Genomic DNA, 72,089 nt, shown 5'->3' with positions numbered 1-72,089 from the left:
CCCCTAACCCGGGGCAAGGCAAGTAATTTGCGCCCCCCCCAACCCCTAACCTGCGAGTTGCCGCGCAAACAACGCTGCTTGCCCGGAGGAGGATGGAGGCAGAAGCAGCCGCCGCCTGTGGCTGGGCCGAGGGGATGGCGGTGGCGGCAGGGTGCAGAGGCTGCCCGTGCCCGGCCAGGCGTCGGTGGCGGCGTCGGCGCTGCTGCAGCGGCTGCTCCTCCTGCGAGCAGTGAGCGGAGCGCAGCCACAGCGACGGCGGGGGGCGCGCGCGCTAGGGCGCAAGGCTGGCGGTGGCGGCGGGGAGCCCGGCGGAGGAAGGAACTTCTCCCTTCCCTCTGGACTCGCGCCCCCCCCCCAGATGTTGCGCCCGGTGCGGTCGGCACCCCTGGCACCCCCCACGCTACGCCACTGTCGAAGATTATTATTATTATTTTTAAAAAAGACAAGTTAGGGGAACACACTAGAGAATTAATAAGAAGTAGAATAGAAACTCAAAAATAGTTAAGAGTAAATAATATTCTATAGAAATATAGGGCCCGATTCAACTAACTGCAAGTTTAAGACGGCAGCTATTCATCAAATCACTTCTTTACTTTAGGCTGCAATCCTATACTCACTTACCTGGAAGAAAACCCCATTGACCTCAATGTGGCTCACTTCTCAGTAGACATGTAAAGGATTGCACTTAGTGTCCTTCTTTGAAGATCCATCAGGTCTCACCTTGCCAGCATTCAATTGCTTCCTGACATTTTCCTAAATCATCTACCGTTTTCAAAGGTCAGTCAAACTCTCTAAGGGCAGTCCATTCCTTGTTGGATACAATATAGCAGACTATACAATTTCTGAGAATGCACTTCCTCATTCTGCAGCTGATGTCCTTTAATACAGCCTGCAAAACTGTTTACGTGGTCAGTGGTGTTTTCATAGCCCTGTTTAGTCATGATTTAGCTCTATTTCATCTACTATTTTGGCTTCAGTGCTGAAGTATCAGTGTATTTGCACCAATACTCTGCTGAGGTACAAGTATTCTCTCTCAGTATATTCTGAAGTCCAAGTGACATTTCCAAAACTACATAGTAAAACTTTCATGGGCAACTTGAGTTCGGATAATTCAAAGCACTAGGACTATAATCTCACTCTCTCTATCCTTCATGTGAAATTGTGAACAGGCTGTCCTGCTGAACACATGGGGGGGAAACAGCTGATTTTGTTTGGTACTTTTTGTCTGAAGAGTTTTGTTTCCTTGTGTACGCTGGACCTTGAGAGGGGAATGTACCTTCAGAAACGACCAGCGCCCTTCAAATTCTTATCTAAAGGAATCCCCCAGGAAACCTTGGAACTCTTACAAAAATTTGGGCTGTCTGTTATATATCAATTTTACAAGGACACTACTCTTTGCCTATTGTACCCTCCTGTAAATGACCAACCCCAGTCCCCTCCCATGCTCCTTCATTGGCTTGCTTCGGTTTGTTCCATAGAGCTGTATGCAAAAGAAAAATATTAACTAAAGTGCTAGCTGCAGTCTAGCTGATGATTAGCCACTGAACGTCAAAATCAATGCCTGGCTATGTCAAGATGACACACTGTCCAGCCAACACTTGACCCAGGCTACAGTAGGTAGAATCAGCCAATAAAGGAACACCTTTCTTTATAGAATGCTTAGTATAATGTTTCCTTAACCAGTGATTTCAGTATCCTCATAAGATCGTTTTTGTTATTATTATTAATGCAATATCAGTAATGCCTTTGTTGTAATTGCAGAGGTAACTTCCTTTCTTGGGATTCTTTGAACATTCTTTTTTTTCTCATTGGAAACCTATTCTCAAGTACCATGAATGGCGTCCCTTATTATTTGTTTATTTGAACCCCATCTTTTCTACCAAAGCACTCCAAGAAGAATAAAAGTCTCAAATACTTGTAAAAAATATCAAATCAAGGAACAAAGCAAAAAATCAGCAATAACAAGAAAACCACATACACAATCACACCTAGCTGCATAATAGCATAGCTTAAGCACAGCAGGTCAGAAGGCCCTAAATTTCTTTCTAAATAAAATAGTCATAATTAAGAATGGGGGAGAAATTTGATCCAGTTCACATTTAAAGCCAAATTTATCAAATTAGCCCTTTCCAAACCTATATGAAAACTGAAACACAGTCATCCTTTGAAATTTGCATTTACCCAGATTTCTCTAATCAAAGAATGTTCACAAAATATTAGGGGGAAGTGTGCATAAAAATGAATATGTTAGTGAAAATTGTTGGGAAATAACTGGGAGATATCAATTAATCCGGAAGTCCCACATGTGTGGGAAACGACACAAGGAAAAATTGGTAACTGCCTGAATTCAAAAAATGAAGGGCTTAACTCACAAAAAATGAAGGGCTTAACTCACACTCTAGCCAAAAGAGTCCCCAGCAAAGTTTAAAGCTGAAATATATGAAAGGAATGCACCTAGAAAGGAATGCTGTGATCACCAATAGTCAGCATGGATTTCTGAAAAATAAGTCATGTCAGACTAACCTGATCTCGTTTTTTGACAGAATTACAAGCCTGGTAGATGAAGGGAACGCAGTGGATGTAGCCTACCTTGATTTCAGCAAGGCATTCGACAAGGTGCCCCATGATATTCTTGTAAAGAAGCTGGTAAAATGCGGTCTTGACTATGCTACCACTCAGTGGATTTGTAACTGGCTGACTGACCGAACCCAAAGGGTTCTCATCAATGGTTCCTCTTCATCCTGGAGAAGAGTGACTAGTGGGGAGCCACAGGGTTCTGTCTTGGGCCCGGTCTTATTCAACATCTATATCAACGACTTGGATGATGGACTCAAGGGCATCCTGATCAAATTTGCAGATGACACCAAACTGGGAGGGGTGGCTAACACCCCAAAGGACAGGATCACACTTCAAAACGACCTTGACAGATTAGAGAACTGGGCAAAAACAAACAAGACGAATTTTAACAGGGAGAAATGTAAAGTATTGCACTTGGGCAAAAAAAATGAGAGGCACAAATACAAGATGGGTGACACCTGGCTTGAGAGCAGTACATGTGAAAAGGATCTAGGAGTCTTGGTTGACCATAAACTTGACATGAGCCAACAGTGTGACGCGGCAGCTAAAAGAGCCAATGCAATTCTGGGCTGCATCAATAGGAGTATAGCATCTAGATCAAGGGAAGTAATAGTGCCACTGTATTCTGCTCTGGTCAGACCTCACCTGGAGTACTGTGTCCAGTTCTGGGCACCACAATTCAAGAAGGACACAGACAACTGGAACGTGTCCAGAGGAGGGCAACCAAAATGGTCAAAGGCCTGGAAACGATGCCTTATGAGGAACGGCTAAGGGAGCTGGGCATGTTTAGCCTGGAGAAGAGGAGGTTAAGGGGTGATATGATAGCCATGTTCAAATATATAAAAGGATGTCACATAGAGGAGGGAGAAAGGTTGTTTTCTGCTGCTCCAGAGAAGCGGACACGGAGCAATGGATCCAAACTACAAGAAAGAAGATTCCACCTAAACATTAGGAAGAACTTCCTGACAGTAAGAGCTGTTCGACAGTGGAATTTGTTGCCAAGGAGTGTGGTGGAGTCTCCTCCTTTGGAGGTCTTTAAGCAGAGGCTTGACAACCATATGTCAGGAGTGCTCTGATGGTGTTTCCTGCTTGGCAGGGGGTTGGACTCGATGGCCCTTGTGGTCTCTTCCAACTCTATGATTCTATGATTCTATGATATGCAGCATCTTCAAAGTGCAGGAAATATAGGTTGTTAGACCTTTAAATATCCTAGTATTAAGCACTCACAATGTGCTCTCCCTGCTCTCCCTCCTCTATCCCTCTCACAGTGAATAGACCACAAATTTAAGTAAGTTTAAATGGTTAACTTACCATAATCAGAGTTCTCACTCATGCATCATTTAATGGTACAGCAAAGTCAATACAGGTAAAAAACTATTGAGTACAAAAATACAAGAGTTAGTTTCAAACATGGAGTCTGGAGCTTGGGAGCTGCAGCCTCATGTGTCTGGTCAGCTACAGGGGGGCGTTATTAGTTTGCTTTGTTCTGGCTCTTGATTTTATTATGTATTTTGTGTTTCTTATATTTTTTATGGAGAGAGAGAAAGAGAGAGAGAGAGAGAGAGAGAGAGAGAGAGAGAGAGAGAGAGGAAACTAGCCTTACTTCATCCTCCCCAAAGTTGAGGGTGTGTGACCTAGCTAGGCCTTCTCTAACAATTTACAGCTCTGTGGCCTCATTTACTAACTAGCATAGACATGCATTGTAAGGTCTGACTGTAAAATCTCCCACAAAAATAACATCCAAAAATGCATTATGTTGAGAGAAATTGCTTGCAAAATGTGTTCATTAGGAGAAATTTGGATTTCGAAGGGGCAGAGGAACCAGAGACCAAATTGCAAACATGCGCTGGATTATGGAGAAAGCTAGAGAGTTCCAAAAAGACATCTACTTCTGCTTCATTGACTATGCAAAAGCCTTTGACTGTGTCGACCACAGCAAACTATGGCAAGTTCTTAAAGAAATGGGAGTGCCTGATCACCTCATCTGTCTCCTGAGAAATCTCTATGTGGGACAAGAAGCTACAGTTAGAACTGGATATGGAACAACTGATTGGTTCAAAATTGGGAAAGGACTACGACAAGGCTGTATATTGTCTCCCTGCTTATTTAACTTATATGCAGAATTCATCATGCAAAAGGCTGCACTGGATGAATCCCAAGCCGGAATTAAGATCGCCAGAAGAAATATCAACAACCTCAGATATGCAGATGACACAACCTTGATGGCAGAAAGTGAGGAGGAATTAAAGAACCTTTTTATGAGGGTGAAAGAGGAGAGCGCAAAATATGGTCTGAAGCTCAACATCAAAAAAACGAAGATCATGGCCACTGGTCCCATCACCTCCTGGCAAATAGAAGGGGAAGAAATGGAGGCAGTGAGACATTTTACTTTTTTGGGCTCCATGATCACTGCAGATGGTGACAGCAGTCACGAAATTAAAAGACGCCTGCTCCTTGGGAGAAAGGCGATGGCAAACCTAGACAGCATCTTAAAAAGCAGAGACATCACCTTGCCAACAAAGGTCCGTATAGTTAAAGCCATGGTTTTCCCAGTAGTGATGTATGGAAATGAGAGCTGGACCATAAAGAAGGCTGATCGCCGAAGAATTGATGCTTTTGAATTATGGTGCTGGAGGAGACTCTTGAGAGTCCCATGGACTGCAAGAAGATCAAACCTCTCCATTCTTAAGGAAATCAGCCCTGAGTGCTCACTGGAAGGACAGATCGTGAAGTTGAGGCTCCAATACTTTGGCCACCTCATGAGAAGAGAAGACTCCCTGGAAAAGACCCTGATGTTGGGAAAGATGGAGGGCACAAGGAGAAGGGGACGACAGAGGGCGAGGTAGTTGGACAGTGTTCTTGAAGCTACGAACATGAGCCTGACCAAACTGCAGGAGGGAGTGGAAGACAGGAGTGCCTGGCGTGCTCTGGTCCATGGGGTCACGAAGAGTCGGACACGACTAAACGACTAAACAACAACAAACCACGGAGCCTAGGGCTTGCTGATCAGAAGGTCGGCAGTTTGAATCCCTGTGACAGGGTGAGCCCCCGTTGCTCAGTCCCTGCTCCTGCCAACCTAGCAATTCAAAAGCACATCAAAGTGCAAATAGATAAATAGGTACCACTCCGGTGGGAAGGTAAATGGCTGATCTGTGTGCTGATCTGGTTTTGCCAGAAGCGGCTTAGTCATGCTGGCCACATGACCCAGAAAAACTGTCTGCGGACAAACGTCGGCTGCCTTGGCCAGTAAAGCGAGATGAGCGCCGCAACCCCAGAGTCATTCGCGACTGGACTTAACTGTCAGGGGTCCTTTACCTTTACATTTAAAAGTGGAAAAATGAGGAAGGGAGAAAGCTGAAATTGTCAGATCCAATGTTTACTCAGAAGTCCATTGTGTACAGTGGGGCTTATTCCCACATAAATGTGCATAGGATAGAAATTTGAAAAGCTTTTTCAAAACCAGGAAGGTCTTAAAATGTGCTGGAAAGACTGCAGATTTGGAATGAGGTGGACCATCCTTGACAGGCAATTCCACAGAGTGTGGAGCCACTGCAGAGTCCCTTGGTGCATCAAGCTACTCTTCTTAACTTGTTAGAAATCTTAAGAAAGGAGGATGCCCATGAAGATGGGCAGTGTCCTAAAATACCCTTACTGCAGGCTACTCAGAAGGAAGTCCCACTATAATCCATCGGAGTTATACACAGGTAAATATGCATGGGCTGTAGATTTAAGGAGGTCTAGCAGATCAGAATAAATGTTAAATTCAGTTGTTTTCTGCACAGATTGCATAGCTGCTTCTGCTTTTTTATTTTTTTCACAACAGCACTTGTAAGATCTTGCAAAGGATTTTAAAAACTCGGACTCCAGAAAAACCCACAAACACAGCTAATCCCAAAACTTTCCACATCAGCAGACAGGTACATAGAATGGCTCACATTGCTTACTGTAGAAACACAACACCACAAGCCTTGCCCTTATGCTGTATTCCAGAGAGTTACACCCACGGCATTCTCCTTTTTCAGTAGGTGAAAAAATAAATACCTTTTGAATGTACCGAGACATGTGTTTTAGGGAGATGGGAATTACTAAAGGCCTACGGCTGATGTAATAAGGATGGGCAGAACATTGAGTTACTCTTCCTATTTTGTAAGCTAAACAGTACCCAAGAACTGAGCTGCTTGGAATGTCATACTGTTATGAAATCAATGCTTTAATAAAGAAAAACAAGGAACAAAGTCTACCCTATGCATTATTCATTGACAGGGAGGAATATAACAACTACCCAAGAACTTGCAACAAGCTATGCTGAAACTGTGAAAGGACCTTTCCAGACAATGTTTTTGTGCATTGAATATGAAGTTATAACTAATAGTGGGGTGGAGGGTTGGCATCTAGATGTCATTTTTAAATGTTCAAATACTCAGTGCCATTTAAACTATAATTTCCCTCCATGCTTTCTGGATGTTAATTCCGCCTTTGAAATCCCGGTATTGTCTGGGAAAATCCAGATGTATGGCAGCCCTACAAAAGCACCAGTGTCTGACTACATCTTAATAGCACATCAGTCCTTCAAGAGCCAGCATGGTGTCGTGGTTAAGAGCAGCGGACTCGTAATGTGGTGAACCGGGTTCGCTTCCCCACTCCTCCACATGCAACTGCTGGGTGACTTTGGACTAGTCACACTTTGAAGTCTCTCAGCCTCACTCACCTCACAGAGTGTTTGTTGTGGGGGAGGAATGGAAAGGAGATTGTTACCTACTTTGGGACTCCTTAGAGTAGTGATAAAGCGGGATATCAAATCCAAATCCAAACTCTTCAAGAGCAATGGCCCTGCCCCTTTCCATTGTGTAGTCACTTTGATTCTGATTTGATTTTAGGATGTATTTTAATTGATTGCTTGATTTTATGGTAATATGTTATATATTTGATGTTAGCCGCTCTGAGACGGGTTTTGGCCAGGGAGGGCGGGGTATAAATAAAATTTATTATTGTTGTTGTTGTTGTTGTTATTATTATTAAACACTACTGATGTTGGGTGGGTCTTGCCCAGGTGTAGGGAACCTCAGGCAGGTCTAGGGGTCAAATTTGGTCCTCCACATCTCTCTGTCTCACCCTCCAAACCCCTTACCAGGCTGCAACCCTGCTCCACCCAGATGTTTTTGCCTAACTGTAATGTGTCCTTGTACTTTATAATGCCTCTTGCTTGTCTAGATGGAGGACAGAGAGGAATGTGTGAGAGTTGATCAAACAAGCCTCCAGTACATTGACATTTGTTGCTCCCCTCACTTTTTCCCACTGGCTTCACTTAGCACTGGCATGATGTGGCCCTCAAAATCTAGCCCTTGGGCTAGAAAGGGTTCCTCACCCCTGATCTAGTGTAAAGAAATATAAGCACTATCTGTATGTAAACAGGAGATTTTTGCAATATCAAATTCAAATTTCACTTGCAATGCAGAGTTCTAAGATCCAACTGCATCCAACTTCTTGGAAAATTCCTATTACAGACCACTGAATTTCACTCAAAGAGCTGAATTCCACAAAAGTTTATTATCACATATAATAAAACAGTATGAATGGCTCCGCTGAGTTAAGGTTTACACAGTTTTATTCATACAAAAATATATTTGCAGCTTTGAACAAAATATGATTAAATTTTCTCTTCCATGGATATAATAAAAAGTAGAGATATTTCTAAAAAAACTGCCAGTCACTGGGTTTATTGGTTCATGCTGAAGATGCTTGTTGTTTTCCATTGGTTTTCTGTTCTATTTTAGGACAATGTTCTTGGCAAAACCAGGAAATGCCACTTGCTTTAGAATGTACTTGAAAGCCTTGAACTGTGATAATAGCGTACTTTGTAATATATTGAGTTCTCGGTAAGCTTTGGGCAGAAAACAATCTATGTAAAGACTGACAAACTATAGTATTGGTCATCTCACCATAACAGGTTGTAGTGCAGACACACAAATAATAACCAGAAATCCCTATAGAATAATAGAATACCTACACACTTTGCCAATGATTGTAACCTGGAAAGCAGAGTGTTCTGATGTACATTGCTAATACCTTTTGTGAAAATTGTTCTAGCGACAAAAGCTATTGCAGCATTTTCAAAAGACATTGCAGAGCCTGTCTGAATGAAAGCCACTTAATCTCCAACAATAAGAAGTACTGTTATTGTAATGTGCCCAGGAGATATATGCCTGCTGACCTGCATTAAAGGTAAAGGTAAAGGTAAAGGTACCCCTGACCATTAGGTCCAGTCGTGACCAACTGGGTTTGTGGTGCTCATCTCGCTTTAGCGTCCAGGTCATGTGGCCAGCATGACTAAGCTGCTTCTGGCGAATCAGAGCAGCGCACGGAAACGCCGTTTACCTTCCCGTCGGAGTGGTACCTATTTATCTACTTGCACTTTGACATGCTTTCAAACTGCTAGGTAGGCAGGAGCAGGACCGAGCAACGGGAGCTCACCCCGTCACGGGGATTCAAACCACCGACCTTCTGATCGGCAAGTCCTAGGCTCTGTGGTTTAAGACACAACGCCACCCACGTCCCGCGCTGACCTGCATTAGGATTCCCCAAACAAGACATTCAAGTTGGTGGCCATCACTGTCTCCTGTAGGAACCAAGTTCCATCATTTAACTATGCCCTCCGTGAAGAAGCACTTTCTTTTATCTGTCCTGAATCTCCCAACATTCAGCTTCATGGGATGTTCATGAGTTCTAGTGTTATGAGAGGGAGAAAAATGTTTCTTTAACCACTTTCTCCTTGCTGTGCGTAATCCACTTTTATAAGTAATGCAATCCAAGGCAGTACTAAGATTTAATACCCAGTGATGCAATAATACTCAGCAGAGCCTAATACTCAGTGTTCAGTGCTTCAGGCAAACTCATTCTTAGATAAAAAGGAAGACAAGTAAAGTGTTGTCAGTCTCAGCAGATGTTTCACTTCTGCGTTTGAGAAAGGTATAGCAGCTGAAATTGGCTGCTTGCTATAAGAATTAAATGATTTTTTAAAATGTGATGCCAATATACAGTAGTCTTTATGCAGACAAAACACTGCTATTCCTTTTCGCTGCTAAACTCTGTAATAAAGTTTAATATTTGCAAAATTCAACTACAAGGAAAAGATAAGCAACCACACATAATCTTCCTAAACTCAAATAGGAAGTGGTATGGGTCTACCAAACGCCACTCTAATTAGCAGTGTCTATTTCCAGAATTTGAATCTAGTGTCTTCAAAGAACTTGAATCTAGTGTTTGAATCTAGTGTCTATCTAAAGAACTTTTAACTGAGTTAAGATTAAAAAAGGATGTGTACAAAAAATGGAAAAGGGGGGAAACCACCAAAGAGGAATTCAAACAAATAGCCAGCACGTGTAGACACAAAGTCAGAAAAGCTAAAGCACAGAATGAACTCAGGCTTGCTAGAGAGGTTAAAAGCAACAAAAAAGGCTTTTATGGGTATGTTCGTAGCAAAAGGAAGAACAAAGAAACAGTGGGGTCACTCAGAGGAGAAGATGGTGAAATGCAAACAGGGGACACAGAAAGGGCTGAACTCCTCAATGCCTTCTTTGCCTCAGTCTTCTCCAATAAAGAAAACAATGCCCGACCTGAAGAATTTGGAACAAATGATTCAGCAGAGGAAACACAGCCCAGAATAACTAAGGAGATAGTACAAGAATACTTGGCTAGTTTAGATGTATTCAAGTCTCCAGGGCCAGATGAACTGCATCCAAGAGTATTAAAAGAACTGGCAGGTGTGATCTCAGAACCACTGGCAGTCATCTTTGAGAATTCCTGGAGAACAGGCGAAGTCCCGGCAGACTGGAGGAGGGCAAATGTTGTCCCTATTTTCAAAAAGGGGGAAAGAGAGGACCCAAATAATTACCGCCCAGTCAGTCTGACATCAATACCAGGGAAGATTCTGGAGCAGATCATTAAGAAAACAGTCTGTGAGCACCTAGAAAGGAATGCTGTGATCACCAATAGTCAGCATGGATTTCTGAAAAATAAGTCATGTCAGACTAACCTGATCTCGTTTTTTGACAGAATTACAAGCCTGGTAGATGAAGGGAACTCAGTGGATATAGCCTACCTTGATTTCAGTAAGGCATTTGACAAGGTGCCCCATGATATTCTTGTAAAGAAGCTGGTAAAATGCGGTCTTGACTATGCTACCACTCAGGGGATTTGTAACTGGCTGACTGACCGAACCCAAAGGGTGCTCATCAATGGTTCCTCTTCATCCTGGAGAAGAGTGACTAGTGGGGTGCCACAGGGTTCTGTCTTGGGCCCGGTCTTATTCAACATCTTTATCAACGACTTGGATGATGGACTCAAGGGCATCCTGATCAAATTTGCAGATGACACCAAACTGGGAGGGGTGGCTAACACCCCAGAGGACAGGATCACACTTCAAAACGACCTTGACAGATTAGAGAACTGGGCAAAAACAAACAAGATGTATTTTAACAGGGAGAAATGTAAAGTATTGCACTTGGGCAAAAAAAATGAGAGGCACAAATACAAGATGGGTGACACCTGGCTTGAGAGCAGTACATGTGAAAAGGATCTAGGAGTCTTGGTTGACCACAAACTTGACATGAGCCAACAGTGTGACGCGGCAGCTAAAAAAGCCAATGCAATTCTGGGCCTCATCAATAGGAGTATAGCATCTAGATCAAGGGACGTAATAGTGCCACTGTATTCTGCTCTGGTCAGACCTCACCTGGAGTACTGTGTCCAGTTCTGGGCACCACAATTCAAGAAGGACACTGACAAACTGGAACGTGTCCAGAGGAGGGCAACCAAAATGGTCAAAGGCCTGGAAACGATGCCTTATGAGGAACGGCTAAGGAAGCTGGGCATGTTTAGCCTGGAGAAGAGGAGGTTAAGGGGTGATATGATAGCCATGTTCAAATATATAAAAGGATGTCACATAGAGGAGGGAGAAAGGTTGTTTTCTGCTGCTCCAGAGAAGTGGGCACGGAGCAATGGAGCCAAACTACAAGAAAGAAGATTCCACCTAAACATTAGGAAGAACTTCCTGACAGTAAGAGCTGTTCGACAGTGGAATTTGCTTCCAAGGAGTGTGGTGGAGTCTCCTCCTTTGGAGGTCTTTAAGCAGAGGCTTGACAACCATATGTCAGGAGTGCTCTGATGGTGTTTCCTGCTTGGCAGGGGGTTGGACTCGATGGCCCTTGTGGTCTCTTCCAACTCTATGATTCTATGATTCTATGATTTGCATTGCATAAATGATTGTACATTACTTGCATTAATAATCATACACTTCCTGAGACCCATAACTTTTGTAGGATTATTTGATCAAGGGAAATGCAAAATTCTGTCAACTGCCTCAAGAATTGTAGTGGTTATGAGTTTTTTACGGTCCAAAATCCAGGTGCGTTTTTGAGATATTGAAGGAAATGTACGGTAATTTACAAATTTAATCCAGTTACAGTAAAATCACAGAACCAATAATTAAACCCTTTGCAGCCCCAACCGATATTAGCTGCCTATCAAATTTACAAAGTCTGCATGCCTAAAATCTTAAGAGTTCTCAGATGGTCTCACAGCAATACCATCTTCTAAGTATTCACTAACTGTCCATAGAAAAAATCCTACTAAATAAATTTTCTTTTATGATTTATTTCTTTGGCAAAAGAAACATAGGAAATTAGAAGTGAAATATTCATTGGATGTAGCCAGCAACCTTCTACCAAGAGCAGGAGTGGCTAAAATGTGACTAGTCACCCTCCAAATGTTGACGTACCCCCATCAGCCCCAGCCAGCCTGGCCAATAATCAGAAATGATAGTTGTAGTTCAGCAACATCTGAAGAGCAATAGGCTGGCCACTCCTGAACTAGAGAATTAACCCTTTCCCTTTTATTGAGAATTAGAAGAAGACAAGTAAAATGATGTGAAGACCCCTGGGAGACACTTGGGATTTGCAAACCGAATGTCCCCAGATGTGCAGTTAGGGTATTCACATGCTTATCTAAAGCTTAAGCATCTGAAACTTACTGGCTGCGCCTAAAATTGTCACACCAAATGAGCTGGGGGCAGGGAGACAACACCAGTTAATTTTTGGTTTAATAAGGTGTGATTTGGCAAACACACTCAAGAATTTTTATTTTAGGCAGCCTCTACTGTATGTTCAATAAGGCTCAAGGAGCAGGGAACTGTTCAACAACTTTCCCTGGAACTGTGTCTCTCTCCCCAACATAGACAAGTCTCTACATGAGCTAAAACAGTGTTTACTGCAGATACTGCTGAAGCAATCTATGTGCTGGGAAATAGAGTTTGATGTCAGTGTTGCTTGTGCAGGTTCTTTGTTGTTCACTTGTGTTCCTTTGGTGGGGAGAGAGGTTGGGGTTGGCCTATGGTGTGGTTATTCATTTGTGGTTGGCTGTGGTGGTCTTTGTTTTCATGTGTGAGTGGGGTGGGTGGGTGTTTTCGGTCAGGTTAGCCATATTGATTTGTATGCTGTTGGTGGATTTTTGTCATTGTCTTGTTGGGCTGTGTATGTGATAAAGGGGGGGCATACTGGGGTGAAGGTGTCTTCTTCTATTTGTCCCCATGTCAGTTTCAGTTTATTGGTTAATTTTTCTAGTAGGGCTGTTTCCCATACTATTTGGTACCATTGGTCCATGCTTACTCCTGACAGGTCTCTCCAGTGTCTGGCTATGATGCTTCTGGGTGCTGGCAGTTTTCTAAAGTTCTTCCATGGCAAGAGGATGCCTTCTGTAGACAGAACTGCTGTTATTTTGAGGCATGTTTCAATCAGCATTTGCAGCAAAACCAAAAGCTCATCTGCTTTCCCAAAACCGGTGTAGCCAATCTGCCATGAAGAATGAATGTGGCATAACTTGATCTTAAGACCAAAAGACTTTCCCGAAGCCAAAGGAAAGTCTGCCTAAACACCATTTCATTGAGCAACACACTCCCCTTTACACAAGTGATTTATGACAGTAGCTAGATAAAACACAGCTAGATGTGTGTTCACAAGCCAAAGATGAATAAGCAACAGAGCACATAGCTTCTAAATAATCATTACTGGAAATGGTGGTGAGTTCATTCCTGAAGGACTAGCTCCTTCAATACAAACTATCCTTGTTCATTTTTTTCATTTGGACCATTTTTTCCTTTTGAACTTCAATTTTTTTAAAAAATGGTACTGCTGGCATGATCCTTCTTAAATTTGGCTGCAACCAAGTTGTTGACAGCCCTGAGGCACCACTAGTTGAAATGAAATAAAATACAGGCTGGCCATTCACCCAAAGAACTTGATTTAAATTTGTCTTCTGCCATGAACACTTACTGGAAATCCTGGGCCAATTTTCTTGCCATCAGCATCAGTGGCCTTTGTCAGACTGAATGGGCTCCAAAGTATTTCAAACTCCAAAACACCCATTTAAATTTACACCATGATTAGTTCAGTCTCAAGCCATTGCTTCTGCTGCACACCATCCTATGCTTGATCTAGAACCATTTTTTCTGACATCTATTTGTTAATTGTGCTCGATCTAGGAAACATCTGTACAGCAAATATGTCTTAGACACACACCTCAGCTGAAAGTCATTTCCTTTCTGGACTTGAAAGCCTGAAACTGATGACCTATGCAAATAGTAAGAATGATTGATAATTGTGGAATTGCTCACAACCATATTATCTGTTTCTACCTCATTGTATGTTTTAAAAATTAGGTTTACTTTTAACTATGATTTAAGTGAACCCGACTTTTTCATTAACTCAACTAACAGGAAAAACTGTGGGGCCCATGTGACAGGTGTTGGGAGTGAACAATAAAGGCACTGTTTAAACAGAGCGGGTGAGAAAAAGTCAGGGAGTGGAACAGGAGGATTAAAAAAAGAGAGAGAAAAGAGGGAAACATTTATGAGGTAAAGCGAGGCATTTTAAAATCAGAAGACAGAAACAGAGGTGCCATTTATGGAAAAGCGCTTAAAGAAAAGCACAGCTCTAAGAGCACCCATGGCTAAGACAAATTCTTCCTTATAGCATAAACTGTAGCAGCTAGGGGAAATATGCCTTGTAATTCACTCTGCCTAAGACGAGATGAGTGAAGTGAAATTTCCAAACTAAAAGGGTTTGTTGACAAGAGCTAGAGTAATTTCATGATTATGTCAACAATCACATTTTCTCTGGAAATTTCATGTCAGGAACCAGAGTCAGGAGTAGGTCAGCAATAAAAACATGCCATTAGTGAAGTTAACTCTTTATTCAAAGAAACCAAAACAGTGCAGGCCTAGTGATCACAGCTACTCTTCCCAGTAGGTTTTGCCCCAATGAGGCAGTTGCAAGGACTGAAGGCAGTTGCCACTCTATAAGGCTCCTCCCCCAGTTCCTTCCCCAGTAGTCCAAGGCTCTGTCACCTTGTATCTCATTGCTCTACCCCCTTCATATCTCTGTGTGTTCTGGGAGACCAGCATGGAGGGGAGCTGGTAACAGCAGGAGGGGGAGACTCCCTAGATTCTTCAGCAGCCTGCCTCATCTCTGCCTCTTGGGCCCTCTCCTCTCCAGCCTCCTCTTCTACTTCTGAGTCTGGACTGCTCTCTGCCCCAGGCTCTTCCTGCTCACTAAACCCTGTTGCCTCTTCAGCTGCCAACACTTCCTCCTCCCAGTCTGCTTCCTCTTCTTCCTCTGACTACGCATCGTTGTCCTGCCACCAATCCCCTGGCTCTGACCCTTCTTCCCCGGGGGGTTCCCTTGGGGCTTCCCCAGCTGGTGCTTCCTACCCATCCAGCCACTTCATTCCGTCTTGTCTTCTGTAAAACCAATTACAAGGCCTATTTTTAAAAAAACTAACAATATTTTTTTGCCCACTAAAATTATAGTTGTTGTTTTTCAAGAGCTGCTGCTATCCTGGGTTATAAACTTAAAAAAAACCCCTAAAATTCAAAGGTTGTGCTATGGCGAGTAATGTTTTAGCACAGAAAAAAGGGTCTTGTAGCACAGATTTTGTTCAAATGCCAACAGTCTCGGTTAATGCCCATCTTCAGGAAGAGCACACCTATAACAGTTTATTTCTTCCATCCTCGAAACTTCCGGATGGAACAACCAACTCTAATTGGGGCTGAGTCATAAAGGTCATGGGAAAGCCAATGTCAAGTGTTAAGGATATGGACGTTTTATGCAATCCACAACCCAGCTATTTCAGAATACTCACAATGAAGTAAGTGGGCGCACCCTAATACCTTTTCCTCAGTGCGTAATGAAAGTTTCATATCTTGTGATGAAATGCGTTAATAATTGTGAAATACTGGAAGTTCAAATACGCTAAGATAATCTACACAAAATTAAGCTCCAAGCTCCACAAAAATACAAGAAACGTGGTATCTCTGTTCAATATTCTGTCAGTTTAGTTTGGCTCACATCAACATTTACAATCACACGGGTGGACATATTTAGGCAATGTAGCCATTAAGGCAAAGTAACAAGTCTTTGAAACCCATTCTCTAAGTTGGTGGGTTTGAATCATACTATTTAGGAGCTATTAAGATTTTAACTGCAGTTAAAAATTCTACCACAAATCATAATGCTCCTGACACAAAAAGTTTTTCCAATACCCTAGCAATTGATTAAATGAAAAGTATATAGCCAATCACTGCACTAATCACAAAAACAGCTTCCTTCCAATATATCTTACCTTATCATAATTCCACCAAGGATAAATAAAATTAACTGTAGTTTTGGATCATATCCATCACTTATTATTATTTTTTATTTATAGAAATTTTTCTATGCCACTATATCATAAAATATCAAGGTAGTGTACACTGCTAAAACATCATTTTTAAAAATTAAGTTAAAAAATAAATATAATTTCAAAATATTGATTTTTAATTGATTTTTAATCTCAATTAACAAAGCATACCGACAAAGGGAAAACAGAGGTTAACAGTTGTTCAAGAAGGAAAGAAATATATCAGCTGGCGGTTTTGGTCCAATAAAGGCATTCCAATAAAGGCAATCAAAAATATTTGCTTTGTTAGGACAACATTCTTACTGACATTCTTTTCTTTCTTTTTTTTACTAGGCAATTGTCCACTACATTGGTTTCTGCATGCAAGTGAAGAGGAATTCTGATCATCAAAATGTACATCATATGTTTTATTTTGCTACATCTTGGTGGCAGGAGGAGATATAGGATAGTTGTCTATGGCAGAATGTGTTTGTTTCCAGGAATGTCTCCAGCTCCACCCCTCCACCAATTCAAGTTCTTCTTTTCACTTGACTCAAGTCTTTCTTCTTCCCCTTCCCTGCTTATGCCTGGAACACTTTCCTAACACCCCTATGTGAAGCTGCTTCTCGCTTACCTTAGGTACATACCCTGGGAGTCATTTTAGACTCACAGCTGTCCATGGAGGCGCAGGTCAATTCTGTGTCCAGGGCAGCTGTTTACCAGCTCCATCTGGTACTCAGGCTGAGAACCTATCTGCCTGCGGACTGCCTCGCCAGAGTGGTGCATGCTTTAGTTATCTCTCGCTTGGACTACTGCAATGCGCTCTTTGTGGGGCTACTTTTGAAGGTGTCCCGGAAACTACAACTAATCCAGAATGCGGCAGCTAGACTGGTGACTGGGGGCAGCTGCTGAGACCACATAACACCGGTCTTGAAAGACCTACATTGGCTCCCAGTACATTTCCAAGCACAATTCAAAGTGTTGGTGCTGACCTTTAAAGCCCTAAACAGCTTCGGTCCAGTATACCCAAAGGAGCGTCTCCACCCCCATCATTCTACCCAGACACTGAGGTCCAGCTCCAAGGGCCTTCTGGCGGTTCCCTCACTGCGAGAAGCCAAGTTACAGGGAACCAGGCAGAGGGCCTTCTTGGTAGTGACTCCTGCCCTGTGGAACACCCTCCCAGCAGATGTCAAAGAGAACAATAACTACTGGACTTTTAGAAGACATCTGAAGGCAGCCCTGTTTAGGGAAGCTTTTAATGTTTGATGCAGTACTGTATTTTAATATTTTGTTGGAAGCCCAGCCAGATGGGCGGGGTATAAATAAATTATTATTATTATTATTATTATTATTATTATTATTATTATTATTATATTTTAAATCCTTCTGCAGAGCCTTTTCCAAGTCTTCAGCACAATTTTCATTGTGATGCCCTACTGAATCTAAGCTTAAGTGTGAATAAGTGATCTGAATACATGTTGTTTTCCTGTTTACCTTTGCCACCTTCTTGCTCACCTGTGTACCAGAAACTCCTTGGGGAAAGGATCTGCCTTTTTGTCTGTTACTCCATAAACTGGCACATTGGTTGCACTAAAATAAACAAGCAAACTTCTCATCCAGATAAGGATCTGTGCAGGAAAGCATATTCCAGGCATGTTAGGTCCCTCTTGCTGCTATAGTGAGTGAACAATCTCACTTACATCCATTTCATTCCTGACTGGCTAACCGCTAAATGTAAGCCTAACACTCTAGCTAGAATTGTTTTTCAGTAGTTGTTGCATTACTTTACGGTTATCAGTACTGATTTCATCAGTCAATTTATTTCCTGGTGATATCATTTTGCAAGATCCTTCTGCGCTGTCTGCTTTGTACTTTAGTTCTTATGTAAACTGTGGATAAAGGCTGGTTTCTAAATGTGTCACAGAAAACCACCGACAAGAGTTTCTCACTTGCACACTATCAAGTACGCACAGTGTTCTACATGCAATGCCGGTATTTATGCAGCAGTCCCTTACAATGTGTTATGTACTGAATTGAATAGGATCCAAACTGCAGCAGTCTGATTGGTCCTAGAACAATAGGATCCAAATTGCAGCAGTCTGATTGGTCCTAGAACAATAGGATTCAGAATGCAGCAGTCTGATTGGTCCTAGAACAATGCAGCAGTATGATTGGTTGGCAGGAACCACCCAATCATGCCCCAGAGATAAGTGAATCCACAACCTGATTGGCTTACAGTAGAATTCCGGGATTAGCCAATCATGTGCAGCCCATTGTGTAAATAATGTATATAAAGCAGATACTGTGAGGGGACATTCATTCATTCCTCCTCACCACTATGAGCTGAATAAAGAGCATGAAATCACTTTGCGACTCTGAGTATATTTCACTGGCGACGAAGGTGGGATCCCGCTGAGCTGACTGCCACACACAGCACCGCAGCACCGCCACCTGCCGCACCGCTGCCTCGCACCGTGTATCCAGGCTTCAGCTCCGGGACACAAGGAACTGAGAATGGCAGCCAACAGCAGCTTCTCGCCATTCAATCCAGCATCTGGAGACTGGGAAGCATACGCCTCCCGTTTCACCTTCCTCCTAGAAGCCCAAGGGGTCACCGACGAAGAAGACGCCAAGAAGAGGGCGATATTCTTCAGTGTCTGCGGAGAGGAGACGTTTGAAGTCGCCCGGGCTCTCCTTGCGCCTGAAGACGTCGCTACTGTTCCATACAAAACAATAATGGAACAGCTGAAGGGGCACTTTTCGCCGCAACCCTCAGTGGTGGCTCGTCGAAATGCCTTCTACGCAAAGCGGCAAGCCCCTGGGGAAACCATAACTGGGTTTGTGACCTCTCTCCGCCAAGCCGCCCGGTTCTGCAACTTCTCAGAGCTGGAGAACATGCTTCGTGACCGCCTCGTCGGTGGCCTGAAGGATGAGAAGCTGCAACGACGCCTCTACGCTAAGAAGGACCTAACGTTCCAGGTCGCTCTGGAGGAGGCCCTGGCAACGGAAGCTGCCGAGAGGTCGACGCAAGAGGCACAGCCGAGCCTGCCATCCCAACCGAGGGTCCATCACGAAGACCTCACCGACGACTCAGGATCCGACAGGGAGGAGGTGCACCGAGTACAGCAGCGCACTCAAGCAGCGCACAGACCACAGCTGCCTCGGCGAGAAGGAGGAAACTGCGCAAGCTGCGGGGAGAGTCACGAGAGGAGGACCTGCCGTTTCCGCAACGCAGAGTGCAGGCAGTGCAGAAAATTGGGACACATCGCCCGGGTGTGTCGGGCTCAGCCCACCCGACACCAGGCATCAGATGACCAATCCAAGAGCCCCAGGTCCCGGGGCCCAACGCACCAAGGCAACTCGACGGAGGTCACGGACTGCCAGGTATACCAGTTGCCCCACCCCAACGTAGAGAAAATTTATGTAGAGGTACAGATAGAGGGGGCCCCATGCCGCATGGAGCTTGACACGGGTTCAACTCTATCCATAATCTCGGCAAGGACCTTAAGGAAACTGTGTCCTACTGGGGGTCCCAAACTCAGGCCGGCCCCATTCACCCTACGGGACTTCCAGAAACGTAAGGTCCCCACAATGGGGGTGGGGACCTTCAGGGTGCAATACCGAGGGCGGACGCGGCAACTGGACTTGCTTGTGGTCAAGGGCCCCTACATTAGCTTACTGGGATTGGCATGGTTTGGACCACTGGGGCTAGCTGTCACCGGGGTGAACCACACTACCTTACAAGTGGAAGTAGACGCCATATGCAAGGAATTTCCAGGGGCTTTCGACGGGAAATTGGGACAGTATACGGGCCCCCCCCATTGCGCTACAGCTTGACCCCGCAGTACGACCGGTCAGGCTCAAGGCCCGCCGGGTCCCGTTCGCCTTGAAACCCCGTATAGACGAGGAATTGGACCGACTCGTGGAGCAAGGAGTGCTGGAGCCGGTGCCTAATGCCCCCTGGGAAACCCCAATCGTCACACCTGTCAAGCCTAATGGTTCGGTCCGCATCTGCGCAGACTACAAATGTACCATAAACAAGGCCCTCACGGCCCACGCATACCCAGTGCCAGTGGTCAGCCATGTCCTTGCCACCCTGGCTGGGTCGAAAATTTTTGGCAAGCTGGACTTGGCCCAAGCATATCAACAGCTGCCAGTAGATGAGGCCACAGCAGAGGCACAGACGATTGTGACGCACAGAGGAGCGTTCAGGGTAAAGCGGCTGCAATTCGGGGTCAGTGTGGCACCAGGCATATTCCAGAATCTAATGGACTCTCTCCTTAAAGGGATTCCTGGCGTCACCCCCTTCTTCGATGATGTGTTGATTGCCGGGCCCACACCAGAGGAGTTTGAGGACCGCCTCCGCACCGTTCTGCACCGTTTCCAGACGGCAGGTCTCAAGGTGAAGCGGGAAAAATGTCTACTAGGAGTGCCTCAGGTGGACTTTCTGGGATTTATGGTGGACGCAGAAGGGGTCCACCCGACTGGGGACAAGGTACGGGCCATTTGTGATGCCCCAGCGCCCAAGAGCAAGACTGAACTTCAGGCCTTCTTGGGACTATTGAACTTTTACCATTCCTTCCTTCCCCACAAGGCGGCAGTAGCGGAGCCCCTACACAGACTCCTGGACAAGCGGGCCCCTTGGGTGTGGGGCCAGCGCCAGGAGGCCACATTCCAGGCAGTCAAGGACTTGCTTGTCTCAAACTCGGTCTTGGCACACTTCGACGAGAGGCTGCCGGTGGTGCTAGCATGCGACGCCTCACCCTATGGCATTGGCGCTGTCCTGGGGCACCAACTCCCAGATGGAAGAGAGGTACCGGTGGCCTACTTTTCCCAGACACTCAACGCAACCGAGCGGAACTACTCGCAAATCGACAAGGAGGGGCTGGCAATCGTGAAGGGAGTAAAAAAATTCCATGATTTCTTGTACGGGCGGCCCTTCACCGTGGTGACTGACCACAAGCCGTTGCTTGGCTTGTTTGCCCCTGAAAAGCAGACCCCCCAAGTGCTGTCTCCTCGCGTCCTCAGGTGGTCAATTTTCCTTGCCAGCTACCAGTATGCACTGATTCACCGACCTGGGAAGGCGATGGGCCATGCGGACGCCCTCAGCAGGCTACCACTACCGGAAACAGGCCCTGACCCAGCACCTGCACAAGAGGTTATGAGCCTGGAGCTGCTTCCCGACCGCCCCATTCAGGCACAAGAAGTTGCACACCATTCCAAGAAAGATAGGGTCATCTCCCGGGTCCTGGACTGGGTGTGGAGGGGATGGCCCAGCAGCAGCCCCGGGCCAGAATTCGCCGGCTACGCAACCCGCAAACATGAACTGTCGGCCCACAAGGGGTGCCTGTTATGGGGAAGCAGAGTCGTTGTTCCCCAGCCCCTCCGCACAGTCACCAGGGTCACTGGCCCCGTGTCGTACGAGGTGCTAACGGATGGGGGGCAATGCTGGCGCCGCCACTGCGACCAGATACGGTGACGATTCCTGGGAGAAAACCAGGAGGAGAACAGGTCAGAGGAGTCCCAAGGGAACAGCGGGGCAGTGAGGCCCATAGAGCAGGAGGGGCCAGCAGGAGAGGCAGAATCAGTAAACACAGAGAGGACCCGTGAGGCCGAAAGGACACCGGAACCAGAACCACGACTGAGCGAGCCGGTTGCACCAGACCAATCAGGCCCATCACAGCCAGCATCCTTGGAACACGAGCCAGAACCTGAACCTCGGACCAGGGAACACCACAGGCCGCAACGCACACGTAGGCCGCCGGCGTACCTCAAGGAATATGAATGCGACCTCCCGGGCAGGACTGGAACTTAGAGGGGAGGGGTGTTATGTACTGAATTGAATAGGATCCAAACTGCAGCAGTCTGATTGGTCCTAGAACAATAGGATCCAAATTGCAGCAGTCTGATTGGTCCTAGAACAATAGGATTCAGAATGCAGCAGTCTGATTGGTCCTAGAACAATGCAGCAGTATGATTGGTTGGCAGGAACCACCCAATCATGCCCCAGAGATAAGTGAATCCACAACCTGATTGGCTTACAGTAGAATTCCGGGATTAGCCAATCATGTGCAGCCCATTGTGTAAATAATGTATATAAAGCAGATACTGTGAGGGGACATTCATTCATTCCTCCTCACCACTATGAGCTGAATAAAGAGCATGAAATCACTTTGCGACTCTGAGTATATTTCACAATGAATGCAGATAAACATACAGACAAAAGAATAGTTCAAAGAAAATGAAAATATTTTCCCATGCTACTTGTCAGTTTCTGACTGAGGCTTCTATCCCATGCACATGGGAGTAAGTCCCATTAGAAAAAGAAGAAGAAAACTGTTTTATACCAAGTCAGATCATTAGTCCATCCAGATCAGTATTTTCTACAGCAGTAGTCCCAGTTCCATTGGGTCCATGCAGCCATGAAACTCTTCACTGTTGCCGACAAGCAGGGGAAACAAAGTTATGAATCAAAATGTGCAGATACCCTTCTAAGCAATGCCTATGAAATGAGTCATTCTGGATGGTCATGCCTGTCAGTGCTTTTCCAGTTAGTGAAGTTAAACCGCTGATTGATAATTGATTTGTTTGGACACTGGGGGATAGGAATCCCTGGGGTCCTAAAGAGTTTTTCCCCTCCTCTTTAGTGCACTTGCCCTGCTTCTGTCTTATATTCTAGTAGTCCATGGAATCTTTGTAATTCCATCTTCCCCCCTAGCAACCAGAATACATCCTTCCTGTGGTGATTTTGTCTGGGATCAGGTAGTGTGCTCCAAAGAAGTTGTTTTCAGCAAATACTACTACACAATAAAGTGTGGTGGGTGTTAAACAATCACCTCCTCAAATGACAAATGCAAAAAGTAAAAACTTTGCAACACAGCTTAGCCACATGCTATAAATGTGTGTTTCAGAAGTAATTATGTGTTTAATGGGGCATACTCCCAGGTAAATTGGTATAGGATGGGAGCCTAGGTCTTGCTTTAGGGATGGCAATGGGGAAATATTGCTCTTGTAACTTTAACTGCTGTATCTCCACAATGAGGACCAGCAGGACATAGCTGACTTCCAAAGGCAAACATGAAGCTGTCTGTGATGGTGAGAAGCAGTAACGCCTGCAACTCTTTATAACTTTATTTTATCCTTAAATGTGTGAGACCTCACATATTGGGATGAGAATGCTAATCTTTTACTTTCCACCCAGGGTGTACCTAGTAAAACATTTACAAAGTAAGTGTGGGGAAATCATTGACAGGACTGAGCCCATGTCTGGGGGGGGGGGGACTACCCACCAAACCTCAACTGTAGTCATTGAGGTTAAAGAGATGCATTTCATGATACATTGGATGAAGTGGTCTCTAGTCCATGGAAGCTTTTGCCATAATAAAACTGGTTAGCCGTTAAAAGTGCCAGAAGACTCAGTTAGTTTTGCTGCTGCAAACTAATAAATATGATCACCCTCTGAAAAACGGAGGTAGAAAAAGCAAGCATGTTTTGTTCTTTGAGAAAATATGCTTACCTCCAAATGTTAAGTGAGAAAATATTACTCTAGATAGGCTTGTTATTTTTATTATGACCTGTGGGAGGGGGACAAAAATAATTTGTGTGAGAGATTTTAAACCAAGAAACAAAACTGTGTTGGACTATAGATACTGTGATTTGAAGGCTCATTTTCTACTCATTATCTCTTAACACATTCAGGTTACCATCCAGACATGCTAAAGATATACTTACATGCTGTTCTAATTTGTGTTTATGCAGAAGTGCTGAATTTGGAACAAGACCATCTGGGTTCAAATCTGTGCCATCTACGAAGCTCACTGGGTAGCCTTGGAAAATATGCCATCACAGAGTCCTGAGGTTAAAACGAGCCAACCTCAAAGCTACCCCAAAGGGTACAAATAACTAAATTTATGGGACTTGCTAACAGGTTAAGTGTGAATAGGATTGTAGCCTTCTGTTGCTTCAGCACTGACTCAACTGCCAAAGCACACTTGGGCTGCCAATCTTTCTAGGGACACTTGGGAAGCTGTGCATGGACCCGAGAGTTTTCTGCCACAACTGTACTGACACCCAGTCTAGGGGGGTGGCACTGACTGACAGCTTCCCCCTCCTTCATCCCAGTGTTGAAATTTTAGAAGTCACCAAGAAGGAGGTTGGGGACAAAACTGGGGACCAATTGTTTCTGCCTGTCATTGGCTCTAGCTCAACCTCCTGCTGGAACCCCTGCCTTCTATTGTGGTGTAGTGGTTAAGAGCAGTAGTCTCATAATCTGGGGAACTGGGTTCGCGTCTCCGCTCCTCCACATGCAGCTGCTGGGTGACCTTGGGCCAGTCACACTTCTTTGAAGTCTCTCAGCCCCACTCACCTCACAGAGCAGTGTTTCCCAACCTTTTTTGGGCAAAGGCACACTTGTTTCATGAAAAAAATCTCGAGGCACACCACCATTACAGCCCCGTGACGTCAGCGCGCAGCGTCACGCCGGGAGGGACATGAATTGCTAGCAAATTACATAATCACCTCCTTGAGGGCTGGCTCACCTTCTCCGAAGGCAGAACCCCATTAATTAACAGCACAGACTCACACCATAGCCAAGACGAGGGGGGAAAACCTCAGTCATGCACAGTCATGCACATGTGGGGGCTAAATGAGGACGAAAACCGGGCAGAGAGCAGGGTTCAAATCACCCCACCTGGCCAGGACAATCCCTGGGTGCTCCCTTGGGCCACTCGCCTGACCCACCTCGCAGGGCTGTTGTTGCGAGGATAACACGGGGAGAACCACGCGCGCCCCCGGGAGCTCCTTGGAGGAGAAAGCGGGCGATGAATGCAATGCACGAAATATATGAGAGGCGACCAGGTTTTGCAGGTGAGGGGCCCCCACCAGCCTCCGCTTCCAACACCCGGCGCAATGACGCCGAAGTTTCCCCTCGGCTCGGGGAGCAGCGCTGCTCCCCCCCCGCTCCCCTTCGCCCTCCCGGCTCTCTCTGCCGCCCGCTGGGGACCCCCCTCACCTGCCAAGTCCGGAGCGCCGGTGGAAGTTGCATGCATGCATGCAGGGCGCCGCGTTGCCATTGCATTGCACTGCACTCCATGCAACGCCTGCACGCATGCATTGCCTTGCACGCCTGCCAAGGGGTCTCCCCGCAGTCCGATGCGTCCCCTCCGGCGCGGATGCAGCATTGCAAAAATAAAAAAACCCCGACGCAGCCCTACCTGGGGGGCAGCCTCCGCCTCCGCCGCTCCGCCTCCGTGGGGATCCCCGGGCTCCATCCTGCCGCCCGATCTCCGCGGGGGCGCAGGCAGGCTGCGCGGGGTCTGTGCGGAAAAGCCCCTGCCCGCCCGGCCGCCGCCGCTGCGCTCGTTCCATGGCCGGGAGAAGAGCTCTTCAAACAAAACGCCCGGCCCGCCAGGCCACGCTGGGAAACGTAGTTCGCGCACCCCGCGCGGGCGCAGAGCCCAAGGGCAAGGGGACTACGGATCCCGGCAGCCCCCATGCCGGGGACGGAGGGGGAGAGGCCGGGTGCAGGGATGGAGGGACGGGTGGGCGAGCGAGTGAGTGAGTGGCAGCCGCCAAGCCTTGGCCGAGAGCCAGGAAGGGCCTCCTCAGAGGAGGAGGAGGAGGAGGAGGAGGGAGGCGCAGAGCGGGAGGGAGGGAGGGAACCCCAGGGGTCATCTAGTGACGGCGCCCCAATCGAAAATTTGACTTAAAAAAAAAAATCTTTCGAATTTTTTAATTTTTCCCGCGGCACACCAGGCAACATCTCGCGGCACACTAGTGTGCCGCGGAACAGTGGTTGGGAAACACTGTCACAGAGTGTTTGTTGTAGGGGAGGAAGGGAAAGGAGAATGTTAGCCGCTTTGAGACTTCTTTGGGTAGTGATAAAGCGGGATATCAAATCCAAAACTCTTCTCTTCTCACCAGTCAAGAGTGTAGCCAAGGGAGGGGACAGGGGGGGCAGCTGCCCCCTAAAACGGGTAAATCAATAAAAATACTTAACTAACTGAGGTTCTGCCCCCCCCCTAACATGATGCCTTAACATAAATCCTCACTACACCCATGGCACCAGTCTCAATGAGCACCAGCCACCATTGAATTTGTAAGAGATGCTGTGGAAGCAGAATTTTTGGGTATCAGTTGCACTGATGCAACATGCCTGTCACCCTAGAGACAAAGGGTGAGCGAGCAGCCATAGGTGATTGCACTCTCTCTTTGGGAAGCTGAACCAGGGCAAAGTCAACCTACTCATCCTTAGAGGAAGGCAACCGCAACCGCCACTATTATTTGGAAGCCACCATGGTGCAGTGGTTAGCAATGGACTCTGATCTGGGCAACCGGCATTAGCTCACTGGGTGACCTTAACCGGCCACAGCCTCCCAGCCTCACCTACCTCACAGGGCTGTGGTGAGGATAAAAGTGAGGAGGGGAGAACCATGTACACTGCCCTGAGCTCCTTGAGCGGAAAAGGGTAAAGAAAGGGAGGGAGATAGCCCTCTGTCATTTGGGGTGGGGCAAGGACTGGAGGTGCAGCATGGAGGCCCCCACCAAAACGCACTGTTGCCAAGGGAACCAGGCCTGCCCACTACTTTTTGTGTTTTTACCTTGTATTTTTATGCCCTGAGATCTGTGGATAAAGGATGTTATACAATTTCATTTCATTTTATTTTATTCATCATCATCATCATTCCTTTTCCAGCACTGCGTAAAGCATACAGATGAGCTTCAGCTCCAGAGTGATCATTTTATCTGAGATAACGAACGTGGCTACTCTTTTGAACTTTTAAATCCACTTTTTTTTTTTTACCAGTGCTGAACCTTCCTTCAGCCCTCGGAGGGCGGGAATATGAGAGTGAAAGACAGACAGGCAGACACACACACACTTGACGTAGGCTCCCACCCAGGTCAACGTAAGAGCAAGCAAGCACCTCGCTTAACTGCCGAGGAGCGCAGCTCACCCCGCCCAGGCGGTGGCAGCAGCTAGCTCTGACCATTCCACGAGCTGGCACCACGCAGGGCGGGCGCTCCGCTCCTAAATAGCTTTTCTCGGGGCGGGCCGGGGCCACTCTGTGCTGAGAGAGCGGGCTGGGAGAAGCTGAGAAAGAGACGGCTGTTGCCGCACGCGGCGTGGCGACCACGGCGCCCTCTCTCCGCTGCTGCCACCGCCACTGCCACGGAACGCGCCGGTACACGGAGTCCGCGCGCCACATGGGACACAGGCGGGCTGAATGAGGCTTCCCCGCTGCCTCCGTCTCTGAGGCGGGAGAACGGAGCCGCCGCAGCCGCCGCCGCCACCACCGGCCAACTGGTAACGGCTCCGCATGCGCCGCTGGTTGAGAGGAGTGGGGGAGCAGAAGGGCACCAAATTCAAACAGCGAAAGAGACGCAGGCAGAGAAAGGAGGACCGTCGGAAGAACGGATGGTTCGGTGGGGGGAAGCGACGAGGAGGAGGAGACGGTGGGAGGAGAGCAGAATGAAGTGAGAGGCAAATAAAAAGAGGGGCTTCGGGGAGGAGGAAGGGGTGGGGAGCAGAGGCAGGCTAAGGCAAGGCAGCGCGTGAGAGTCCCTCGCATTCTCTCCAGAGGGAGCTCAGGTCTGCTCTCCGCTTCCCTCGCCAGGCACATCCCCGCGGCCGCCTCTCCTTTTCGCTGTCGCTGAGCGTCCCCCACTGGGCGCCGCCATGGTCGACAGGGGTCCCCTGCTCACGTCGGCGATCATCTTCTACCTGTCCATCGGAGCCGCGATTTTCGAAGTCTTGGAGCAGCCTTACTGGAAGCAAGCGACGCAGAGCTACAAGGACAAGAAAAACCAACTCCTCAAGGATTTCCCGTGCCTGGGCCAGGAAGGGCTGGACAAGATCCTGCAGGTGAGTTTGGGAGCGGGGAAAAAAGCTGCTCTTCCGAAAGAAATCCGATGGAGAAGTCGCTGGGCTGGGCTGGGCTGGAGTGTGGCGGCTTGTCCACCTTCTGTGAACCGACGGTCACGTTGGAGGCTTCCAAAGTGGAGGACTTCAAAGAGTACTGTATCAAAGAGAACCTAAGCAAATGGCACCTGAGGACATGAGCGCACACCTCCCGCACACGAAATAAAAAGGGGAAATACCACCCATCCCTACAGAGTTTCCCCCCACTTACACGGGGGACATCATTATGTTCCTCCTGGGGGAAGGAGCCAACCCTTTGAATGAAAGCATGGGTTATTGTTTAGCTCTGTCGGTGCGTTTCAAACCCTGCACCTCCTCCCTCCCTAAATTGCACAAACCTAACAATGCATGAACCAAATTCAAAGTACAGTAGATGAACACCAGGAGCGATCCGAGGTTGGGAGTATGTGTTTGCAGAACAAATAGTTCTTTGAAGGGGGACACACACACACACATTAAATGTGGCATTCAACGCGAAGCTCACTTGTAACAGCAGTCTTTATTTCATTCTCCCCACCCTTTCGGAGCCCTCTCACTGTACCCTCTCGACATACAAAGGCGTTTATCTGTTAAGCAGCGTTTAAGAACTGGACTTTCCCCAGAGTGCTCAGACTCAATTGGTTTGTCACACTCTTTCCCCTCTGTAAACTCCTCCTCAGTCATACGTTGCCGGTGCCTGTTATTGTGACTTTTCTAAGGGGCAGGCCCAGCACAGTTTTGTACTGTTTTATGTCAGCAGCAGGTGCTTAGTTTCTCGTTTCCTCTTTTTCAAATGTTGTGCAGATGTTATCAGTACAACTTTTAAGCCTGTGAGCAGGTGAAAAGCGTGGAAGCGATTATAAAAAGAAAGCGAGTGCAAACAGGGAGAGGGGAAAAAACTTTGTGATGTGTCCTTGAAACAATGTGCAGTTTTAAGATTTCTTTCAATATTTGAATGGCAAGGCTTGTATAGTAATAAGCAAAACACCTGTTTCATGCTTTGCATCTGGATAACTGAGCTGTGTGCGGGTGCATGGATGTTTTCCTCTTGAAAGTTCAAAGGTGAACGTCTGTTTAAATTAATTCACTGGGAAATATCCCTTCCTACAACTTCTAGCTTCTCTAGAATGTTTTCTCATTATCAGCTCAGTATGGATACTCTGGTAGATCTGAATGTGAATAGAAAGATTCCAGTCCTCAAAGAGCTCAACTTGCAGGAGCCCCATTGATTGAGCCACATGAGATCCGGAAACAAAGGATGATGCTGAATAGTTCCTGCCCTTGATCCTTTTCTTTGTTTGCCTGTCTCTTCTTATATGCTTCATAAGCTCCATTATGTGGAAAGTTTGCCTGGCACTTTTGTTAAGCTCTGGCTTGCACAGAGTGTGAGGCCAGACAGTAAAATAAAGAACTGCAGAATTCTTGTTGCAGCTGCATAAAATATCATTTAGGTTGAATCCTCACTGAACTTCTAGTAGTATATAGCAGTGGACATGTTACTGATTCTGGAACAGAGTCTTGCAGCACCTTTGAAGGCTAGTCTTTATTGCAGCATAAGCTTTTGTAGACCAGATTTTGTCTGTCCTATGCATGAAACATTGTCAGTTTTGCAAGCTCCTGTAACTGTAAACTCCTCAGGGCAGGGACCTGACCCTTTTTGTACTCTGTAAAGTACCGTGTGCATTGATGATGTTATAATAACTATCATGTATGTATGTATTACATATACAGATATAGCTGGAAAATTATAAAAGAGGGAGGCCAAAATGTCACGAAATACAGGAAGGTACAGGCATTCTGTGGTGTGTGTGTGTTTTTAGAAAAGCTTGTTCTTCTGGCGTATTCATAGCACTTTCATCTGCTGCTGAAGTTGAAAAGGGCAACGGAAATGCTCAAGGGCCTGGAGACATTCATCCTATGTAGAAAGGTTGCAACATCTGACGAAATGGTACAGAAGGGGGCACATGATAGAGGTATATAATGGTGTGAAGACAGAGAAGTATTTCTACCCTCTCTCCTAATACGAGAACCCAGGCTTATCTGATGATGCTGATTGATAGGAAATTCACCAGGGCTCTTCTTTATGTTCTTAGTGTTTGTGGGTGGAATTAAACGTGCACTATTACAAACGTTCCATCTGCACAAGCAGAAGGTTTGCCAGATGGAATGATTCCACCCCCCTGCACTGTTCTGGAGGTTCTTCTGACACAGACACCCCCAAGCCAATTGTGGGGAGGTGAAAAGCCTGTGTGCAGGGCTTCCACTGAAAGGGTCATTGGTATATATCTTATTCTTCCTGTGCTTCATCACTTTGAAGTTAATATAACTGTAGAGGGTTATGCAATAAGGGTCAATCAATTTATACAGCCCGGGCTGCATGGCTGGAGTATTCCATGGTCTGTCTATCTGTTGGGGGATACATGGAATGGATCCAATTTTCCAATTTGAAAAAAGGAAGGATGGGCTTACAATTAATTTGCTCATTGTTATCATATAGCATTGCTTTTATTGAAGTCAAAATGAAAATATTCTGACCACTGGATGCACTGGGATAACATTCCGTAATGTGAACTGGGGTAGTCATGGCTGATGGTTATCGCATGGCCTTTTAGTGTGAGGGTGAGCTAAGTAACCTTTTGGTTTAAATTCTTTTGTGCTGTCACTACTGATTTTCAGGTTTCTGTAACTTTATATCTCTGTTGGTCCCTTGGTGACTGATGTGACTGTCATCTAAGGCAGTGGATCATAAACTTGGTGTTTGCTTGTTCTTTGTGGACTTGTATTTTTTTGCCCCACACCCACTACATGGGGGGATGATTGACAGACTTCACATTATAAAAACTCAACTACTGTGCAGCTCAGTGGAAGTTATTTGTGTGCACATGGAAGAATGATGCATGCAGCTGGTGGTTTCTTCAAAGTTTTCAGAGGAACTAGTTGCTTGGCTTTAGAGGAAAATCAATCAAATTTATTAAACCAAAAACCTGAAAGGTACCTCTTCAGCATGGGATGGAAATTCAAGAAAACCCGTTGGCATTTACCTCCCTTTTCATTGTTTCAAATTTCAGGTTTGGTTACACTGCTAGTCGTGTGCATTGCACAACATTACAAATGGGTTTTGTGTAGTTGTTGAGCTAAATAATCTCTCAGTATTTTGCCTGAGGGGTCATTGTCACCAAATTTTATAACACTGTAAAGCTATGATCATTCGCCTTCCATGTATAAGATGTTGCACACAGAATATGCTTCTTGATCTTGCACAATCATTGCTACATGTTCCTATAAGCGAAAGTTTCGGAGGCTTCCTGTTCAAGGGGCTAGAACTTCCTCTTTCTTTTTCAAAGTTCTTCTTCAGCATAATTCAGAAATGCTGCTGGTACATCCATCTCCTTCCCCTTTTGCTCATGTTGTGCCCATGCTTGAATCCCTTCATTAATTTCCACTTGCCTTTGGTTTTCCCCAACTGTACTCTGTCCTGTATGTACTGTTATCTGTTTCTCTCCACTCCCTCTATTACAATGAAGTCTCATGTCAGGTTTCTATTTCTTGTATCCTGTTTTTAGTTAGGGCTATTCATGTTTTAATTTGAAATTGCGCAAAGTTACTAAATGTTCATAGGCTACAATCTTACATGCATTTAGCTGGGAGTAAGCTGACATCTAAGTAAACATGAATAGGGTCTGGCTGTGTATGTGTGCTCTTCATTGCTGAGGATGCAACTCAGATAAAATACCCAGTTTAGGGGGATATTTGTCACTTCTCTTGTGACCTGACTCTGCCTCTTCTGCTGACATTGCAGCATCCATCATGCTGCTAAGCTGCACAAAGTACTACTCCATGGGCTAGGATGGAAGTAGTGAGAAGTGTGGATTACTGCTGACCCGTGAATGTGCAGCGCTGGCTCTATCATTGAGCACAGTGAAGCAGCCAACGCTGAGACTGGCAGCATGGAGTTGGAGGGCAGAGCCCTGCACACTAAGCTAGTCTGCTGCTCTCAGGTGTAACTCCATCACCAACATTGAAGCAAAATTCAAATGCCAGTCCAGCCAGCTTCTGTACATGGAATAGGGAGTGCCATCTTGTCCTTTGCCTTAGGCAGAAGCTTGAACCAGCTCTGGGATTATGATTTAGAACACACATAGGCCTAATTAAGTCTTAATGGTCTTCACTTATGAATAAACCACAGTGAACATTGTGCTTGCTTCCTCTTTTGCATCCATGAGGAGATCAGTTTTATACTAACCACAGTTCTCTGTTATGTCCTGACTAAAGTTTTACATTTGTTAGAACAAACCAGGATCAGCAATCATGATTTAATTCTGGCTTATTTTCACTAAACAAACAATCCACAGTTCCATGAATTCAGACATAATGAGGAACTCTGGTTTGTTAAAAAACTGCAAGCAAAAGTTTTTCTCCAACTCAGAGGCACACCAAGGAAGGGAGAGGAGGGAGTAAAGGTGCAAACTGGAGACACATTCACATAGTGGGAAACCATAGCTTCTATTACATCTGATATTTACTCCTGTATCAGGGACTGGCTGGATGCAGAGGATTGGTGGGAGGTTGCAAGAATGGGTGAAGCAAATCATGTATATGGTAGCGCACATAAATTCATTGCATTGCACTGAAGTAAGTGAACCTTCTGTTCCCATTAGGTTCACTGAGGGTTACTCTGAAGTAAGTGTGCTGAGAATTTTTTAAAAGTTCATATGTTGTACAGGGAAGGACAAGTCTATATTAACTGGTGATGTGTGAACTGCTATTTCAAAGCTTAGCTACCCCCTTCCCTTAACTGCTTAGAGGTTTTATTGCAATCAAGCAATATATGCCCAACACTAAATACATGCAGCCGAAATTTAACAAAATAATTTGTTACATTTCACATCAGTACTGCAATCACAAAATCTACCCCTTTGCATTTCATGTCCTTTTTCTTGCAACTCCCCTCGTTCCTATACTCTCACATCTTCCAACTGATTATAGTAGTTCATATGCCTGAGGAGGTAGACACAAAAACTTAGGCCATAATGGATCTGTTAATCCTGAAGATTTGAGAGAAGACCTGTGTATTTTGGCAATATACTCTGCAGCCTTTGTAGATATTCCCTCTGAAACAGTTGAAAACTCTCAGCCTCTGATTCCTCATGTATTGACATGACTTTGACTTGTGAAACTGAAGTGAGAGGCTGCCATAAAAATTATGATTGTAAAAAATCGTTATAAATGCAAAATGGCTTAATTGGGTGTGTTAAATCTTGATGGAGTTCATCAGCTTGGAACTCAGATACGGATCCTGCATTTAATTTTGTTTGCTTGCCATTTTTTTTACTTTGTTGTTCAAAGATACATTGGAGAGGTCCCTGCTACCCTACTGTCCCTATTGTGTAAAATTGTTTAGCCAAGATTCATAGCATGTGTCCAATAGGAGTTATACTTCCAAACATCAAAAAATAAGTAGCCAGTAACTGTTTACACACTTTGGTGAGTGAACAGCTGAGACACTTGTGAATTTTTATTTCCTGGATAATTATTAAGAACTTGGGAAAGTGGAATTGGCTGAGAGCAGGTTTTCTTCCTTCCTGGCATAACTGCCAAACTAGTATTAATAACTAAATGGGACAAGACCCTATTTTCAAAAAAATGGAAGCAAAGTTCTTTCTTCCCTGGAGTGAAAACAGTTACAGGAAGTTGAGGGTGCCCTCCAATGCCTTCCTGTGTAGATGTTTGACATTGCTGGAAAATTTTGGGTTCCATATTTCCAGACACAGACCCTTGAAGTACAACTAAAGCACATCACCCTACTCATGTTATGAACAACCACTGAGTCACAGAAACATGAGTAGGTTGTTGCATCATTTCCTTGGTTCTGTGTCTTGCGCAAATTAGAAATTGTGCACCTCTTGTCTTCCTCTTTCTCCCCCCTCCCCTCCACCTCTCTCTCTATAGTGTTTGTCACGTTCCAATTTATTTTTCAACAAGAACTTGATTACATGTTATATTGCTATGCCAATTCATAGAATCATAGAGTTGGAAGAGACCACAAGGGCCATCGAGTCCAACCCCCTGCCAAGCAGGAAACACCATCAGAGCACTCCTGACATATGGTTGTCAAGCCTCTGCTTAAAGACCTCCAAAGAAGGAGACTCCACCACACTCCTTGGCAGCAAATTCCACTGTTGAACAGCTCTTACTGTCAGGAATTAAACAGATGTTAACATCTGCATTGTTGCTGATGGAGGAAGAAGAGAGGAGTAGGCACACCACACTCCCAATAACAGTATTTAACCTGTGGCCTTCAATATATTGTTAGACTACAGCTCCTATCAGTCCTAGTTTGCATGGCCAGTGGTCAAGAATGATGGAAGTTGTAATCCAACAACATTTGGAGGGCCAAGTGTCCCAGCTCCTGCCATACTTGCTTTGAGGAAGGAATGTTTCCACCTTCATTTATAGCAAGAAGCTGTAGAATGGCTTTCTTTTCTCCACATCTCAATAAGCATTTATATTGTTGTTGAGCAAATGAGATTTTTTTCCTCAGCAAGTGAGCCATTGCAATTTGGAGTGCTGTCAAAATTATTATAATTATTAAAATGCATATACTGCCATTCATCCAAGGATCACAGGGCAGTTTGCAGTATTCTATGTAGCTCAGCAAATGCCATGGGCATCTTATTTCCTAAATGCATATGCCATTTAGGACCGGAACATCCAAGATCCTGCCTACAAGGAGGGGTGTAAGGGCTGAAGTAAATTAAGATGAATACAGAATTTGCTGTGAAACTAATTTGCTATTCCTTGGAGTGGGACTGCTTCCCCTATCATACATGGGAGCACAAGTCATCCAGCTTTTTTAAAAAAAGAGTGGTGGTCAGCAAGATGACTCCTGGCATCTTTTGTGTTTATTGATTATATAATGAAAACTTGTCTTTGAATTAAGGGTTGCAGGACTATCTCCAAAAGGATGAAGTAGCAGCATGACTTCATTGTCTGGATAAGCTCTTATCTCAACCCCATGACTAGTATAAGGCCCCTTTCATGCATGATGTGTAGATATATTCAGTGGAAAGCCTACATATGTAGAGGTCTGTAGGACTAGCCATATTACATTTTACATTCCTACTATTTCGATACCCTCACTCCAACTTCTGTCTGACATACACTAAAGCAGATTGGCGAAGAGCTGAGCCAGTTATATTTCAGACAGTGAATTAAGGACAATGGCTATCATGACCTTTCAAGATACATACCATTGATTGTCCCAGTTGGATAAGGGGTGGGGGTGGGAAGAAGCAGCTGCAGGAAGCCTAGATAAACCTAAATGTGAATAACAAGTTTGTGGCTTCTTACAAAGAACAGGATGCTATCTTTGCCAGAGCGGTCTCTTACCCCACCCTTGATTTGCTTCTGGGTACTTTAAAAAAGACATAAGAAAGAAGAAGAAGAAGAAGAAGAAGAAGAAGAAGAAGAAGAAGAAGAAGAAGAAGATCTATATCCAAGTAAATGTGTAAGTATCTTGCACACTCTTGGTGGAATTGAAGCAACACTAACTCCTCCTGAAACTTGGAAATAACTACTGAGATATCTTCAGCTCTACGACAATGCCTGAGAGAACCACTATTTCTGCCATTTGCACTATGCAATCCATTATTTACTTAATTCATTTACCTGAAATCTGCTTTAATCTGGTCCCAAGTTGTTCAGTAATAATGCCTTGGTATTAGTTAGGTCAGGGGTCTGCAACCTTTAAGACAAAAAGAGCCACTTGGACCCGTTTCCGAAAAAACAACAACAACTGGGAGCCGCAAAAACATTGCAACATTTAAAACAAATATAACACTACATATATTGTTTCTGGCCTTAATGCTATATATACAGGATCGTGCAGTCAGCTGTCAATCTCAAGAAAAAAGGACAAATTAATAGCTAATTAAAATATTTAATTTACAACCAGGTAACCAGGTTAATGGGACTTTTGCTCCTGAACCTCAGTGCTCAGTGTCTGCACATCAGGGCTGTAAGACGTCACCTTCATTTTCACACAGGCTTGCAAGCTGTCATCTGTGAGGCGTGATCGGTGCTTGTTTTTAATATAGTTCATGTTGGAGAAGACCTGCTCACATACATATGTGGAAGAGACCACAAGGGCCATCGAGTCTAACCCCCTGCCAAGCAGGAAACACCATCAGAGCACTCCTGACATATGGTTGTCAAGCCTCTGCTTAAAGACCTCCAAAGAAGGAGACTCCACCACACTCCTTGGCAGCAATTCACCAAACTTTCACCTGCTTAAGTTTAAAAAGGGGCTTCAAGCAACTAAAAAGGGGCTTCAGGCAACTAACTCCACGTGGAATTCCACGCGACCGCGACTGCATAATCAATGCCACAAAATGCAAAAGAAAATTAACCAGGGCCCCAGTGAACCATAAATCATAATCAGTGCCTGATGTAAATAATAATTAATAATGAGGGCCCAATGTCATCCTCGTCATTATAAAAATAATCCCTCTCTTCGTGCCGCCCAGCCTCCCAAGAAAAAAACCCCACTTCAAACGGTCACAAAGCACAAATTCCACGCGACCGCGACTTGCTATGCCCAATAATCAATGCCCCAAAATGCCATAGAAAATTAATCAGGGCCCCAGTGTACCATAAATCATAATCAGTGCCTGATGTAAATAATAATTAATAATGAGGCATTCGTCATTATAAAATTACCGTATTTTTCGCCCCATAGGACGCTCCGTCCCATAGGACGCACCTAGTTTTTTTGGGGGGAAATAAAGGGAAAAAAATTTCCCTTTATTTCCCCCCCAAAAGCAGGTCGGGGAAACCGAACCAGGTCGAGGAACAGCGGGATGGCGGCGCTGCGCCTCCCTGCTGTCCCCCGAGCTTGTGGGGCTGGCCGATGCCTGCGGGGCGGCAGGCTGCTATCCGCAGCGTGGGGAGCCTTGCCGGGAAGTCCGGCAAGGCTCCCCACGCTGTGGATGTCTGCCTGGCAAGGGGGGCGCTCTGCTTTAGGGCGCCCCGCCCGCCGGGCAGCAGGCTGCTATCCGCAGCGTGGGAAGCCTTGCCGGGACCTCCGGCAAGGCTCCCCACGCTGCGGATGTCTGCCTGGCGAGGGGGGCGCTCTGCTTTAGGGCGCCCCGCCCGCCGGGCAGCTATTCGCAGCGTGGGAAGCCTTGCCGGGACCTCCGGCAAGGCTCCCCACGCTGCGGATGTCTGCCTGGCGAGGGGGGCGCTCTGATTTAGGGCGCCCCGCCCGCCGGGCGGCAGGCTGCTATCCGCAGCGTGGGGAGCCTTGCCGGGACCTCCGGCAAGGCTCCCCACGCTGCGGATGTCTGCCTGGCGAGGGGGGCACTCTGATTTAGGGCGCCCCGCCCACCGGGCGGCAGGCTGCTATCCGCAGCGTGGGGAGCCTTGCCGGGACCTCCGGCAAGGCTCCCCACGCTGCGGATGTCTGCCTGGCGAGGGGGGCGCTCTGATTTAGGGCGCCCCGCCCGCCGGGCGGCAGGCTGCTATCCGCAGCGTGGGAAGCCTTGCCGGGACCTCCGGCAAGGCTCCCCACGCTGCGGATGTCTGCCTGGCGAGGGGGGCGCTCTGATTTAGGGCGCCCCGCCCACCGGGCGGCAGGCTGCTATCCGCAGCGTGGGCAGCCTTGCCGGGACCTCCGGCAAGGCTCCCCACGCTGCGGATGTCTGCCTGGCGAGGGGGGCGCTCTGCTTTACGGTGCCCCGCCCGCCGGGCGGCAGGCTGGTCACCTCCGCCCCTCGCCTCCTCCCCTCGCCACCGCCCCGGAGCCACAGCAAAGGCTTTAAAGAGCCGCATGCGGCTCTGGAGCCTCAGGTTGCCGACCCCCGAGTTAGGTATTAGTAACAACACACTGAAGATAGTCCAGTACCGAATAGGCAGCCAGAGCAGTTTCCTCAATGCAGATGTAATTATGTGCATATCCAAGTACTGCATTTAATAACTTCACTGCAGTATCCTGCAGCAGCAGGAGCTTCCAGACCAGTCTGAAGGGAAGCCCCCCAGAAAGCACATTACAGTTGTGCAGTTGTGAGGATACCAATGCATGGATCATGGTGGCCAAGCTAGCCCTGTTCAGGAAAGAACATACTTGGTGTACCAGCCTAAGTTGATGGTAGGTGCTCCTTGCCAAAGAGGTTGCTTGGTCCTACAATGACAAAGATGGATTCAAGAGGACCTGGAAGTTATGTAGCCATTCTTTCAGAGGGAATGCAGCCTCATCCAGAACTAGCAAGCTCACAAACTCCTGGACTTAGCTATTTTGTCAAAACTTCCAGAGAGACTTTGACACATAGTTCCAATTTTACATAATGCCCCCCCCCAAATGTATCAGTGGCAGACTTGGACTTGTAAATTTCAGTGGCATCCTGTGCAATGCCAAAATTTGGCATGCGCGCACACACACCGCCTCTCAATATACGTTCTATAAGTCACTGTTGCGGCACCCTCTCAGCTCTGCCCCCGGTGTGGGCAAACTGGTTTTGCTCCCCTAAATCCACCTCTGAATATATGCAGCAGCGTTACATATTTTCTCCAATAGAGATGTACAGCTAAGGTCAATCATGTAATAGTAGTAGTAACATGAAATGTTTAGGGAGTAGCCAAGCTTCCATTTTACAGACATCTTAAGAATGCATATCCAGACCTCCTCCAGTATGGACAGCTGCTTGCTTGGACAGAAGTCCCAACAGCTGCTCTCCTTTTTCTGGCCCACACATCATTGAGTCGATCCAGTTTCAGGCTTTATGATGCAACAGCGCTTGCAGCTGCACTTGTTTCAAAAGAAGGGTGTTACATTTTCAGTGGTTCCTGAAAATACAAAATTGGCTAAAAGAAAGACGTTTGAGACAGCCGTTTCCTGCGCTGTTGAGGGTGGGGAGGGGTAATATTTATTTATTTTTGTACTAAGCAGATGTAAAAGCTACAGAAACTGAGGACAGGGAGAAAAGAGAGCAATTAGCAGAAATTTGTTGCTTCCAGCAAAATGCGTTCTCCTGGTCATATTGTTTTCAAGGGCACATTTGCCTTTCTTAGCTGCCTGCATCTAATACGGGTCTTAGTAAGAGCAGATTGTGTTAGTTCTTTGAATGGCTTATCAGCACGTGCAGCTAGGCCTGTCATATGAAGCCCAACCACAAAGCAGCAACAATTTGTGTGAAGTTCTGAGTGCAGAAGTACATCCTGCAGGCACAACCCGGTGCTAAAAGCAAGACTGTTCAACACTGCACTCCACCATGGGGTTAGTGGTATGCTACTGACTAGAGGATGTGATTGCATTAAGGTACAGTATCACGGTCCCACAGTCCTTGTGCATATGCAGTCTTCGTGTTTATATTAATGTAAAGAAATTGCAAAGCTCACTTGTCACTGTAAGCTTGGTTCTAATAGTACACTGAAACATTTTCTAGGGCTTTCTGTACAGTGGTACCTTGGTTCTCAAGCTTAATCCATTCCAGAAGTCCATTCCAAAACCAAAGCGTTCCAAAACCAATGTGCGCTTTCCCATAGAAAGTAATGCAAAACGGATTAATCTGTTCCAGTCTTTTAAAAACAACCCCTATTTAACATTTAACATGAATTTTACTATCCAACGAGACCACTGATCCATAAAATGAAAGCAATAATCAATGTACTGTACTATAAAATAAATAAGACAGTATGCTTTCATGAGCTTTTCGTGTGTATCTGAAGAAGTGTGCATTCACATGAAAGCTCATACGAATAACAAACTTAGTTGGTCTCTAAGGTGCCACTGGAAGGAATTTACATAACATGGCATTTGACTAGCCTGTTTGTGTCTTTGTAAGAACGATAACAGCATTTCAAAAAGTTTCTGTAGCAATCATATTGAGACTTGTAGCTGGTTACATGTTACCTTTTCTGAAGAACCACAGACGGAAACCCCCCTTTCCTTTTTCTTGCCTTCCGTGGTTTTTTTTTGTTACTAGAACCCATGACAGCACAGGAAGTAGGTTTATTTTACACAGAGCCAGACCTTAAATAGCATTCTTTGCAAACCCCTCCCCCCAAATATTGAAATTCAAATAAATTAGGAAAATGGCAGTTAGAACTCAAACTACATCCTTGAAATAGTATATCCTCTTTCCAGACAGAACAGAGTAAAACCTCCTCTACCTGACAAATAACAGATTTGTATTAGTTAAGTTCTAGCCCCACTTACCTGAGACTAAGGGCTCATCCTCACTTGCCTTTTGCCTCACTCTTTCCAAGCAGAAGTCCATACTTTAACATTCTAGCCCTGCACTTCCCTTGGGAAAACCACTCTGTACAGCTAAACCAGAGCAAATGTCAATTCTGGTTTTCTGCAGGTGGAGGTTTATAAGCCCTAAGCCTTATTGAATTCCACACGACTTCTATTTGAGCAGATATCATTAGCTTGCACTGTAAGACTGACTGTCCTACTAATTATAATGAAACAAACTTGTTCGGTTTTCCCATAAGTTACACCTTGGTATCCAAATGCAGTTTAGACAAACCTTTGCACTTTTAATGCAAGTTATGTGTCAAAGCCTCAACATGAATCTGTATTTAAATTATATTAAATTAACACAATTCAGTTTAGGGCTATTAACCACATTAAACTGAGAGCAGCACATGACTCATTTGTAAAGCACTGTTAAATGTCCAAGCAGCTTTTTATTTCTTCTCATTCAGCTTCGTTTTATCTAAACTCCCAGGGGAATGAAGATGAGAACATATCGTGCTTTAATTAGCCGAAGTTTCGCTCAATGAGAATACTATGCATTAGGTCTGATTTGGGCTATATGGAGCACACCAAAGCTTTAGGGAGCAATTCAGTGCCCTCCCATGTGCTACCACTAATCCTCTATTGCTGGCAGTCCTCCTGACCACATCAGAGTGGGGCCAGATAAGGCCCTGTCTTTTATGTGGACTTGGATAACCAAAGTTTGATAATATGCTGGCATTTTCAGGGTCTTGTGCCATTACAGTGAAGGTATGCAAGGAGGCATCTCTCTCTACCTCCTTCAGCAGCCTTAAAACAGAACCTCACTTTTTCTACTTGGGTACACAGATCCACGTATGAAATACACACATACGTGATCCAGCAAGTTTGAAGACCAGCTGTGCAGAATTGGGTGTGCTTCTTGCTACCACCCGCAACCGCAAAATCCTCTGGAGCAGTGTTGGGAAAGAACTGGGATGATGCTACTGAGTTTTATTGTTTGTTTATAAAGTTTATAGTTTGTTTATAAAGTTTAATATCCCACTCTTGAGAACTGAAAAGCCTTGCAGTTAGGATTAAAAATGAGGAACCAGTGGAAGCAGATAATAGGATGCAACCCAAAAAGAGACACAGACAGAAAATGATGTATAATTTGCATGTACAGGTTCACATGTGAACTAAAACTGTATCACCCATGCAACGCAACTGGTGTTACAACTCCAGATTCTTTGCACTGTAAGACAGTGTGCTTGTTGTGCAGAATCAAAAGCAGATTACAGTACATGGGGGGGGGGGGAGAGTCCCCCCCCCCCAGTTATCCATGCTGTTTCTTAAACCATCTGTGTTGACTGAACAGGTCTATTTAACTACAATTATTTAATGACTCCTCTAAAATAGTTATCTAAATTGCTGTTTCATGACACAGTAACCAGTTACTGGTTTGGCAATACTCACCCTTGGATAGTTTGTTTAGCTGCTGCTCCTTTTTTAATGATATAGGATGGATGTTCTCTTGGATTTTGTTTGGTTTACATGTAGGACAACTGGATGGAAACTCACTATGAAATGATGAACTTGCTGTTTCCAGCTGAAAATAAAGGTTTTGTAGATTCAGTGTATTGTACCTACAAGTGGAGTCAACAGCGGATCATGTGAGTCAGATACCTCCTCTTTGAGTGGGAGTGTGTCTAGTTTCGGTGTGAGGTCTAGTTTAGTGGGTGGGCATCCTGTGTTGTTTCATTTCATCTCCCACCAGCCTCAGCCAACATTACCAATGATCAGGGATGATGGGAGTTGTTGTCCAGCAACATCTAGAGGGTCACAGGCTAGCCAGCTTTGCTTTAGATACTTGTAGTCTAAACTGGGAAGTAAATACTGCTGGGTTCAATAAGGCTTGCCCAAGTAAGTGTGCACAGGATGGTAGCTTTAAGTAATTTTTTAGGAGGAACAACGATCGAAATTGCGATCCATTGTTGTTGTTCTTAAGAATTCAATAAGATTCCAGAGCTTTCAGGAACAGAAACCTCCTGCAGCAGCCTGTGTGTGGGTTTGTTTGGCACATCAGGTTAACTAACTTTGAAATATGTTAGCTTGCATGAGCTTTGACTGTGTGCCTTTTTATTTATATTTACATTTTATAGTAGTATACATTGCCTTTCAACCAATAGGCCCTTGATGCAGCTGTTAGAGTGTTTTCTCATTTCTGTTAAATACTTACACCGCTCGAATTTTATTTGTTGATAAAATACTAAGAGTGTGGCAATTTCAGGCCGGGGGGGGGGGGCTTAGCTCTATAAAGTGAGCCATCTTGCTAACTGTTTTAAAGCCAAATCATTTTTGTACTTTGAATTATTCAGTTTGGAGTCATCACAGTGTTTTGAATTTCGTATAGTAGAAAAGGGCTGACACAAGGGGAAAGATTCTTCTTTTAAAATAACACCCCACAAAAGGGAAGGTTGTCTTGCCACAACAGTGGTTCTGATTTACGAGGATATTTTTCCATTTTCTCTAAAATATTGAATCTTTGTTATCCATGCCAAGGGGAACACTGAAGCAATGAAAGTGTGTTCTTGTGTCTTGGGAGGAGTCCTGTCCTCAGGCAGACATGCTGTGTTTGGTCAATTACTCTTCTGTAATTTTCCATGCACCGCCTATAAACATCACAGAATTCTGCAAAACTTCATTTGCCATCTGTCTTGAAAAACCAAGCTATCATTTTTCAGAAGAACAAATATCTATCTGCTGATGATTGAGCTAGTAGATGTTTGCAAAGCTCTGCAGGGAAAACAAGATGCACCATTCTTTTGTATCTCACTTTGATTTAAGATCACACTATTTCGACAGAAGTTATCAATACTGGTGTCCATTTTTTTTGTTATACTTCTATGGTTTTTAAGGCTGTGAATTCTCTTTTAGGCAACTGAATTCCAAGCTTCTTGTCTTGAAGCAGTGTCTATGTTTTTCTTGTGTTTTAGCTTTTTGGGATTAACTATAAATAAAATTTTGTATCTAGGAGCACAGGCATCATTTGTACTTCTCATCCTCACACACAGGCCACATATATCACACTAAGTCAAACTATGGTTTTATTAACTCAGAATTTGTGAAACAAGCTACGCTTAAGCCACAAACCATCCAACCAACCAACCAAACAATCCTAGGTCTGTTTTGGTTTTGATTGACTTGTTTCCTCCACCCCACTTTCCTCTCCTTGCTCTCCTGAAAGCCATTGAGGTACCCTGCTCCTGCTCACTGGATCACAGTACCCCTTCCCATTAGCCAGCTGCTAGAGAGGAGGTGTGGAAATTTTCTCTTGAGTGCTTCATTTGCTCTTGTCAACAGCTAATTCCCCACCTTCCCCTATCAAGGAAATACCTGGAGTTCTTAGCAGTACAGTTTCTTAACCCTTTTACTTGCTCCACTTTGCTGCTGCAATGTTTATTGGCTTTATTTCCCCAGCTGCACTTTATAGAAAATTTAGGGAGAGTTAAAAACCACAAAGCACATCCTTGCTTAATGCACACACTGGCATCCTAGTTCACCTATGTCAGTTCAGGGAGTGAAAGTGTGACATTATTACTGTGTCTGCTGCTACCTGTGTGAATTGTTTTGGAAACCTTGAACAGCAGGTATCTGGCACATAAACATGACTTGAAACCCTTCTCTACAGGTTAAATAGGCATTTAATAAAGCTGCATTTAGTTGCAATCTTTCAACAGTGCAATCTTTCAACAGTGCAAACATGGACCAAGAAAATAATTCAAAAAGGTCCCTTTTAAGTTTTCCTCTGCTATGCATGTTGCAGCTGTGAAACAAAAGCCACATTGGTAGGGAAACTGATATTGTTACCAGACAGAGTTGGCCGTGACAATGGCTTAGCACTGAAAGCAATTTTGCTTTACAGCTGCTCTTGTGTAGTGTCTCTGCTTGGTGAGCAATTTCGATTGTAAAATCACACTTAAAGCATAGCTAAGGAAGTCCCCTTGTTTGCACATAATGTTAAATCATAGTTAAGTTCAGTAAGCCAACAAATATCCATGGCTTATCTCCACTAATGAACCATAGTTAATAAGCTATAGTTAAGGCACTGGGCTTGGTTTGCACATAATTCTAAACCATGGTCCATGCAAATCAGGCCACATGAATTAGGGTTTTAAGTTGTACTCTGACAAATACGACACTGGGATAGCCACATTTTAATGGTAGTTCATTTAAATATTTTGATTTTGTGCAGATTTTATAATATGCTCTAACACTTTAAATAGAATTCTGTACTGAAGAAATCTGCCCACACCAAATTGTTCGGCTTTCTGACAGCAGGCTTTTTCTCAGCTGCTGCTTGTTTGTCTTTTACCACTGTTGACACTGATTTCTGTTTTCTGTTCTGAAGTACTCTTCAGACTTCATGACAGGGAGATAATTATTGGCTGTTTTAAATGGGGGGAAATCATCCAAATTTGGAAGGCCATTCCCCACCCCCACTCCAGTTGCCTCAGAAGTAAAGCATGTCCATTGTGTAGTTATGTTAACTTGCAGAATTAGTATCTGTTAAGAGGACTGGTAATCAGTCATAGCTCTTCTAGTCAAGGATGCCTGTAACTTATTAACTAGAAATGGCTTCTGCAGTTGGGGGAAAAGAAATAGAAAGTAAGTTCAGTGTTAAACCAACATGTAAGGATGGAATAATTGTGCTTTCATCCTAGCTTCTGCTTATTTGCTCTGACATCATGCAAGTAGGTCAAACGTTCAAGGATGACAGTGATTTGCTCTGGGTGTGATCCAGCAGTCTGTGATGCCTGGTAACCTTTTGTTGGTAGTATGGTATTCATTTGCACTGTAAGCTGCAGGACAATGGACAAGCAGAGGACCCAATTTATAGTTGCCAATTTACATGCCATGAGTTAAGTTTTCTTTTATCTTTTTTGTTAATGCATGTGAGGACAGCATGTGTAACCTTTCCCTATTGCAATGTCTTCATGAACATAGGTTCATATAGTAATGAGTTTGTGGATGCCAGAACCTCCCCTAAATTCCTGGGTCTAGTGGTTCTTGGTGTTTAATCAGTGCTTAGAGTGTTAATATGGGTTGCCAGGCATTGAATTTAGCAGTGTCAAAATACAGGTCAAACCAGTTTTTCCATGCTCAGGAAATCACCTGGGAGAAGAGCCATAACGGAGAACAAAAGAAAGGTAATGGGCAACCAAACAAAGCAGATAGGATGGGTGTGAGCCCCCACTTCCACGAGAGATAGTTAGCAGGAAAAAAGAGTTGTATTTGGATTGCAGTTGGTTGGGATATGGGCTAGAGAGAAAGAAATGTCAGGCTGTTAAATGCAGCAAGCTGAGCAGAGGGTCAGAGAGACATCATTTCTTTCTGGATCCAAGGCTGCAGCAATGGGAAAAACAGGACCCTCTTGGAGTGTAATGCTTTGAACCCTTCCATCATCATAGGCTCAGGTTGTATATGTGTGTGATTATCATAAAGACACCACAGTCTCTGCTGTGCCTCAGTTCCAAAGGAAACAAGAACCCTGGGTAAGCAACTGCACCCCTGGAATCTCACACCACTCAGAGACTGGAATGGTGTGCAACAACATGTTGTCAGATACTGCTGGCTTGCCACCACAATGCAATCTTTTTATGTTTTCTGGTAGCATTTTATCAGTAACCTATGAAGAAACAGATTAGGGAACTATATAATGCCCCAACGAGGAATCAAAAAGAAGTATTTAATATATAGTAAATGTATGTAAAGATATCCTTTGCTTCTAAAGCTGCCTGTAACATTGGCACTGAAGCAACGTGGTTTTAGCTTGTTTTAAACAGCTATTTATGTTGAGTGCCAACATTAATTGCTCTGATTCTGCCCCCAGCTTAACAGTGCAAAGTTCAGACTTGTTCAAATGAAAACCAATTGCTGCAGATCCTTTAAGATCCAGGTATCCTTTAAGCTTAATTGTTACCATCTTCACTTTACATGCATATTCTAAAACCTGGTTTATTTGTTTGTTTATTAGATTTTTTACCCACTCCTTCACCATGGTATACAATAATAGAAACAATTACAATTCTAAAACACATAAAACCATTCCAAGTGGAACAGAAACATTTGCCTTGTTCATTTTAGTTTAGTTATCTCAGGTCATGCTTTATTCCTTTCCCTGGAGCCTGAGTGATTCCAGCATTCAGTGCAATGGAAACTGCTCTGGTTTTGTGGGCTTCTGGTGAGTCTCACTGAGGTAGTGGTGGGAGATGATACATATGTTCTGGTTTTTACATTTTTTTATTTTTATTGCACTGAAGTTGTTGCTCACCCTTTGATTAATAAGTAGTGCTTGTAATAGAGCTGTTGTTAGGACATACAGTGGTACCTCAGGTTAAGAACTTAATTCGTTCCGGAGATCCGTTCTTAACCTGAAACTGTTCTTAACCTGAAGCACCACTTTAGCTAATGGGGACTCCTGCTGCTGCCACGCCGCCAGAGCACAATTTCTGTTCTCATCCTGAAGCAAAGTTCTTAACCCGAGGTACTATTTCCGGGTTAGAGGAGTCTGTAACCTGAAGTGTATGTAACCTGAAGCATATGTAACCCAAGGTACCACTGTATAGATAGAGATATAGATAGACAGATATAATCACAAAGGCTGGTGATGAAGCAGAGTATAGCTACTATGAAACATGACTCCCCTCCCTCTCCCATTTCCTTTTTTAAAAATTGAGAATTCCTAAATCTTTGGCAAATCAGCTCATAGATGATAAAACAACAAAATCTTGGACGACATCTCCTCCCTCCCTCTCCCGCAGCAATCAGAAGTAAAACTATGCCCAGTGTGTGTAGTTCTGTTACATAAGAAATAAACAAGAAACCAGGCAGCATTTACTTGCATGCTTTAGATTTCAGACTTTGCCACAAGCTCTGGGCGCTTTGTTAGGTAAGAAACAGAGGTTTGTTCAGATGCAAGTCTAGGCTGCTAGCACAGTAAATAACAGACGAACAGCAATAAATGAGACATCGTGCCTTGAAGCCCCAAAATATGTGAACACTCAGTAGTACTGTTATATAAATGCTACAAAAATGATCTGAAAGAGCAAAGCTGTTCTCTCAAAGTATGATTTGGTTTCTTGGTGCTTTTTGCATTAAAAAGTGATTATTGGGGAGGAACAGCAGGGGAGGGCTTTTGTCTTCATAGCCAGCTGTAGACTTCCCAGAAGAACCAGACCACCCCAAGTTGAATCAAGGATGTTGGACTACATACACTCTGATCCAGCAGGAGTTGTTACATATATTTGTGTTGCTGAGATGCAGATTTTATTATCCACTTGCTCATTAATCAGTTGATAGGTTTAACAGGTAGCCCAAATCTAGCTATATTTATTCCAATGTAGGCCCTACGGATTCCAACCAAATGTGTTCGCAAATAAGCATCGTTAGGATTGCAACCTTAAATTTTGTGTTGAATGTTTTAACTTCACTTTTCTCTACAGTGATGTTACTCACTTTGGTTCTTAAAAAAAACCTGTGCAGCACATAGGCCAGCTGATAAGAGGGGGAGCATAGCCAAAATTTTAATTTGATTATAGCCTGACTCACCAGGTAATCCACTTTATGCGGTGCATAAAGTTCTCCAGCTGCACCTGCACAGCTGAGAAAAGTTCACGTTTCAGTGGAGAAATTGCAACAGCACTTTGAACTTTGATTCCATTCCTTTGAAAGATAACTGCAAGTCAAAACAACTGCTGAAATGATTAAACGGTATCTGCTAGCAACAATCAGTTCTTCACAATAGGCAATAACAGATGAAAACCTGAATAAGGCCTTAGCAAATTTAAACAGCTATCAAAGAGTGCAAATAGTATTAGCGTCTGTACTTTGAACACTCCCCGCTTTTCTCCCCCCTTGCTTCACTCTTGCTTGGGTGGAGCAGCAAAACTGGCAGCAATTCTTATATATCTCATAGATAGCTTAGTCTTCCAGAAACTGCAATAGTGTATAGGGTGGGAGTCAACATGCACCTCCTAATGCAGGTCCACTTCATGCGATGGACCTGTTTTTTCATGCATTTCAGAAACTAGATGTCGGGTAGTGGTGCCACTTGCAGCAGTAAAATCTGAATCCACTCCTCTGAAGGGAGGTGAACAATTTTCACAGCTATGTTTCAGTGTTTGCAATGAATACCTAGGTGCTAGAGAGGGCCACACACAGTGTAAGGAATACATAGTGTTTTGCAGGTGAAATTTGACTGTCCATCAGTGGTTGCTAGCCATGATGACCAAGTCACAGCTGGGGAGGGTCCTGCTTGCATAGGCATCTGGTTGGTCATTGTGAGAACAGAATGGGGGACTAGATGGGCCTTTGACCTGATCCAACAGGGGCCTTCTTACCTTATGTTTGTATCCTCCGTTTCTAAGGGTCATGCTGTACGTAACTACTGTTTGGAAGTCAGCATTTTATGAATATAGATATGATCTGCCAGGACAATATGTGAACTTTCCCTAGTTTCCTGCTCTATTTACCTGGCTCCCATTATGCCTTTGGGCTAATTCACAGTAAAGTTTCCCTATAAGAAATAAGCCAAAGCTCTTTTAAATTGTCTTCAGATGGAGTTAGCTAAATTTATGCTCAATTAATTTTATACTGCATCGCTCTGCCAGTGAAGCAGAAGAGGGAGTGGGGTTCCAGTCTCAAGAGTCTCATGCTCTTGCTATGAATCTTCTGAAAGGAAGTAAGTTATACACTATCTTCCTAATATATCAGCTAGGCTGGGCAAATGATTAAATTAGAAATAACATTTTGCTCCTTACATGTTTCTCATGAGTAAAGAGACCCACGTATTCAGATGTTTATGCCCCTGTCATTTTGGCAACATTACTAGTAAAGTGTATGATAACGCTTTGCGGGGAGATGGGTGATAACATTGGATGTTGACAGAGTTATAAGTTGGTGATCCAGTTAGATCTCCAAGCAAAAGTAACTAGTCTTCATACCATATAAGACTTCCCATTGTTCTCATTTCAAGAGATGATGCCAGACGACTGATTTATAGGGTGTGAGGGGTTCAGTTTAGCTACAGTGGTAAATGTGAAGTAGACTTCCACACCTAACGCATATGTTTCTCTGCCAAGAAGAGGGTAGAAACTTCGCAGGGGACCATGACATGGGCCATGATGAAGAGGTCATCAAGATTTGGGGGGAATTGAGTTTAGCAAACAGCCACTTGTGGCTGAAACAGATAGACAGGAAATGCTTCTCAAAACATTGCATCTTTGCTGCCTGAGGCAAAATGGGAAAGTAGCTGTAGCCTAACTTACCGGGGATCACATGGTAGTGGGTTCCAGCAAGATCTCTTGAGATTTCCTGAAAACCCTCACCAGAAGCCACTTCTCCTCACTTCTCCAGCAGTGACGCCCCTTGGATTCTGCCTCCTAAGCCAGCTGCCTCAGTCCACCTCATGGGTGGGCCAGCCCTGGGATCTGTAGCCCAGCTTCATCTGGGTGGGCCACAAGTTCCCCACCCCTACTAATGAGCCTGTTAAAATAATCCCTGCTGATATGGGAATTGGCATATGCAGCTACTTATCATCTCAGAGTATCCCTGGCTTTTGCATATGTATATATATATGATTAATGACCCACTCTTCCTTCAATGCAAGTGCACATGAATGTTGATGCTGACTCATATCCTGGACTCTTTCACCCCTAAGCCCTTCGAATTTTGCTTTTCTATTAAGGTCAGTTAAATGAAAGTGTAAAATTCCCCACAGGTTGCAAACCTCTAGGGTGTTGCCTGCCAGCTTGAGACAATGCAATTCACCTGTTTGTTTTTCTCTCTCCCCCGAAGGTCACTGAGCATTCCCAGAAAAGTCAAGTATCAAATGGAATCTCAAATAATGTTACTAGGTGGGAAGTAAGAGGGAAGCAGAGAGTGATTTAACAGCCATCCTAAGTCAATTTCCTAGAGTCCCTGAGAGACTGCTGTGTCAAGTGCCTGAGGCTGCTTATAAGAGTTGCTTGTTTGGCTGTTTGCTCCTGACCCTGGTCATGTGCCAGTAGGTTTCAAGCAGCTGGGGAGGCAGAGGCCAAGTGAACATTCATAACATTACCATTTATGTCTGAGATGGGAAATTGGGATGGGCAGGAACCAAAGGCCTGAGTGCTCATGATTTGGATACACTCTGAGGAAGTCCTAATTCCTAGGAATGTATTTGTTACGCACACATTTGCACATACGCATCTGGCCTCCTATTCAATGCTTGGAAAGGAGTTGACACCTTAAGTGACGGTTAAGAGAAGTGGTGCAGCTTATCTTCCAAGTTGCATGTGATCTGGACTTTTGCCCCTTTTTTGCAGCCTCTTTTCGCCCCGCACCAAAGTTCTTTACTTCAGTCTCTTTCCACCCTTTCTCTATCGTCAAAATGCTGTGTTTATAAAATTTCTGGTTACAAACTTATCTGGGGAAAACAGAAAGAAGAGGAGAATCCCCTTTCTTGTGTGTGAAGAAGTTTCTGTCTCCAGACTGCTGGTTTGTGTTGCTGTTTTTATGTAGACCCATGTGATTATGTTTTATTCAACCTCTGGGTCTCCTTTCTTGTTTGTTGCCTTGATCTCTCCTCCTTCTCTCCAAAGGGCTAGTGATGAAGTCAAAGGCAGGCCTGCAGGGAGAGCAGCTGGAGGGCTTATTGTCTCCTACTATTTTGCTCTGTAGCTGCTGGCTTCTGTTAAAATAAAAAACCGCTGAAAGAGGAACAGTGATATGAAGTTTCATCTGATTATAAATTCAAACCCCATGCTCCTGGGCTGTTTTGTTGTGATTGGCTAAATTGTTGGTATCTTGTGTGTTCCTGTGATTAGATAACAGATCCACAGACATTCCACTATCTTGAAAGAAATTACATAAGGGGCTTGGAAGCAGGCATTAAATGCAGATTCTCGTTTCTAAAATTTGAGTGTTTCATGAAATAAGGAAAATAATAGCACAATTGGGTCACATAGGACAAATACATATAACATGGATAACGACATATAAAAAGATACATATAAAAAAGCAAACATTAAAAACAAGTGACATTTTACTAAAAATTACTGGTGTTATTTTCTTTTTTATTAAAAACTATACTTACTGAAATCACATGCAAAAATTGCATTCCTGGGTAGGCTTGCTGAAACAATTTTTTTTTTTAGCAGATGCCAAAAAATGCAGTAAAAGTTCATGCCTTATATTAATGGGCAGGGAGTTCCAAGTGTTGGGTGCTTCCATATGAAAAGATAGATTTCTTGCAACTGCAGAACAAACCTTTTGTGGCACTAGAGAGGCAATGTGTTCCTGGTTAGTTAGCATTGACCACAGGACCAGAAATCATTGCCATTTCTCTAACTCAGCTACTTTTGGCATCATCACACTGACTGCCTGGTCCCTAATTGGCTAGGACCACTGAAGTGGATATCAGAGCAGAGAAATGGTACTGAATTATTTGCAGTCCAGGGGGAAAAATAGCTGTGAAGAATGCTAGGGAACCTCCACCCATAAAAATAAGCAGGTTTGGGGCAATATTTTGAACCCCTCAAAGGCTCATTTGCCCTGAAAATATTTCTAGGCTAACATTTCAACACATCCCTATCTGAAAACTGTATAGCCTTTATATTGCAAGGTGTTCAGTCTAGCTCTTTACTAGAGCTTAATTTTGTCACTGCCTGTGTTGCTATTCCTGCTTGTGTTGACTTGTAAACAGCCTTGTGCCAAGGTGTATAAGCATCATCTGATGAAACCTATTGCAGCAAAACAAGTTTTATATGGCCATAATCTTCTGCTTTATCTGAACAGATAAGAATTGTGACTGCGCTAGCATACCTTCCGATAATATTGTGCAGTTGTAAAAAAACACCAAGCTTTTTTATAAGGCTTTAGCTGGACTCGGGAGCTGCCATTTTGTCATGGAATCAGGTGATTCCTTCGCAGTGTCGAAATTTTTCAGGCGTGCTTCTAGCCTTTATGATTGAAGAGAAGCTGAGGAATCTGGAAGCATTTCTTTGAAGCCTCAGGAGCAGCTGAAAAACTGGGCAGTGCTTCTAATATGCATATGTTGGTGCTTCAGCTCTGCCTTTCTCCAACCCCTTTAGGCTCTTTATTCTGAAACTTTTAAAGCAACCTTTCACAGGCAAATTTAAGAAAATCTGAAACACGGCGCTTGCTAGTTAAATTTGTTTGAATGGCCCAAATATTATTTACTTCAGTGTGTTGTGGAATGTCTTCAGCTCAGAGTTGTTACTTTCTTTTTATACCATGCAACAATATTCACTTCTTTCCGGCCTCGTGATTCCTTTATTTTTAATCTCAGTTGTGTCTGCTTCAAGGTTGTACATGTATCCTAAGGCATTGTAAGCAACAATTAACATAGCTGAGGTGAGATTGTAATTTTGGAAGAGATCCCTGTTGTTTCTGTGCTCTTAGAACTATAATTTATTTGTTTAAAACTTAACCCCTGTTTCCTTAAAGGCTTAGGGTGGATAACAGCAATTTTAAAGTTTGAGGAACTCGAATTGCAGGAGCCACGTGACTAAGCTTTGAGGGTAGGTTACCATGTGCCTTTAAACATGAGTTGTGTGTATGGCTTCTAGCTATATGCTGGCAAGCATAGCAGTTTTGCTTCATGTTCCTCTAGTCTAGTACCTAATTACTTAAAGGCTGGAGCAGATGGGACTCATCATCTATGAGAAGGAAAACTCTGGTTCCTAAACCTCTGTTGCCTTGAGAGATATCCTTGGGAGAAGAAAATGCTAAGGAGCCTACGCCAATCCAGAATGGAGTCCCTAAGACAGCTGGATGGCACCTCATACACCAGCAACTCCTGCAGCCAAGCTAATACCAAACATATTGCTCACAGGGGGTTCATGTCAGTGCTGCTAACACAGTGGTTTGTCTTCTTCCCTGGAGGCACACTCTTGAGATCAATGAATGGCAACCACCACTACTACAACAATAGGAGTTGGCACAAAATATGGCCCATGAACTGAATTATGCTGAAGAGAATCGGAAGAAATTATGAAATAAAAGCAGGTTTCCAATTATTTAGGAAAAATCCTACACACATGCATGTATGCAATGTATGCAAAAAAACAACCTTAACAGAAATAAGACTTGCAAGTTTCCATTTTTAAATAAAAATTGAATGCCTTTAGGATAGATCTCTAGATACCCTGATAATAACTAAGCCCTCTCAAAAAGACAAACAAACAGGACAATGCCTGCTCTGTGTCATAACACCTCAGTTCCAGAAGTGTCCTGAAGTTTTATGGCTCGATTGTGTATTTTGAAATGAACTCCATATTGCTTCAGTTCCATGTTGAGATTTATTATAGCCAAAAGACATGAGGAAAAGAATGAAAGTGGTGTCAAGCAAGGCCATAGCTCATCCTAGGCAAAAGCATGCCAATGGGGACAAGAGGGAGGTGCAGCTTTGGCAGAAGAACAGCTGTGAGCGCGAACTTGTGAAATGTTGACACAGCAATGGGGAAGAGTTGGCCCTGTAGCTTCTCAGGATATGAACTGCATTGATATGCTCTTCCTCTCCATCTGCTGATTTATGCCTCCCGCCTCTTTACCCTGAAACACAAGCACTTGAAGATTGTGTCTGCTATTTCATATATGAGGAATAGGAGAAAGCCAATTTGGAAGAAGTTGTATTAACCATCACCTGTTAATGCTGTCATAAATCTAATTAATTTTGAGGGGAGGAGGAGGTGCCTCAGTTTAACAGCAACATATCCAAAATTCTGTGAGCCCAGTAGTTTTGGTTGGCCTGTTGTAAGATTGAAACTTCACAGTGTAGTCATCTGTATGTGAGAGGAAGAAGAAACTATTATGCATGTGTTGCTTCACTGACTCTTTGAATTGCAGACAAGGGTATAGATTGAAATGCATAATTGAACAGAGATTGTGGTTAATGAAGTTATCTGCATAAGACTTAGCATATTGGGCTGTTTCAGACATTGTCATAAACCATTGTTTTACATGACAGAATTGAGCCACGTTGACCGTTATGCTTGTCCCCTCCCCTCTCTCCCTCTGGCACAGTCATATGAATATTTCACTTCTGTTTTTTATTATGATTATTAAGCACAGTTGCTTGTTTTGACCAGCCCAACAAACCATGCTTAATCTTAACTGGTTTTCTGTGCAACAAGCCAAATTTAAGCCATGGTTAAGAAGCTGCCTTGTATTTTTTTAAACAAACCATAGTTAAGGTTAGCCACAATTTAGGGTTTGGATGTTACATTAAACAGGTCAATCAAAAAATGGAAGTGAAAGCTTCCAATCTCCCCTTTGCAACCCTGTCAGAGGAGAGGAGTAGTGGATGAGACCACGGTTTATTATGTAACAATAAATCATGGTTTATCATGACATCCAGGATGGCCCAACCAGCATAAGGTACAGTGGCATTCAGATTCTTTGATTTTACTGTGGGAGTCTGAGGTCATGAAATATCACTTGGCCTTAAGAGAGGAGTGACGGGGAGAGATAATGGAATTGCTACACCTCTTCCTAAAAGGGCTCTGGGCAGTTCAATCAGTCCACTCAGTTGTGTGGAGCCCATGCTGTGCAGCAGTGCTGCATGTTTTTCTGATAACTTAAATCATACCCATGCAAACCAATTTTGTTCTGGCATTTTAGAGACCACATAGTGAAAATCGCCAAAGTCATGCCACAAATGGCTTGCCTCATTAGACCATGCTCCCTGTGGTTGCGTTCCACTAGTTTTCTGAGTGCGGCCTTAACTGATTGTGGAAATAGCCTCTTAGCTGGGTCAGCAGTTTCGTCCTGATCTTAACTTTGTTTATATCTTCTTTTTCTTCATCTTCTTGTGTTATAAATGCAACGTATGTGCTCATTTTGCTATTGGGTCCTTACCTGCTGGGCAAAAGGCTACTTACAGTTGTCAGGTATATGCATGACATGGGGCAGGTTTTGACATAATTTCATGCATGTGAAGTTCAGTATATTCTCCATTTCTGAAGGCTTACCATTGTTTCTGAGGTATACACTAAATACATGCACTCAGTTTTGCTCTTTTTATCAGTAGGTTGACAGTGATTTCTCTGGAATTCAGCAAAAGCAAGGGTGTTTCTTCACTCATGGGGAAGTGTGAGAGTCCTAGTGATGTCAGAGACAGTTTGTACTATGAGACACTAGGTGTTATGTGAATATGCAGATGCTGAGGTTGGCCATACAATCCCCACCTTAATATTACCGTAAATCATCCCTTTAAAGCCCCAGGCTCCTGACATCTTTCTCCCTCATCCCTGAAAGGAAAATCTGAAGGGATTGCAAAATTCCTCTTCAATTCCCTTAAGTAGTTTTGGTTTTAAAGTTTCGTTTTAAGAAAAACAAAATTATTGGTTCGTTGGCTCCAATCAATGCATATCTCTTGCTGGGATCAATATATGCAATCTACAATGGACCAATAAAAAAGGTTGGAAGTGCAGTGTGTCCCAAAGTAATGCCTACAGAAAGTCGAGGTCACTCTTGTTAAAAACAGCTGTACTTGGAGAAATGTTTAAAACACTGAAATGCTTAAGTCTCAGGAATGGGCTGGCTTGCCACAAAATGCCCAAAATAAATATTTAGTGTTCAAATTGGGACAGCAAGTCTGAAAGTTTCTTTGCACTCAGTTCCCTTTCTCAGTTAGCCCTGATAGCATGAAATTCATTTAGGAAATGAGGCAAAGAAAAATAAACTGAAAAGCCTGGTTTCATGGAGGCTTGCCTGAGCACAGCAAGCGTACAAGCACTCCACTGTGCTTGTACTGTTTTCATTTGAACAGCTTTGCCAAAAGACTCCATTCACCATGCTTACGCTCTGGCCTTGATAAGACCCAAAACAACATTGCGTGTTCTTTAAAGCAACACCAAGAAATCATTCTCAAATTCAGTTTATCGCTTACTGCATTTGAAAACTGGACTATAGACTATCCCAAGTGTTTTTATGACTTCAGAATCTAATACAAAAGATAGCTCTACAGCTTTGAATAGTTACTCTTTTAATTCCAATTACTTCCAAAATCTACAGCTATTAAATACTATAGGGTTTTGAAAAATATTATAAGCTGGGAGGTACTAGATTTTCTTGCCAATCTTAAAATTATCACTGATAAATTGATAAAATTGAACATGTGTGAATGGGGTAAAATATATTTCGAAGACTGCATTTTATTTTCGTAATGGAAAAAATATTTTTGTAATGGAAGAATGACTTGTCTTGTTTAACTCTCTGGGTGCATTTTGAGTGACCGCTGTCATTTTTTCTATAGGTGGTATCAGAAGCTGCTGGACAAGGGGTTTCTATCGATGCCAATGACACCTTCAACTACTGGAACTGGCCTAATGCTGTCATCTTTGCTGCTACTGTGATTACAACCATTGGTGAGTATTTGGCTTGCTCTTGCTTTCTGAATATTCTCCTTCTTAAACCTCTGGTGAGCAAAGAATGCATAAGTCCCCCATGACAATTGTTGCGAAGAAGATGGTAAAATGTGGGTTGAGTGAGGTAACTGTTAGGTGGATTTGTAGCTGGTTGACTGACCAAACCCAAAGAGTTCTCACTAAGGGTTCCACATCATCCTGGAAAAAATAGACAATTTGGGTGACTGAAGGTTTTGTTCTGACCCCATTGGTGTTCAATATCTTTATAAATGACTTGGATGAAGGAATTGAAGGGATGCTCATCATATTTGCAGATGACAGCAAACTGGGAGGGGTAACCAATGGTGCAGAAGACAGAATAGGCATTCAAGAGGACCTTAACCAATTGGAGAACTGGACCTGAACTAACAAAATGAATTTCAGTAGGGACAAATGTCAGGTTTTTCCCTTAGGCAGGGATAACCAGCTGCACAAATATAAGATGGGGAACACGTGGATTGCCAGCAGTACATGTGAAAAGGAACAAGGGGTCTTAGTAGACCACGAGCTTAACATGAGTCAACAGTGTGATGCAGCAGCAAAAAGAAGAAGCTATTGCTATTCTAGGCTGCATCAGTGGAAGCCACAATCACAGTCATAGTCCTGCTCTATTCTGCCATGGTTAGATCACACCTAGAGTATTGTGTCGAGTTCTGGGTACCACAATTTTGAGTCACAAAAGTGATTCAAAGCGACTAAAATGAGTTGCCACAATCAAGCCAATAAAAGGCTTTATGTATTATTTGTGCCTCATTCCCAAGCTAGAGAGAGAATGAAAGAAAACAGTGTTAAATGGTTTATTTACGCTGCTTATTGTTTTGCAAAAATTTTCATGTTGTTAAAAAAAATCTTGTAAGATGTAGGAAAACTTCAGAGCCACAGTCTGTTTGTTTGTCTTGAGAAAGAACATGCTTAGTGTTAGAAAACATACTGACCAGAGTAGGTGGGCAAGGGGAGGTAGAAACCTTACTGCATAACCAAATAAAGCACTATGTTCGACTTGTTACCATTATTTAAAATAATTTGAAACTTGACATTCTTTCTTCCTCCCCCTGCCCAGAAAAACTTTGTATAAACAGTTCAAGAAAGCAAAAACTGGTTTAAACTTGAATATTCTTATTGACTTACAACAAGGGCTCTGCTCTCCCTAGGTCCTTGTTTGGCGTATTTTCAGCCATGAGGACTGAAAGCATAAGAGAGTTGTTTTTGTCTCTCTCTCTCTTTCAGTGGCAGGTGGCTGAGCAGTTATATGCCATATAGTATTTAATAAAGTTTGGTTTCAGTTTTCGTGGCGTATGTAACCTGTTTGAATCCTGAAACAGAATATCTTCTGATCCCATCTTCATAACAATGTAGAACAGCACAGAACAGAGGTGGTTGCACAGAGCAACAGCTAAGTGAGGTGGTTCCTCCACCAGCATTGCAGATCAATCATGAGATGACAGCCTGGCAAATACAATGTCTTGTTCAGTATTCAGCTGCATGGTTACTGGCTGGCTTCTGAAATTTCACTGTCTATCCACTCATTTTCAAATGCCTTTATTAAGGGCTGAAAACTTTACTTGTTTTAAACCGGAAAGCAAAGAATCTTAGGACTCAGAATTCTGAGGCCAGCTTCTGCAGATGCAATGTGTAATCACAGAATCTGTAGCCCAGTTCATATCCTATTACTGTTTGCAGTGAGTGCCCATGTGTGTCTGATATGTATATGCAGGCTATGATAATACTGACTCGTGACTTACTAAATGATCATATGTTACACAGTAGAGGCAAGTAAAAATCTTGCAGAACATCAGACCCAAAACTGTCATGTGTGAGCAAGCTCAAAAACTTTCACAGAGAAGAAATTATTATTGTTTGGTGCTCGAAAATGGCATAGGTAACTTTTAATACAATGTTCTTTTTCAGGATATGGAAATGTTGCTCCGAAGACTGCAGCTGGACGACTTTTCTGTATATTTTATGGACTCTTTGGTGTTCCTCTCTGCTTAACATGGATCAGTGCTTTGGGGAAGTTTTTTGGAGGACGTGCCAAGAGGCTGGGCCAGTTCCTGACAAAGAGAGGAGTAAGCCTGGTACGAAATGAATTTCTGATTATCTTACTGCCGGCACAGGATGCATGGAACTCTGAAGACCTTTAAAATCAATCTATGAGACAGATGATGCAGAAAACATTTCCTTTATTTTGAAGTAACTCAGATGCAATTGATCCCCTTTCTTTACTGATAACAGTATTGATGCATGCCAGAACTGTTTGCAGTATAAATTAGTACTGGACAGAATTAAAACCAAGGCAGCTAAGCAGCTTGAAATTTTAGTACAAATTCCTATGCATGAGCTACACAAAAAATTAAAAGGCTATGTATAGGAAAATTACCCATAATTCACATATCAGCATATCAGAAACAATTTTAGATGATTGGGGATGTGAATTTCGCACCTTGGTAGCTATTCCCAGCCTTCCATTCTGCCCCAACTTCCCTTCTTTCCTCTGTTCCCTACTTTCTTGGTCCATCCTATAGTCCTAAGACTGTCCATACATTGCAGCTAGAATACATTGCTCAGATATGCAGCTAGAATATATTGCCCAGATTTTTCACGCAAATTCTAAATAAGGGCCAATAAGAAAGAGTGCAGAGCCAGAACTGTCACTGGCTTCCTGCTGTTGCTTAGCAAAGAATCCGAAGGGGTGGCATATGCTTCAGAATGTAAAAGGTTGGAACCCTGTCCAGATCTGTTAAAATAATATTTCCTTGCCCTTTGTACCATCATCATGTCTCACAGTATTTCTTTACTCTTCTGTTTCCCTCTAAATTCCCTGTTTTGAGGGGCTCGGGCTTATCTTAGTTGAAGAAATACATTATGCTCTTGTAGGATTGAGCAATCCCATCTTTCTGCTAGATGGGGTTTCTTTTGGTTTGTTTGTTTCCCTCTTTCTTGGGTGCTGGGTGAATCTTCATTGGCTAGAAAGAACTTGCTAATGGTTTAAACTTCATCACATTGTGTCATATAGTTTTATTACAACACAGGTTTTGCACCGTGTATTTGCCATGTCTTTTTTTTGCTCTGCTGAGGTATTTATGTAAAAGAACCTCCATTTCAAAAAATGTACAAGTTAGAAACTTGAGAGAGAATGGTAGTTACTAAGAGGTTTCTCTGATCTAACTGTTAAACTGTGGGGCAGGTTCCACACAAAGGAAAAATGCTATGGAAAAATCCATGGTGTGATGGTTTTATGCCAAGATGCTTCTTGCTTTACCAGCAAGAAAACAGAAGAAGAAGAAGAAAACATGTCTGGAAATAACCAAAAATTCAAATGAACCTGCATTTTACTCATTTACTTCCTATATTTACTTCCTTTAGTTTGGCTGCAGTTGCTACATTCTTGGCACAGGATAGACGGTTGTTGTGGTTTTGTTTCATTAATGCAAAATGCACAAGAAGAGAACAAAATGATTTATCTTTATCTCCCCCCCCCCTTTTTTTTTCATTTATTGCAGAGAAAAGCACAAATTGCATGCACTGCTATTTTCATTCTTTGGGGAGTCCTGATCCACCTGGTTCTTCCTCCCTTTGTCTTTATGGTGACTGAAGGCTGGGATTATATTGAAGGTCTCTACTTCTCATTCATCACTATTACCACCATAGGATTTGGAGACTACGTTGCTGGTCAGTAACAATTCATGACACCCTGGCAGCTAATTAACATTAATACTTTGCACGTTTGCAGCACTTCTTAACACAACCGCCAACCGCAAAGTCAATGTGCGGAGTTGCAAGAGTGATTTCCTATATAAGTGACCACTTTTTATTGGCATTGGAATCGCCAGTTCTGAAAAGAAGAAAAATCACGCGGGCTGTCATGTGGGTGGTTCTTGGTTCATGCACAACTGACATAAACAATCAGATTACATGTAAGGATTGGAAGGGCAAATTATTAAGCTGAGAACAGCGGTTGCAGTCTTTCTTTCTTTTTATCCCACAAGCAAGCGTATCTCATTGTGTGGTGACACATTGAGGGCCACCTTTATCATGAATGCGGGATCTTTTCCCCCTTGAGGCACTGGCAGCTCTTACATTACTGGGATCCCACCCCATTTAAAGAAGTATGGGCTCAGCCACGTGTTTGACATTATGTTACTGTGTGAGGCTCAGTATTACTTGAAGCATTGCTGCTGTGTATGGTTATGGTGCCATATTTGGTTCTGTTGCAATGTTTGCTCTTGTATTTTATTGGTTGCATTTTGGGATTTGACTGACATTTTGCAAACCACCTGCTTTGTGAACTGAACAAATAAAATAAATAATACTGGTGTGAGGAAGAATTTCACCCTGATTGGGGAGAGTAAAACACTAACCACAGCACTAACTCTTTGATAATGCTACCACCACCCTTCCACTAAGCTAGTGAGATGCAGGGACTCGCCATTTCCTTCAGTTGTTTAATCTGAAAAATAAGGAAACAGCCAGCAGACCCACTTCAGTCACGCTGGGCGTAAAGTCCACCCATCCCCTCTTTCTTCCCAATGTACCCACTCAGTAGCTTGAGGGCAAGTATTTAGACATAAGGGGCAGGTACAAATGAGCGGTCACAAATGCATGCCAAATCCCAAAAGCCATTTTATAGATACTTTTATTAAGAATAATAATTTAGAGACTCTGCCAAGAAGGTTTCTGAATGACAGGTTGCTCCAGATAGCCAACCAGTAGGTCTTAAAGAAAGTCACCATTAACGCCTATTAGGGCTAGAAACCGGGCAGCCAATGTGTTATGTGATGAGGAGATTGCCTAGGTACTCATTGACAGACAAGATCCTGTACAAAGAAGGCTCCAGCTATGGAAACATCTGTCAGCATAAATGTGCAGTTATTGGAATTTAAATATGTGACAAGACTTTTTAATCTTGGACACTTGATGTTTGCAGAACAGACTGTTGAGGTTTGGTACTTGATCTCAGGCCCAAAGGCTGACCCTGATCCCAAAGTACCATATGACTATTTTAAGTTATGAGAGGTACTACAAATTAGACCCTACAATTAGTTGTTCACATTTTTAAAAAAATCTCCTTTTTAGTGGGTTGCAAGCACAACTTGCCTGTGTTTCTTGTGAAACATGAAAATGTCAATCTAATGTTAAGGCATGTATGTATGTATGGTACTATAATTTTGTTTTCTGTTTTTTTCCCTTTCAGGTGTGAATCCAAATATGACCTACCATTCACTCTACAGATACTTTGTGGAGCTGTGGATCTACCTAGGCTTAGCATGGCTTTCTCTCTTTGTTAACTGGAAGGTCAGCATGTTTGTTGAGGTCCACAAAGCAATCAAGAAACGAAGGAAAAAAAGGAAGGAGTCCTTTGAGACCCACCCTCCTACAAAAAAAGCTCTTCAGATGTCTAACCCAAAAGATGTGAACATTTTCAGCTTCCTTTCCAAGAAGCAAGAGACTTACAATGATCTCATCAAGCAGATTGGAAAGAAGGGTCTGAAAACAAGCAATGACAAAATCCTAAATGGAGAGCCAGTGAAGCCAGCCTTGCAACATTCTAGCCAAGATGTCAAAGTGATGTACACAAGGAACAAGTTATTTGACTATGATGAGGTTTCTCTGGGACTCCAAAACTTTCATGTTATGAGGCATCTAACTGATAGGCGTATTGGGGATAGCCCAATTGAGGGCAGTGGGTTTGTAAATCAACTGGATCGAATCAGTGAGGAAGAAGGAGAAGCATGGGACTCCAGGGACTATCGACCCCTGATCTTTGAAAATGCCAATATAACTTTTGTAAATGAAGATGAGGATGAAGAGGATATTTCAGATGATGAAGAAACTTCAAAGTCGTCTATGGATGACAATCTTGCAGAGGAACCAGAGTCTCCAAAAAAACTGGTGACATTTTCATCCTCTGATGAATCTACGTTTACCAATAACGATTTAGAGATATCTGTGCCTTATGAGCAGCTAATGAATGAATACAACATAGTGAATACTGCAAAAGCTGCAACGTGAACAACAGCTTTTTCTTTTTTGTTACTGGCTTCCTGAAGATCATTTAACACAGATTTGAACAGATGAACATGCATGAGGAGGAAAAAGAAGAAGGTGTGCCATGTTTGGCATTTTCTACTGCCACCACCTCCTTGCATTAGCATACTGAAAGCGTTCAACAGCTGGATGTTATCTCTAGTTGTTTGTTACTCAGTTTGATTACTCACTGTGAAGTGACAATTCTAAAAACTTGAGGGTTCCTTTTCCCTTTGGGGAGTTGGTCGTGCTTGAAGTTAGGAAGAAAAGCCTAAAGTTATTGGGCCTATTCAGTATTTGATGAAGAATGACGTTCTGATTTTGAAATCAGACTGGTTTGGATTGATTGTATGTATGACATGGCTGGTTACTGCACTAACTCTTGATTTCTGAAAAACTGAATTCAGATCACATCTAGGCTCAGAGTGGAAAATGTTGATTGTTTCATGCAAGCTCAAAATCGCACAATGAAGCTCTCTTTCCATTCTCCTTCAAAGGGATGCTTTGAACCAGAAGGGCTGAGTATCTAAAGGTCAGAGTTGAGATACATTGGCAGTCCTGACTAGGGAACTTGAACAATAACTGTTCAAGTTATGCCAGTTCTGCTGAGTCGTGAGCTGAAGGTCCATGAACAAAAGCACTAACTTAGACACAGACCAATTTTATGGAGACATTATATCTTCTATTGTACAAGAAACTATCTGCAGTTAAACCTGGTTATAAGGAAAAGTACATATGACTAATATTTAAAATTTAGTAACAGATTGGTGCGAGGAGATTGCAGATGGCAGATTTAAAATGAAGAAAAGCACAGTGGCAAACAGTTTTGCATCAGAAGTGCCCTTCCATTGTCCATAGTCTACAGAAAATACTTGAATTTCATGTGCTCGTGTCTCCTAAGTGAAGTTTGGTGACACTGCCCTTTTGAATGACTGGTTTTTAGATATATAAAAAATGCAAAACACAGCCTGAATACCTTTATGTTTGTCTGAACAGCCAAAGAGCTGCTTTGTTATATTCATTGTCTCTCTGATTCTAAAACATTCCATTTTTCTCCACTCCATTTGATACTTTAGAGTTGATGCATATTTGTTATGGGCACACAATGTTGTTGGTTTTTCATATATTTCTGCTGTATTTCAACTGCTTTCTAAGTAAAATGAAAATGTTAACTAGCATTTGGGGAGAGTATGAGAAGACTTATAAAAGCAGCCGAAGCTGGATATCATGGCAAAGGGCTTTATCTGATAATTGGCTTTTTCATTGCGGAGAAATAACTAACTCAGTGGTTGGTATTCCTTTTTAAATTACATTATAAATCTTCGGAGCAGAGTTACAATGGTGAACAATCTAAGCAAGTGTTCTAGCCTAAGTGTTCTAGATCACAGTCCTAGAGATGTTTGAGGATCAGGTTGTGAGTCACTCCAGTGTAGATTTTAATTGTACTTCCTCCTGTTTTGATCTGAAATGGAAGAATTAGTGGATGATGAAAATCTTAGAGGGAGGATTTTTGAATCTGACATGGTAAGAAGGGCCAAGTGGAATTTTTGCAGTGCTGATCTTGAATGATTAGATATACTCAAACTTCTCTTTTTGACTATTGTTTGGCTTCTGAAGAGTGGGGAAGAGGTGTGTCGTATTCCCTTTTTAGAAAATGTCTGCAGAAGGACAGCTCAAAGGCATTAGCTGCAAAAGATGGTCTGTTCATTTCTGTTTGGAAATGTGTACTGTATATACAAGGAAGGTTGCAAGAGGAGAAAAGAAATAAGAAGGAACCCAAAACTTCTATTTTCTCACACTTTTCTAGACAGGAAATTGTTCAATTGGATTTGCCAGTGTTATCTTATGCATTATGTAATGTATAGCTGAAATAAGGCCAGGAGGCTAGTGATGTTTCTCTTAGAGGCTTTGTGGCTACTTTTTAATAGTTAGACTGACCCTTTGAAGGCATGACTTATTTTTCCTCTGTAAAACAACATTTGGCATCAAACAGTTTCACAACTCAAAAAATGTCGTCCTGCTGTTTTTATCAGTGACAGTGTTCCTCATATTAATAGCAGTTAATACACTAAGTACTGAACTGTGTCCCATTTTTGTTACAGAAGTGCAAATCATTTTTATGAAAATAACTTCATAATGTTGACATTGCAATCTGTTGTGTCTTCCATGAATGAATGACTTAAAGGTTTCTCTCTGTACTAAAAGAGGTACAGAACAGTGCACACTTCTTTTAGTGTCAAGATCAGTATAGGAACAGCCTTGAAACATTATGTGTTCTTGGTGTGACTGTTGTGTTGTTTAGTGCATAGGCAGGCAGAAACAAAATGATAGGAACTTGAAGCTGAGGTCTCCATCTTAAGGCTCACCTGTACATCTACAGGTGAGCTTGTGTGTCCTGATGAAAACATAGGTTAGGTACTGCTCTTTAGATGTGATTAACACCTTCCTAGGAAATATTCTGCATTTTAGGAACTTTACCCACTTCCAAGGAAACCTTATCCTTGTTTTAAGTGAAGACATATTTGATAGATACAAAGACTTCAGTGTTCTGCCTAGTGCCTGGTTAAAATCAAAGTGGACATGTGAGAAACAGCTGGATCATCTGGTAGAATCTTACCTCTCAACAAATCCACCATGTGCCTTGCAGTGGGGGTTTTTTGGTCATAAAGTGGCCAGCCCAAAAGGCTATATGCATAACTTACTGGATCATGGTTTTTAGCTGCTGAAAGCTATTCATTTACCCTTCACTGTTCTATGATCCTACCGGTTAGTTGTTGGTTTCTTTCTTTACCTAGAATTCATTAAACAATGGAGTCACCTTAGACCTACCAGAGGACTGGTTTGCCTTTGCACTCTCCTGGTCTGAAGTACTGTCTTCCATGTTTAGTGGAGCTTCAGTCTTTTCAGTCTAAGTCCCTTTGAAGTGCCTTTGACTAGCTTGAATTCTCAGCCAAGTATTGAGAAGGATTTCCATAATGTGAAAATAAGCGAAAGTGTTAGGTTTGGAAACTTCTTCTCCTCCTCCGGCCTGAGAGCAGGGAATCTCCACTTTATGTTCATGTTATAGGTGTTTATGGAAGGGATTTTTTTTTAAAAAAAGATAGCTGCTAACCTTCAAAAGCACCAGGGCATCAATCTTATGCATGTGTTTCAGTAGGGAAAGGGAGGAGTCTCCTTTCCACCTATCTCTACTAAGCTGTGGATCATGAAACCTTGGTACTGCTGCTTTACCTTTCACCCCACCGCTACTGTTGTCACTGGGCTCAGAACAACCCAGAATGCTGGCAATAGCTGCTAAGCTTCATAGTGTTATTGAAAGGAAATACAGTTCCATAAATTGGACCAAACAACCCACCAACTCTCCTTCTTTTTCCTTAACAGTGTATAGCAGTGGTTTTCAACCAGTGTGCCTTGAATGGTGGTCAGGGGTGCCGTGGGCAACACTAACCTCTGCCCCTCTTTCTTTCCCTCCCTTCCTCTGATGCCCTTTCACATCTCTGCATCCCAGAGACTTACACAGCTGTTTATTGCAGCAGCTCTGGCTATAAGATCTGTGAGCGAATGGTGCCTTTGGGAAGCACCTCTCTTTGGGGCGGGCAGCTCATACACCAGGAACGGCAGCAGTAGCTGCCCGGATGACTCCCAAGGAGAGAGGGAAAGAGAGGAAGCTGAGGGAACACCCCACAAGGGAGGGTGTTCAAAAAAGGGGGAGAGGCTGCCAGCTCTACACACAAGGGGTGACACTACTGGACTCCTGAGTCCCACAGGGGTGCCACAGAAAGAATGTAGTTGGTCAAGGGAGCCGTGGACAACAAAAGGTTGAAAAGCTCTGGTGTAGATGATATTCTCATGACCAGAATTAGCCAAACATTGGGGTCATTCCTGGGACTGAGATTGTGTATTCAACTATCTTATAGTAGGGAGGCAACTGGGTGAAAATTTGCTCTGAAAAATACAGGAGAAACTTTACAACCCACCCACCAGATTGATGTTTGATTGATATGCATATCCACTGCAAAACTGACCCATAGATAGTGTAAATGAGTATATCGCTCTAGCTTTTCTTTTAAAGGGGGCCACTAAATGAAGCTCTGAAACACTTGCCTACACAACTGTTATGAATTTAATACAGTGGTATGAAACTTCTAAGCAACATTTTTTATTGGTTCTTCTTAATTTGAATACATCGTTGACTCCATTGCTGGCAATGGGTGTTTCAAAACATATAAACTAAAGTTTTCTGCCCTGAGCATGATCTGATTCTCCCCTTATTTTATTGATACGGTACAAGTGAAAATGTACTAGTATCTTCTCTGGAAAAAGGATTATGTATCCCTGCTGATTTTAAAAGTTGCCTAGAGCCTTTAGTTTTCATGCTTTCTATGCTGCACTGAATTTTAAAATGAGGGTCTCCATTTTCATATGCTTCTGGAAGTGTGCACAGACCTAATGATCTCATCTCTCACTCCATCACATGAATAGACACAATTCCTGTTTCAGTCTGTACTTTTGTTTGCTGATTTGTGTCACTGGAATCACTGTATGTACATATTAGACTTTGTAAAATGTAATTTATTTTAACTCTTTTTCAATAAAAAGTGATTATTATTTTTAAAAAAGAAGTTTTTCTTTCTCACACTTAATGGAAATTGGCAAAAGGAAATGACATACTAGACTGAATTCAAGAAAGTTGTAGTGGGAAAACATACTGTGTGGTACTCAACTGAGTTTTACTCAAGGGAGTAGGCCTGCTGAAATTAACATGATTAATACAGTGGATCTGCTTAGAGTAGATATTAGTTAACACCACTCAATAAAATAGATGGATTTTATTGAAGATATTGAAGAACTCCTATAGTGGGGTTGAAATGGGTATTCAAGGTCTAGGTACATTATCTTTATTTTAAAGTCATTCCTAAGACACTACTTTTTCCTAAGACATCAGGAGATACACTTTCAACTTAACTTTAAAAGGAGCCACTTTAAGCTTCAGAAACCAGGTGTGATACATTCAAGAAGCCTTGAGAATAAGCTCGGATCCATGTTGTTCCTAAAAATAGGACAATTGTGGTTTTTGTTGGGCATAAACATAGTTGAAGCATTTTAAAAAATAAATAGGTGGAGTGTGTTCCTTTAAAATCATTCGCCATCACTTGAGATGATAAAGTCATTGGAGACCTGTAGTGTTAGCAGCTAACAGTTGCATTAGCTGCTTGGTTTTATTATAGAGAGATGGGATACCACCTTTAAATGGTTTTTTTTCCCAGGTAGAAAGAAAGCTTTGCTTTACACCTCTCTCCAGTGGAGGTAAAGGTAAAGACAAATGATCAGAGAGTTGCATTAAAGGAAACCACATGTTTTTATGTCATGTCACTAACCCATTCTGATCTTGACTAACCAACTAGCCTGCGAGGTTGGTGCAACCTTAATCAAGGAAATGCTGCAGTTTTTTTGCCTCTTTGCAATTATATACTGGGATGACTGCTCTGAACAAGCAAAAGCAACTTACACTGGGATCAGAAGAGCCCGCATGCCTTGCTCCTGATAGCCGGTTTATGGCCTCATGCCCCACTGATTACATCTCTTTGTACTGCTCAGTCAGTTTCTGGGTGTGTAAGGAAACACTGCTTTCTAGTGATAATTAAAAGGAAGCCATTACCCTTGTATCGGCTGAGTATTGTTTTGTGTTGATTGTGGCAAGGATGCACTGCTGAGCCTGATGATAGACAAGGCTTCTGAAGAGACAGTGCAGTGTAGTCGTCAAAGAGTAAGGCTAGGACTAAAGGCAGCTGGGTTCAAATGCCCACTTAGCCACAGGATGACCTTAGATTAGTAACAGGGGTCAGCAAACTTTTTCAGCAGGGGGCCAGTCCACTGTCCCTCAGACCTTGTGGGGGGCCAGACTATATGCTTTTTTGGGGGGAAATGAATGAATTATTATGCCCCACAATTAAGCCAGAGATGCATTTTAAATAAAAGGACACATTCTACTAATGTAAAAACACGCTGATTCCCAGACCGTCCGCAGGCCGGATTTAGAAGGCAATTGAGCTGGATCCAGCCCCTGGCCTTAGTTTGCCTACCCATGGATTAGTTACTATGTACCCAATGCCTAAGGAACATGAAAGCTAAACAGGTAATTGCCACTCAGAAATCAAGTGACTATTTAAATTGATGGGTAAAGCTGAGACAGCAGGGCCCATGGTTGGGGATGGTGGGGACTACAGTCAAATATCTGTAGGACCATAGCTTTTCCATCCTGGTATATACAAGCCGAGGGAGCGGGTGGCTCTGTGGCCTAAACCACTGAGCCTCTTGGGCTTGCTGATCGAAAGGTCAGCGGTTCAAATCCCCATGACAGGGTGAGCTCCCATTGCTCTGACCCAGCTTCTGCCAACCTAGCAGTTCAAAAGCGCACCAGTGCAAGTAGATAAATAGGTATCACTGCGGCGGGAAGATAAATGGCGTTTCCATGCACAGAAGTGGTTTAGTCATGCTGACCACATGATCTGGAAAGCTGTCTGTGAACAAATGCCAGCTCCTTCCTCCTCCTCCTCCTCCTCCTCCTAAAAAGCGAGATGGGTACCGCACCCCATAGTCGCCTTTGACTGGACTTAACCATACAGGGATCCTTTTACCTTTATATACAAGCCATATCGGCCAGTGTTTCTCACAGGAAGCTGACATATTATATTATCTGAGAGGGGGCGGGAATTGGCATCCTACAGTATGTGGAAAATGGCACACCCACTGCTGATCTTCATTAAGCATGTTCAACATAACAAGGTGATAAAAGATGGCATTTATTTTCCCATTCTAGCAACTTGCTGCTATAGTGAGGATGTTGCATGAATCATGAGGAGCTATGAGAAGGCAAAGACAGATGATGGTACACAGTCATGTTCCCAAGAGTCTCCTACATAGGTGACCATACAACACTGCTCCTCAATTGCTGTCTGCATGTTTTGCTTCCTATAATTATACTGTCATAGGGCCCACAATGAGATATTACATCACAGAATAAAGAGAACTTCATTTCTTGGAACAAGAGAACACACAGATGTCATGGGAATGCTGCCCAAAATAAGTAGCCCTGTGGTTTTACACCAGACTTTACCAGCAAAATGTAGAGCGACTTGCTGGTTGGATTGCCACCATTATGTGTAGAATCTCCAGGTCAATGTAACAGCCAACCAACAGCAAAACTAACAGCCAACAAGAAAGTCCAGTTGCGGTGCAGACGATGCACCACACATACGCTGAAGTAAATGTTGCACCTGCAAGAAATATGCCATCCCCATGGAGGGTTCATTATTCCTATTGTGCTTCACTGGTGGGGAATAGTGAGTCCTCCGTGGGTATGGCATATTTCTTGCAGGTGTAACATTTACTTCAAATATTCCACCAAGAGATGGGGAACCTGCAGCTCTCTAGATGTTGTTGGACTCCCAGCTCCCACCAGCATCAGCCAGAATGGCCAATGTTCAGGGATCTTGGTAATCATAATCCAACAACATCTAGAGGGTAGTAATAAAAATTAATTGGACAGAACTTCTAGAGGGCCATGGGCTCCCCATCCCTGTGTTACAGAATAGCTTTGAGATTCTTGGCTCTTGCAATCCAAGCAGGTTTGTCTCAACTGGTAGATCTATAAATGACTACAGAGCCTGGCCTTGTACCAGTGTGAGGAAACCAATGTCACAATCACAGTGATAAGGAGAGTTCTCTTGAGAAGCCTACAGCTACCCAAACCAATCTTTTGTTGGCAAGATACTTGCCTGGAACTGATGTATTAGGAAACCATGGTCTCACTTATTGGTTTCAATCACCATTGTTGAAGTCCTATAGCATGCTAATTTGAATTGCGAAGGGATGTGATGGCTAAACCCGACATAGCCTTATTGCTTGAGCAGATTCTAACATTCCCTGCTCTGTTTTAAAGTCTAATTAAATAATAAGTTAGCAACCATAAATATATCAGGGTTAAACTTGTATCTGTAGCTGTTTTTTGCTGTTTCACATTAACTCATGATGTGCACCCTACACATAGTTTATCCTTAGGCCTCTTCACCAAAACATTTCTGGCCATGGGCTTCAGTATAAAGGCAAAGGTAAATGGACCCCTGACCATTAGGTCCAGTCACGAACAACTCTGGGGTTGCGGTGCTAATCTTGCTTTACAGGCCGAGGTAGTCTGTGTTTGTCCGCAGACAGCTTCCAGGTCATGTGGCCAGCATGACTAAGTTTCTTCTGGTAAACCAGAGCAGCGCACAGAAATGTTGTTTACCTTCCTGCCAGAGCGGTACTTATCTATCTACTTGCACTTTGACATGCTTTCGAACTGCTAGGTTAGCAGGAGCAGGGACCAAGCAATGGGAGCTCACCCTCTCGCGGGGATTTGAACCGCCGACCTTCTGATCGGCAAGCCCTAGGCTCTGTGGTTTAGACCACAGCATAGTATAGTGTAGTGCTAAATCTACAGACCTGCCATAGTTCTAAGAGTCCATTAGTTAGAGCTCAGCAGCTCATAGGCCTGCAAGATATGCTATCTTAGCCAGAAAAAAACCCCAAACACCTTTCCATAGTCTTGATAAAATTGATGCATTCACAATGTGCAATGGTGCTCACAACTATGCTGCATAAATGAAAGAATTTTGATTGGCTGGTTGGGAGATGTGACTATTATGTCCTACCTCCTGAAAGGTGTTTTCCAAATGAAGGACGTGATAGGCTCCAAAAGCGCTAACACCTTTCAGATAAATGAGTAAACAAAAATCAGGCAGTAGAATGCCATCTCAAGTATATCAGTTGCGCTAGCACATATGTGCCCTGATTAAAATTATATATAAATTAGCTGATAAGCACAATGGATATTATCTTGTAACCTGAGGGGTGTGTGGAGAACCATGTTTCACAAATAGTTGCACATAAATAAATAAATCCTATATTCTGGTTGAAAATACATTAGCCAAAATCCAGCACAGTTAAGTGTGCATAAGACACTAAAAGTGTTATTTCAGTCCATATTTATTTCAGAAATAAATAAGTCTGAAGCAGCAAGCGGAGATTTTAAAAGGGTCGCCTCAAATCTGCAAGAGCACCAGCTGCATAGACAAAGAAGTATCTTTTGATTCCCAGCATTTTTCAACAAAAAAACTCACTTGTAAAGGAAGGCAGTTGGAGCTACTCACCCATTCAA

At 43.5% G+C, this 72,089-nt stretch overlaps 1 protein-coding gene across 1 annotated transcript; it reads left to right on the top strand.

Moving 5' to 3' along the window:
• The first annotated feature begins 27,179 nt into the window (after window positions 1-27,179).
• On the top strand, window positions 27,180-67,509 carry KCNK5 (potassium two pore domain channel subfamily K member 5). Its single transcript, XM_083497202.1, has 6 exons — window positions 27,180-27,586; window positions 27,897-28,144; window positions 56,716-56,827; window positions 58,775-58,941; window positions 60,367-60,535; window positions 62,058-67,509. The coding sequence occupies exons 2-6, from the start codon at window positions 27,959-27,961 to the stop codon at window positions 62,873-62,875; spliced, it is 1,452 nt and encodes a 483-aa protein (XP_083353328.1). The 5' UTR covers window positions 27,180-27,586; window positions 27,897-27,958; the 3' UTR covers window positions 62,876-67,509.
• The last annotated feature ends 4,580 nt before the right edge of the window (window positions 67,510-72,089 follow it).

The sequence above is a fragment of the Podarcis liolepis genome (genome assembly GCF_965112155.1).
Source record: "Podarcis liolepis genome assembly, chromosome: 3".
Lineage (NCBI taxonomy): Eukaryota > Metazoa > Chordata > Lepidosauria > Squamata > Lacertidae > Podarcis > Podarcis liolepis.
Note: the sequence above shows the minus strand (reverse complement) of the source record. Positions and strands in the feature narration are given on the sequence as shown.

What these genes read in the sequence shown, in the direction of transcription:
- KCNK5 (XM_083497202.1), top strand. Translation starts at nt 27,959, where the DNA reads ATGGTCGACAGGGGTCCCCTGCTCACGTCGGCGATCATCTTCTACCTG. An exon ending in GGCTGGACAAGATCCTGCAG is followed by an intron (nt 28,145 to 56,715) that starts GTGAGTTTGGGA and finishes TTTTTTCTATAG; the next exon opens with GTGGTATCAGAAGCTGCTGG. An exon ending in ATTTGGAGACTACGTTGCTG is followed by an intron (nt 60,536 to 62,057) that starts GTCAGTAACAAT and finishes TTTCCCTTTCAG; the next exon opens with GTGTGAATCCAAATATGACC.